Genomic DNA, 72,089 nt, shown 5'->3' on the forward strand with positions numbered 1-72,089 from the left:
CACTGCCTTCCAGTCAAGGGCCAAACCAATGTGGTCACGGGCCTAGGAGAGACGCTGCAGTAGATGTCCTGCTGTTAGCAAAAGCACACGAATCGGTCGTCTGCTGCCATAGCCCATTAACGCCAAATTTCGTCACACTGTCCTAACGGATACTTTCGACCTACGTTCCACATTGATTTCTGAGGTTATTCCACCCAGTGTTACTTGTCTGTTATCACTGAACACTGCTCCGGTCATTAAGTGAAGGCTTTAGGGCACCGCGTTGAGAGGTAAAGGCTGAAATTCGGAATTCTCGACACACTCTTGACACTGTGGATATCGGAATATTGAACTCCCTACCGATTTCCGAAATGGAATGTCTCATGAGCCTATTTCCAACTCCATTCCTCGTCCAGAGTCTGCTAATTCCTTTCATGCGGTCATAATCACATCGGAAACCTTTTCTCTCGAGTCAAAGGTGGGAAACGTAGGACCGTTTAATAAAGTTTTCCAATTTGTGGACAGTTTTTTTGTTTTTGTATTTTACTCTGACGTACATTAACGTGAGTTAGCTCGATGTTGCACAAATGCCTTAAGTTGGAAAGCACCAAGGCTAGACGACAATAAAAATTTCCGTCTTAAACAATCAATGCACAACCAATCGAAAACCCTGCTCTCTGCACTTACTTTCTCTACTAAACAGTGTGTATCTGGGAAGTTTTCGACTGTTCGAGTATTTCTAGAACTAGACTACTGGCCATTAAAATTACTACACCACGAAGATGACGTGCTACAGACGCGAAATTTAACTGACAGGGAGAAGATGCTGTGATATGCAAATGATAAGCATACACACAATGTTGGCGCCGGTGGCAACACCTACAACATGCAGTTGCCCGGCGTTGCCTGGTGAAACGTTGTTGTGATGCCTCGTGTAAGGAGGAGAAATGCGTACCATCACGCTTCCGACTTTGATAAAGGTCGGATTGTAGCCACATCGCGATTGCGGTTTATGGTATCGCGACATTGCTCATCGCGTTGGTCTAAATCCAATGACTGTTAGCAGAATATGGAATCGGTGGGTTCAGGAGGGTAATACGGAACGCCGTGCTGGACCCCAACGGCCTCGTATCACTAGCAGGCGAGATGACAGGCATCTTATCCGCATGGCTGTAACGGATCGTGCAACCACGTCTCGATCCCTGAGTCAACAGATGGGGACGTTTGAAAGACAACAACCATCTGCACGAACAGTTCAACGACGTTTGCAGCAGGAGGGACTGTCAGCTCGGAGACCGTGGCTGCGGTTACCCTTGACGCTGCATCACAGACATGAGTGCCTGCGATGGTGTACTCAACGACGAACCTGGGTGCACGAATGGCAAAACGTCATTTTTTCGGATGAATGTAGATTCTGTTTACAGCGTCATGACGGACATATCCGCGTTTGGCGATATCGCGGTGAACGCACATTGGAAGCGCGTATTCGTCATCGCCATACTGGCGTATCATCTGGCGTGATGGTATGGGGTGCCATTGGTTACTCGTCTCGGTCATCTCTTATTCGCATTGACGGCACTTTGAACAGTGGATGTTACATTTCAGATGTGTTACGACCTGTGGCTCTAACCGTCATTCGATCCCTGCGAAACCCTACATTTCAGCAGGATAATGCACGACCGCATGTTGCAGGTCCTGTACGGGCCGTTCTGGATACAGAAAATGTTCTACTGCTGCCCTGGCCAGCACATTCTCCAGATCTCTCACCAATTGAAAACGTCTGGTCAATGGTGGCCGAGCAACTGGCTCGTCACAATACGCCAGTCACTACTCTTGATGAACTGTGGTATCGTGTTGAAGCTGCATGGGCAGTACCTGTACACGCGATCCAAGCTCTGTTTGACTCAATGCCGAGGCGTATCAAGGCCGTTATTACGGCCAGAGGTGGTTGTTCTGGGTACTGATTTCTCAGAATCTATGCACCCAAATTGCGTGGAAATGTAGTCACATGTCAGTTCTAATATAATATATTTGTCCAATGAATACCCGTTTATCATCTGCATTTCTTCTTGGTGTAGCAATTTTAATGGCCAGTAGTGCATATTATTTCAACTGACAACCAAGTAATTCCTTGAACCTTTTTTGGTAGGTGTCGCCGATTTGTGCAGTAGTGCGGTGGAAGGCTAATTCGGGCTGCGCAGCAGTAGCTACAATAAACGCATCGCGAAGCATTACAATAATCTGGGTTCGGTGTTCGCGGAAGTGCTAATGGAAGGCAGCAATGGCTTAACATGGCCATTAGCCCACTCACTCGCACCCACTCCCCCCCCTCTCTCGCCCCTCACACACACACACACACACACACACACACACACACACACACTCTCTCTCTCTCTCTCTCTCTCTCTCTCTCTTTCTGAAAAGTGAAGTTCCGAATATGAATGTATAAGGCGTCGTCGGCAAGTTTTGGAGTGCTGAGTGCTGAATTAGGAATAAACTTCCTTCCTCGTAACTGCGGGTGAAGAGTACTCCTTTAGTGCGAAACGACTGGTAGAGAATTCATCCGAAAACAATAAGAGGGTTGCATGTGCACATTCCGAGAAGTGCTAGCCGTACGAGGTTTGGAGTTCTCTTTATTGTGATTACTACCGAGCGGGATGGCGCAGTGGTTAGAACACAGGACTCGCAGTCGGGAGCACGACACCGCAAACCTGCGTCTAGCCACAGTGATTTAGGTTTTTTCGTGGTTCAGGAGAATGCTGGGATGCTTCCTTCGAAAGGGCACGGACGCTTTCCTTCTCCATTCTTCCCTACTCCGAGGTTGTGATCCACCCTTAATGACCTTGTTGTCGACGGGACGTTAAACTCTAATCTCCATCTTCCTTCATATCATTACTGTATTTATCTGCTGTGTGCCTGGAACTAGTGCGAAAGACGCAGGCAATAAGAGAAATCACTTTATATGAATAGGAATATTCCCAAAGATGTGACGGCAAAGTGTAGTACGCCAAAATAGTTTATTGACGCGTCACAGTCTCTCGTGTCGCCTATCCTAACTGCGTATTATATTTTAGGTTAACTTTTTTTACACAGTATGTTTATTGGTTTGTTTGACTATGTTATACTCATTTTTGTATACAGACCATCGTTGTGGATTTATAGTGAGTAATCCGTTCTGCCGTTGCCTAGTGAAGTTGTCTTCTCCTTGTCAAATAGATGCAGCGACCTCAAAGAGCAGCGAATGAGATGCAGTTTACTGTCATAACAGCGACGGACGGCTTCAATCAAAAATGCCTTTTTTATTGAATAGGAAAGACAGCACTGTTCCTTTACTCGTTCAAAATTGAGATTGCTTTAAGGGGAAACGAGAATGGAATGTTGAGTTATAATATTCTAAGAAAAGCAAAATGACTTACTTAACGGTAATTTAAGCCTATAGATTAAACGTTGAAAGTCTTACCGAACACCGGTATTTCACAATTTTCTTAAAAACGTGACTTTTAAAAGAGAGAGTATAAATGCTTTTGTTGGTGGTGTTGAAACAGTAACCAGCCACAAATTTACTTTAAGTTCCTTTATCATCACGATTCATCGTCAGACGGCTTTCATGCTTTCACTGCAACATGCGCTGCGTTTTGTACTGATTAGTTATCGTTAAATGTCGGTTTGGAGTACTTGTTTTCATAGTTTTCGTTCAGCAGACAACGTTTGTAGTTTTTGCCGCATTCACATCATTGCACACATAAACTTCAGATTTGTCACTAAATGCATTTCCACCACATTTCTATCGTTGAACACGTAAATTTTTATCACTGAGCACTTCAGCTTAGTTACAGAACAGGCTTCTAACATGCTCCGATGTTTTGATAGATACATAGTGTTTACAAATATATGAGTGCATGTTAGAAGTCTGTTATGTGACAAATCTGCATTCAGTGACAAATCTGAAGCGCTCGATTATGCAAGTTTATGCGTGCAATGATGTGAAAGTGGCAAAAACTAAAACGTTGTCTGCTGAACGAAAACTATGAAAACAAGTACTCCAAACCGACATTTCACGATAAATAATCAGTAAAAAACGCAGCACATGTTGTAATGAAAGCGTGAAATCCGTTCGGCTATGAATCGTAATGATTAGAAACCGGTAACGGTACCTTTTGAATAAAGGAACTTAAAATAAATTTGTGGCTGCTTGCTTTCTCAACATCATCAACAGTTGTCTTCAACTAGCAGCCACGATCTCAAACGATGTCATCATATGACAAAATCGCATTAATGCTTTTATATCACGTTAGTAAGCACTGACAGCTCAGTGAACGTATTTAGTACCTCTGAAAAAATGTTCCTAGGTAATTGCAGCTGATGTCAAAAATTTTGTCAAAGACAGTCACTTGATGTACCAAAGCGATATATGCGTCAGAAACGTAGAAACCTGAAATAGAAACTTACGTTACAAAAAGCTTACTTCCTTTCTTGACGTAATTACGTAAAAATTATCTAGTCTTTTCAAGATTCAGTTTATAGCTTTCCAGAGATATACGGAGTGAATCTTGCGAAAGCTTGTGAACGTTTAATGAAAGGAAACCAAAAGAAATTACACCTCTTTTCTGTATCATTTTAGGACACGAATCAGAAAAAATTATAACTCACGATTTAATTATAAAATATCGTCTTGAATTCAAATGTGACACAATCTCGATGAATATTGAGATCTAAGGGACCCTTCCTACGTGCAGACTATTAGTGCTACAGGAACAAATGGGCAGGACCTTTTTGCAGGAAATTTAATGTAGTTACGTTTTGTGCAAGGAAAAGTTTTTGCTGAAGTTTTCGAATTATTCAAGAAAAACACAAAAGTGATCCCTTCAGATGCGTTCTTCTTGAGTAACTAGAAAACCGCTGCCGCTGTCTCCAGAGAGCACATATCCGAGTACAAAATTTAACTACATTGTGTTTTCCACAAAAATGTCCTGTTCCTCTTTTCTTTGGGACTGATAGTTTGCGTATAGCCAATCTAGTGTCTTATTATGTGATTGTGTTCAGTGTTCAAAATGACTGCGTTATAACCTTTAAGGAGTCATTCACATCATATTCACTCTGATCTGCTCTGAACAATTCATATTAGTATTTTTATTTTATTTTATCCTTTTAAAGAAAACGATCTTGAGTAGAGTACCGAATTCTGGAGTCCTTTGCGATTTTCTTTATGAAGTTGTTATATCGGTGTACAAGACACTTTATTATCCATGAAAATTGAACAAAAAAGTTCTGTAGCAGTGTTGAGAAGGGTAGCGTGTAGGCTTTGCACCTGGCGGATTGTGGTAAAATCTGTTGAACAGAGTTGTCGGAGTTGCTGGGTGAATTAGAAATCATCCTGAGGCACACGCATTACTGGAGTGTTTGTAAGTTGGCTGTTTATTTGTTTGTATGTTGGCAGCGCTATGTAGCGCTCTGCATTAATAACTCTGACAGCACTGTGCGCACTCTGAAAGAGACTCTGTGGCTGGTCGGACTGTGCAGTTGGAGGTGAACAGCCAGCAGTGATGGATGTTGGGAGTGAGTAGTCAGCAGTGATGGAGGTTAGAGGTTAATAATTAGCAGTGTTGGAGGCTTGCAATATTAGCGCGAGCGGACGGTCTGAATGTATATCCGTCACTGAGATTTATTACTGATGGTTGTCACAGTCTTAAGGTAAATACATTGTTTGCTCTGCAACAAGATTTTTCCTTTGCTAACCACCTGCCTATTAGTAGTTAGAGCCTACAGTAGTTAGAATGTTTTATTTAGCTGGCTGTATTGGAGCTTGTTGTATTGCTGTAGTTCATGTAATGAAGATTTTTGTGAGGCAAGTTGTAACAACAACAACTGTACATATAATAATTTTTTCTTCTGATTTTCGATAAATTAGTGTCAGCGATGTTCTGATTTCATTTCTTTTTCTTTCCATGTCATTATGTTAAAAAAACTGTAAATAATTTTCGATGTGAATATTAATGTTTATGTCAAATTGCAAGCAATCTTATAACAAAATGGAAATGTAAGAAATGTTGAAACTGTTGTAAGATGTTAAAACTGTAATTGTGCGCCTGGTCCATACGTAGGCAATGTATTAGGATATGTAGAATGCAAAACCTTTGGTGAATACCCTGTCTATAGGGGAGCGGTAAAAGGTGGATGGCAGGCGAGCGCGGGAAAATGCAAACGGGCGCGGCACGGTATAACGGGCTCAGCAGTAGTAGTCGGAGTTGGGCATCGGTCTGAGAAACACGCTCTGGATCGAGGAGGCTCTCCTGGAAAACGTGATTTCATTGAGCCTCGGATGTGCCGTTTCCGACGACTATACAGCATGGCTATATTCCATAGGCACTAAATGGAAAAGGATTGCGACGCTAAGAAGAAGCAAAGTGCCGGTACATCAAGAGCCATTGCTGTGATTGCATGTGTGCTGTGCGCCTCGCCATCTCGCCGCCCGCCAACCGCCGCATCGACACGAACAGGTTGAAACTTTTAGTACTGTATTCGTGTGGACCAATGTTACTTTTGTTCCTGACTGTTCAATAACAACTTAACTTTTACCAGAACTGTCCAATCATTTAATTATCCTCATCACTAACCTAGACAGGGTCCTTTCCACATGTTGTGCAATCCGAGTGTCCCGAAATGAAGATTTAAAGTTTATATTACTAATACTTACCTGCAGACCTATCTATGTTAGAATGATGTTTAAAGAACTTTGTTGTTAATGAATATATAGGTAAATAATATAGGTCTGACGAAGTTGGAAGATAATGTTGAAATTGGTTCAGTAATGAAGGCTAATTAATTTGAGACAAAAATAATGGTAGTTAAATGAGCAAGAAATAAGACAAAAAGAGTAGTAACTCATATATTGGAAATCTTGAGTGCTTAACAATTTCGATAATCAAAAATTTCAGTACCGTGATCATAACAGTTTCAGGGCCCCCCCCCCCCCCCCCCTCTTTTCTTTTCTATTCATGTAAATTCTGAAATGTACTGAACTGATTTGACCAGCAAAGTTAAAGTCGAGATAAAACCAAAAGTTATTAGTGTTTTACCTTTTTCAAAATTGACATTGTATGTGTGTTTCGAAAGTGCTATTTCTAGGGTAACCTATGCCCGATTTTAATCAGATCAATAGACTGTACGAAGTTTGTAGTAAACATTTTTGTATATTGTTGTGTATTTATGGCTTGTTCATATTAGTACAGAAAGTGAAATTATTAGTTCAGTAGATTTTCTGGTTCTAAAATTTACCATATTATGCAGTGTTATTACGTGTTGTTTTGCATACACGTACTTCAACTTGTACAGGGAAGAAACTCAATTAATGCCTAATTAGGCTGGCGACCGTATTATTAACAATTTGGTAGCATCTGCTGTGTCGTTTCTTGTCCGTCCTAACGTGTAGTTGCACTTCAGACTTGCTTGACGTATCATTGTTGTTACTGAGTGGGTGAAAGTCTGATTTTGCCTCCATTCTGGTACACGCGGTCAACATATATACCAAAATCCTTTCTTATAAGGTGAAGCCCGTCAACTTACCATAGTACAGGCTTTAGTAAGTATCGTGCGCATTAGCGTAGTGTTTGCAAGTGGCTTTTCCGTGACAGGACTATTTGTTCTGCTGGGGCATACTACGTAATAAACCAAATTTGGTATTTCATAGTACAAGCTACGTAAATGCTGCTGTAGTGTTACAAGAGGCAAGTGACTTATGAAATGTATAGGTTATTTGTTAGGATTTCTACTAATTCAGGGCCATTCTTTTTAGTCAATTTTAAAGCAGTCAGATCCTTGAATATTGTGAGTAATTAATGATTACACAAAATGTTTTTCTGTTAGTCAGGGCAAATTCAGTAGGTGTTGAAATGATAAAAATAAGTAAAGTGAAGTAGGCTCAGTACGTTCAGTTTCACTACGCAGTTTAAGAATGTTGAATAAGCATCAGTTGAAGTAAAAACAATGGTGGCTGTGTATCTTCTACAGATGCCTAATTTGCACCATTACTAATGGCCAAAGCAATTTGAGAATTTTCCAACTGTGTTGTTATGAAGAAAACGTTGAATGCATTCAGTATGTTAAGTTATATCTTTCGCAGGGAGAGGAAAACCGTACTAGAACTCTCGATTTCACTGTCTTTTCTGTGTGTGGGTCTCAAGTAAGTCTCATTTGACCCAGTCTTTGCACTAGAGCAACTGTCCTTATTGTCTCGGACTAACTGAAACTGCTAGGGCATAGATATGAAAACGGCGCACAGTTTAGTGACTACGTTCAGTACGCAGAAATGCCCACCTTTTTTAAATGATGTTCTCTGTTTGCAATCTGCGTGCTAGAAGAAATACGTGTGCGCTGTCCTGTCCTTCTGTTCAGCTATGAATGTACGCATTAAAAGCGTTACCGTGATCAGGAAATGAAGTTAACAAACTAGACACCAAACACTGTGCGATCAGCTCTTACTCCATACAAAAGGAGTACTTAACTTCCTTAGAACTTGTTTCACTGTTGTCGAGGCAACAGCGAATGAATTTTAATAATGGAGGCGGTGTAGTACATGTGAAGAGGAGTATGAGTCTCTTGCGTTGAAGTTCAGTGACCTCATCTCAGAGTAAATATTAACACAATAGTTAAGGCGGTTTTCTGGTCTAGAAGTTTCGGAAGAAGTGTATGAAATTTCTTAGTGTATATACTGTATGCTTGTAATATGTTTTTTTTCCTCCCAACTGAAGATGGTTATTTTTTTTTTTTTTAGCCAACACCACTTAGGTGTTATGGATGTTTCCCTGAAGTATCCCTGACACAAAACTTTAACGAAACATGGGGCATGTGTAACACTATAGCTCTAATGCTGTACTGATTTATTTTGCTTTTGTTTCATTTAATGTTACATCACTGAGTATCTGTAAATGTGTTTGAATCGATAACATAAAAAATGTATACTCCTTTCTTTGTTAAAACTTTGATGTCATGGTTTGATTCTATGCAATGTAGTATATCTGTCATTTAAATTCTTTGTCCCATTTGGAGGGAACAAAACTTACTATATGTAATTGTAATTTCTGTGTGAATAATTTTTTGTAGAAATGTCAATATGTGCAAATGTTCTGAGTTATTTAATGCGTTTGGTTGCTGTTGTCTAAATTGCTGACCTTCACTTAGGATTCTTAGTTAGTTTGTGTGTAAGAGGTAGTGTGGTTCCCCTCGGGAACGGAAATGAGTAGCGCGCACAAATTGTGGTTGGCCTAGGTAGAAAAGGTGGAACAAGAGTCAGTCGGGGACGAGCTACCAAACTGTGCACTGCCATGTAAATGTTGCATATTGTGCTGGTTCCGAGAGAGGCTTTTTCTGCTACTTTCCAATGCCTCGGATGGATGGATAAATAGCTGGAACGATTCTGGAATTGGTTTTCATCATCGCCATCAAGAAGGGCTAGAGTCCAGAAATTCTGTCTGCAAATCCTCACGCCAACATGCAGTTCCCACCACATTGCGCAATCACTGTAAAGGAGTACTATAATAATGTACAGTGAAGGATCAGCTTATTGGGCGATTTAGTGTGCACAAATATCAGGTAACTTATAACTGAATTTATGTACCTACCTTGATTTTTTCCTATCACAACACCTCTCAGGTTCCTCTCCATTTGAATTATGATTACCGAGTGTCCTATTTCGTGGAAAAAATGAAAGCCTCAAAGTTGGACAGTTAATTACATAATGTTGTTTGACCTTTGATGAGAAGGGAATATTCAGATTTACTGTGGATTTAGTGAAATTGTGGGAGGCAGTAAATGTAGTTTTGTGAAGTTTCAAAGTCACCTATTTAATCATTTACTTGAAAGTAGAAGACTGTGGTAATAAAGACAATTTGCAGTTTCTTTTAAAGATTAAAAGCTCTTAAAACTCAGGCTTATAAAGTTTTGCTTAATAAATGATCACATTGCTTTCTAGTAAATTCTAAAAGGTGAGTCAGTTTCTTGCAATTTTGTCAGCATTGTGTTTCACTGTAGTAAAAGTGGAAAACTGCAATAGTAGACAATTATATGTTCATGATAGCTAAGTGTTTGTCTCTCTTGTGTATTGTAAGTGCATATTAATAGTATAACAGGATCCACAGTTTGTCTATTATGCTAATGCTAGGTAACAAGTAATGGGAAGACCACTATTTATGAAAACCATAATTTCTTTATTCAAAAGATAGTGAGAAGCAACCTGTTAGTGGATTCCATTTAACTTCCATTTCAAATAGTAAAGCATTTAACTGAGAGAGACTTAACCTATTTCCAATTTATGATCCTGCAGCGAATGTTAATAGTAATGTTATAAAGACCATTCAGTTTGAACAAGTCCTGAAAGTAATAGAGTGTTTCGGTATCTGTTATATTTTTGCAAATAGTTTGTGCTGCTCTAGCTGCTAGCTTCAATCTTACCGTAAACAAATGTATGTGTCAGAGTTCATTGCACTCGCGTGTGGCCAAGTATAGGTTGTGTTTATCCGTTAAAGTTACTCATACCTACTTTCTTAAACAAGAACATTAATCTTTCTCTTGCCTAATTAGGCTGGCGACAGTTTTCCTTATTCTTTAAACAGTATAGCTAGGCAAAAATATTGTTTGTTACTGTTCGAATATTTACGTAATTCTGACTTTCATTTCCGATAAGCCATTTCCGTTAGGTACGACATGGTCCACCTAGCAAAATTCCTCTCAGAGGGTAACATTGTTCTGTTGCGTTATACCATAATTGCTTTAATAAGCTTCGATTTTGCGGGATAGCAGTAGCAGATGGGAGTGTTATAAATTATCTTCAACGACGGCTTCATGGGACTCACGCAGACAAGAATGTCATGGGAAATCATCTTGGCAACATGTTGTTTAAATTTTGCAGATCCACTTCCAAATATTCATGTGACCAGTGAAAGTGTATATGAATTATTGTGTCAATTTGATGACATTGTTGACATACATTTGTTTCATGTAGTCCAATTGCGTACAGTTGTTCATTGGTTCGAAGTATGTTGTTAACTGTCTTGTACCATGACGTTTTTATATTAGACGTGAGCACATTAGAACTAATGTTTTTCAAAATCTCAGTCCAATCTATGTTTGGAAACTGTCGTTCTATTTTGTTCCTTCCTTCGCTTTTCTTTCGTTCTCGCATTACGGCTCTTTAATGGTTCAAATGGTTCTAAGCACTATGGGACTTAACATCTGTGGTCATCAGTCCCCTAGAACTTAGAACTACTTAAACCTAACTAACCTAAGGACATCACACACATCCATGCGCGAGGCAGGATTCGAACCTGCGACCGTAGCAGTCGCGCGGTTCCGAACTGCGCGCCTAGAACCGCTAGACCACCGCGGCCGGCTACGGCTCTTTATGTTAAATGTTGTGACTGTCTGATTTCGGCACTTACATAACTGAACTCAACACAGAGAACCCTCACATGCTTTTAACGATTGTTGATATTCTGCACGCCAAGCGGGGGAAGCAGGCTTCGAGGTTTAAAGATCTCTAAAAGTTGACTGGTTATGCTTTCTCGTGAATCTCTTATTAAATTAACTTGCCTTTTGATAAAAAGTGGAGAGGTTTTATCCGTTATGTCAGTTAATCCTAATCCACCATATTTAGGATCTAAAGTGGCTGCCTTAGCAGGTACTCTGAATGCTTAACATTCCACAAAAAGTTTGTGATTTTGAACATTATTCTACTCGCTATCATTCTCGGTATTGGAAACAGCTGGGCAATACAGTAAGCTTTAGCAAGAATGCATGGGTTCATATACTTTGTTCTTTGAACTTGATTCATATATAGAATGTAATTCTCTAAAAAGACTCCTTGCACTTTATCTGCTGCAACTTTCCAATTTAAAGTCGTCATTTTCATGGGGAATGTCGTCAGGGTGATCCCAAGTGTTGTGTGTTGTCGGACTAATTTCGCCCAAGCGACGTTGATATTATCAACACCTCTGAGATTTAACATCTCACTTTTTTTCCGTTTGCATTTGCTCCAGATGCTCTACAGTACATATCAATCACTGTTGCTAGCGTGGTTACCCCTTCATTATTCCTTATAATGACCCCTGTGCTGTTAGCATAGGCTCTTTCAACTGATTTATTTCCTGATAATTTTAACCCTTTTAGTCTAGAATGGACATGTCGGAGGAAAGATTCCAGTGAAATGGCGAAGAGCGACATGGACAGAGGACTTCCTTCAGGAACACATCGTTTTATTTGTATAGGCCTAGATTGTTGATAATTCACCGCTATTTCGGTATTTATTTCAGATGCTATGTTCTTTATCAACTGTATGACCCTATCGTTGAAACCTATTTTCTTCAACATCTGTAAGAGATATTCATGATTTACTACATCGAAGGCTTTATAAAAGTCTAAAAGAAATAGAGCACACTTCATGTTTGTTACAGAAGTTATTGCAATGACATCCCTGAATTCTACTCGATTTTGAAAAATGGTTCTGCCTTGCGCGCATTTCTGATGCAAGGCATGAAATTTTCTTGTTTACTGTCTAGTTATTAATTTATAATCAGAATTAAGCAGTGAAATTTGAAGAAAATTATTTAAATCTTTGTTTCCATTATAGTTTGGCCCAAGAACAAATTTACTCTCCTTAAACTCAGCCGGAATCGTTTTACCCTGAATAACCTCATTTACAATGTCCGTGAGTTTCACAACCACTATTGGACAGTAACCGATGTACAGCTCTGCTGGCAGACCATACGATCCTGGAGATTTTCTTTGGTGGTGAGGCGCACGGAGTCCCATACACGTCCTCTTCACTGTCTACCTCGAGAAAATTTGCGTTGTCATCTTCTGTTAGCTGTGGGGCTATGATGTCTAGGAATTCTTCCAAGGAAGCATCATTACTTTGATGTACAGAATATAGCTCGCAATAACAGCGATAGATCTCGTCCATGATGAGCACGGAGGCATATTGCCCATGCTTCTTTTATCAGGTCTTCTAAATCATGATTTACTAACAAGGAAATGTTCAAATTCCACTGATTCTTGAATCGGCGAACTGGCTATCTTGTTAGATTTATGGAAGCTAAGCACTTGAATAGTATGAGAAGTACGTAGGAATGGTTTCTACTTTTGTCACGGAAGCTTCAAGATTTTTAGAAACATATAATCTATCAATCCTGCTACGAGATGTTGCCGTGACATAAGTGAACTCAACAATGGAAGGGTATTTGATTTCCCATATATCCTTTAACTCTAATCCAGTAACTAGCTGTTTTAGTTCACTTGAGAAGTTAACATTAGGTAACTGGTCCTTTAGATATGAAACACAATTAAAATCAGGTTCAAGTAGTAACGGTCTTAGATTTTTCCTTAACAAGTAGATCAGTTCATCTTTGACGAAACGTGCGCTGTAAGCTCGGTGAGAGCTTCCTGAAGGAGTATACAGGTTGATGATAGTCACATCATAAATATTTAGTGCTATTCCCCTTCCGGATTCAAGTCGTTGCACATCAATTACTGGAATCCCTTCACTCATCGAAACAGCTGTTCCAACACTTGTCTCGTGAGACACATTTATGTAACTGATATAACCGGGAATTACTAAATCCGACATTAGAACTTCTTGTAACAGGGCAATATCAGTCACAGATTCGCAAAAAAATTCCTTAAGTGCCGATAAATTCAAACCGGACGTAATTTTATTTATGCTTATGGTGGCGACAGAATAAGATTGTGTCATTGCGATGTCATTATGTAGCTGTTTTGAGGAAGTAATTTAGTTTCCTGTGGTTCAGGCTTCAGTTAAACTATAAACAGTTTTCTCGGAAGACTGAACATGGAATAACACTTCAATCAGTTTATTAGTTACTGTCCTGTTTTTTTTTTTCTACTTCTGAGGTTTTATCTCGTATCGTTAGCAGACTGATTTCCTTGTAAACTTCCTGATTTTTCCTCCAATGATCCGTATAGGACCGTTTCGTACCAAACGTTCTTTGGGCTTGGGTCGCCCTTTGCGGATTTTCCCTTCCCATGGTTACAAGTTACATTCACATTTGCTTGCATTTTTATTTCACTTCGCTGCTTATCTGGAGCAGCCGCAGATGCTTCAGCAATTTCTACTGCTTTCGCATGGGATCACCATTTCCTTGTTCTTTCGTAATATCTCTTACTTCCTTATCGAGGGAAACAAATTGCAGTTTTGCAATCTTTCCATGAATTTGTTTATTAACAGATAGCTCCTGATCGTAGCAATCGGCTACTTCGCCTGTTGTTTGTTGCAAATTAATAGTGACTACACCCTCTCCATTTTCTGGTACCACCTGTTTATTGTCTTTCTGTTCATCAGATTCCATTCGCATTTTGCCTTCCGGCTCCTCTGCCTCCCCATCACACGGTTTTTGCTTGCGAACTGAGGGAGTTGTACAGGACAGCTCGTCCTCAGAACAACTATCAGTTGTCCCTAGAGGTCATTTCTTCAGTTGCATTTCAGTTTCACAAGTAGTAGTAAGAGGGTTTCCCTTTGTTGCTATCGGAGAAATTGTCCGTTATCACGAAGGGGGACATCAGCTTGGCCCATTGCGTGAACATCCTCAACCAGTTGATCCGGGCTATTCTTTGGTAACATATCATTTAAGGTAAGTTTCTGACGCTGTATCGAATTACTTTTAAGAACAACAGTTCGCCGCGGACATTACTGTCAGAAGTGGCCGGTTTCGTTACATATACGACATGTAGCTTCCGGTCCTGTATAAACAATTTGTGCCTGATGCCCACAAACAGTTATGTTAGACGGAATATCCGTCTTAACGTCCATCCCTACACAGCGGATACGTTGAAACATTGCAGTTTAAAGCGAGGCGACCATCGTTCATTTGCAACTGATTTAACGTCCCCGTAGTTTGAAAGAGCTTCCTTCATCTTATCATTTTCTATTTCAATGGGAAGATTGTTCGCCCCGATAGTTGAGTGGTCAGGGTGACGGATTACCGTCTTACGGGCCCGGATTCGATTCCCGGCTGGGTCGGAGATTTTCTCCGCTCAGGAACTGGGTGTTGTGTCGTCTTCATCATCATTTCAACTCCTACCCGGCGCACAGGTCGCCCAATGTTGCGTGGAATGTAATAAGCCCTGCACCAAGGCGGCCAATGACGCCAAACGCTCATTTCCATTTCCAGTGGGAATATTCAAGGCACGAACTGTTCTGTAATCTACGTCAGCTCTATAGAAGCAAACCTTACTTTTATAACCATCTCTATGAACAAAATCTACTTCATAGCCGCACTTTCGTAACACTTTATCAACAGTCGCAGCACGGAATAACTTGACAAAAAGACAGTATTTTTCCTGGTCCAGTTGCCAGTTACCGACGGTTTCAGAATTGAGACCAATTATCTGTGTGATCCAATCATCTTTTTCCAGGGATGTCGGCTGGACGCGACGGGATTTTCCAGAATGAGATTTTCACTCTGCAGCGGAGTGTGCGCTGATATGAAACTTCCTGGCAGATTAAAACTGTGCCGGCCAGGGTGGCCGAGCGGTTCGAGGCGCTACAGTCTGGAACCGCGCGACCACTACGGTAGCAGGTTCGAATCCTGCCTGGGGCATGGATTTGTGTGATGTCATTACGTTAGTAGGGGTTTAAGTAGTTCTAAGGTCTAGGGGACTGATGACCTCAGAAATTAAGTCCCATAGTGCTCAGAGCCATTAAAACTGTGCGCCAGACCGAGACTCGAACTCGGGACCTTTGCCTTTCGTGGGCAAGTGCTCTATCACCGGCAAGTTTCATATCAGCGCACACGCCGCTGCAGAGTGAAAATCTCATTCTGGAAACATGCCCCAGGCTGTGGCTGAGCCATGTCTCCGCAATATCCGTTCTTTCAGGAGTGTTAGTTCTGCAGGGTTCGTAGGAGAGCTTGTGTAAAGTTTGGAAATTAGGAGACGAGGTACTGGCCGAAGTAAAGCTGTGAGGACGGGGCGTGAGTCGTGCTTGGGTAGTTCAGTTAGTAGAGCACTTGTCCGTGAAAGGCAAAGGTCCCGAGTTCGAGTCTCGGTCTGGCACACAGTTTTAATCTGCCAGGAAGTTTCAAGTTTCAGGATGGGATTCCTTGTCAAAAGCAAATACCGGAGTAGTGGGTTGTTTTGAGGAAGGAGACCAGACAGCAAGGTCATCGGTCTCATCGGATTAGGGAAGGATGGGGAAGGAAGTCGGCCGTGCCCTTTGAAAGGAATCATCCCTGCATTTGCCTGGTGCGATTTAGGGAAATAACGGAAAACCTAAATCAGGATGGCTGGACGCGGGATTGAACCATCGTCCTCCCGAATACCAGTCCAGTGCCAAACCACTGAGCCACCTCGCTCGGTTGTACCGGAGTATTCTTCCTTAGTTTTGTAGTCATGGGTAATTGTTGTGTACATAGTTCCGCGTAGTCAGCGCGTACACAACTTTCCCACTAGAGCGCGCCCCGCTAAGTACAACAGCGCAGGCGCAGCGCTCGTCCATCTCCGCACTACGAGATGGCGCTGCCTTAGAGATGGACCAAATTCTGCTTCCGTCGATCTGCGTATTAATATGTAACGCAGCCAATGAGATTGCTGCTAATGTAGAAACTTTTCTCCTCATGGATCACACTCGTGCCGTGATACCTGAATGCGCGAGGTATTGTAACGAGTGTATAGTCAGTACAGTCAGTATCTAGTCAGTCTGCATTTGTCTGCACCAGTCTGCGTTAGTCTGTACCAGTCTACAGTCAAGTTTCAGTCTGCGCTAAGAAGATTACCATATTCCTGTACATAGCCATGAAGTATCAGAGATACATGAGAATAATATTAACGTACCAAGACCAAAGGAACTTCAGATTGTCAATTGTAAATAGCATCCAGAATCAAGTTAAGTAATTTTATGCTTGTTATTATTTTAATAAATGTGTGTGAAAATTAATCAAGTTCTGTTTAAAGTTGGTCACCGTGAATCTGCTACTCTAAGCGTGCAAGTAGCATTTCTATCGTCTGACCTAACGGTAGAAGATAAACACGCCACGATAAGACCAAGAGACATATTGGTGACACTCGCCTACTTCGTTAGAGCGACAAGTCAAATAATCTGATGGTGTGTTTACCGAAGGTCTTACAGTACGCACACCACAGTAATCCAGCGACGAAATTTCGGTTAAACAACCGAAATTCCATTTAGCAGCACGGTGATTAACGGACGGACAGCACTCGGCGAGGCCCAAGTACAGCGATGTAAACACGGAAGTGCAGCGCAGCAGTAAACAACGTCCACTATCAAACGCGGCCGCAATGGAACTGACTGACCCACAGAAGACAGGGCGGATAGAGCGCCTGCAGGGCTCCCCGTGAGACCCACATTTCCGACTTACTGTCCACACACTACATTTGTAGCTCTCCTGCCCACTATACTCATTACTCGCTGCAGTCAGTCCACCGATTCTCGTAAGAGTTGGAGCAATGTGAGTGCGTCAGCACTGAAGGAGGTCATTGGCCAGTAAGCCTTATTTATATGAAGTCTTACCAGCCAATGACGTTCAGTGTGGATGCACTCACAGTGCTCCAACTCTTACGAGAATCGGTAGGTTGACTGCCGCGAGTAATGAGTATAGTGGGCAGGGGCACTACAAATGTAGAGTGTGGTCAGTAACATCTACGTCTACATGGATATGTATCACATTCAAGTGCCTGGCAGAGGGTTTATCGAACCACCTTCACAATTCACTATTATTCCAATCTCGTATAGCGCGCGGAAAGAATGAACACCTATATCTTTCCGTACGAGCTCTGATTCCCTCATTTTTTCGTGGTGATCGTTCCTCCCTCTGTAGGTTGGTATCACAAAATATTTTCGCATTCGGAGGAGAAAGTTGGTGATTGGAATTCAAATGGTTCAAATGGCTCTGAGCACTGCTGAGGTCATTAGTCCCCTAGAACTTAGAACTAGTTAAACCTAACTAACCTAAGAACATCACAAACATTCGTGCCCGAGGCAGGATTCGAACCTGGGACCGTAGCGGTCTTGCGGTTCCAGACTGCAGCGCCTTTAACCGCACGGCCACTTCGGCCGGCGGTGATTGGAGTTTTGTAAGAAGATTCCGTCGCAACGAAAAACTCCTTTCTTTTAATGATGTCCAGCCCAAATCCTGTATCATTTCTGTGACACTATCTCGCATACTTCGCGATACTTCAGAACGTGCTGCCTTTCTTTGAACTTTTTCCATGTACTCCGTCAGTCCTATCTGGTAAGGATCCCACATCGCACAGCAGTATTCTAAAAGAGGACGGACAAGCGTAGTGTAGGCAGTCTCCTTAGTAGGTCTGTTACATTTTCTAAGTGTCCTGGCAATAAAACGCAGTCTTTGGTTAGCCTTCCCCACAACATTTTCTGTGTGTTCCTTCCAATTTAAGTTGTTCGTAATTGTAATACCCAGGTATTTAGTAGCATTTACGGCTTTTAGATTAGACTGATTTGTCGTGTAACAGAAGTTTATCGAATTCTTTTTAACACTCATGTGGATGACCTCACACTTTTCGTTATTTCGGGTTAACTACCACTTTTCGCACCATTCAGATATCTTTTCTAAATCATTTTCCAGTTTGGTTTGATCTTCTGATGATTTTATTAGTCGATAAACGACTGCGTCATTTGCAAACAACCGAAGGCGGCGGTTCAGATTGTCTCCAAAATCATTTATATAGATAAGGAACAGGAAAGCGCCTTTAACACTACCTTGGGGAACGCCGGAAATAACTTCTGTTTTATTCTGTGACTCCGTCAATTACTGCGAACTGTGTGACCTCTCTGATAGGAAATTACAAATCCAGTCACATAACTGAGACGATATTCCATAAGCACGCTATTTCACTACGACCCGCTTGTGTGGTACATTGTCAAAAGTCTTCCGGAAATCCATAAATTCGGAATCGATCTGAAATCCATTGTCAATAACACTCAACACTTCATGTGAATAAATAGCTAGCTGTGTTTAACACGAACGATGTTTTCTAAACCCATGTTGACTGTGTGTTAATAGACCGTTTTCTTCGAGGTAATTCATAATGTTCGAATACAATATATGTTCTAAACTCCTGCTGCATATCGGCGTTAACGATATGGGCCTGTAGTTTAGTGGATTACTTCTACTAACTTTCTTGAATATTGGTGTGACCTGTGCAACTTTCCAGCCTTGGTGTACGGAAGTTGGAAATGTGGGTCTCACGGGGAACGTGTCAGAGATAAATCCCTGCAGTCTCACTATCATCTGTGTCCTCGGTGGCTCAGTCGGATAGAGCGTCTGTCATGTGAGCAGGAAATGCACATTTTCAACTGTAACCGTTGATATTTATCAACGCCTATAAGCAGCTAATGGTCTGGATTTCATTGTAATTTCATTCTTCGAGAGCTGCAAGATCACCAATGGCACCTGTTCCGAAAGAACAGGTGTAATCTTCATTCTTTAGAGTAGTATACCGTCTAGGGAATATTTGACGAAGATTCTTAATTTACGCCAAAGCAGTGTTGTGGGTTGTCTACCTTGTGAGTTGAGAGTGAGGAAATTTACTATGCTGTTGCGTTTCCCCTAAAGTCTGTCGAATAAATTACTTGTTGATGGCATAGAGACAAAGCTGCTTTAGTTCGTGAGTGTTGCTGACTTTTAAGTTTCATCACGTAACTTCAAGGGGAATCAACTATAGCCCCTGACTCAAAACAGCTCCTGCGCCGACATGGGTATGCGTAACAAAGTTCCAATTACTGCCCTCACATTCTGGGTCCCCAGTATCTGTTTGGTGCCAATGTCGTGCCACAGTCCGACAATTGCAGTTTTATTGCTGCGACTGATTGGTGCTGATTGTCCAGGTTTGTATCACGAGGGTTGGCACACAGTTTATTGGTGGAGAGGACTGATGAATTGCAGACTGTGTGTGCTCGTTAGCTGCGGCAGCGAGCGGGAAGGCCCAGGGGGCAATGGCGAGAGACAGAAGTTTTAAAATTCAGCTGGCGTCCTGCGATCGATCGGACGCTCTGGAATGTGGTTTACAATCTTCACAATAGCATCTCGTTACCAATAAAGCGAGTCATTCTGAACTGGATGAATGGATTATACCGTTAAGTATTCCACAGACTTTGTAGCTAATAGGGAGCTTTTTAATCAGTCGACCATTATCTGTTTAGATTAAACTGTATTCGCAGTTGCGGATATGGAGAACCATCGGCTGTTTAATAGAATGACGACAGTGAATGTTTGTGATGGACCGGAAATCGAACCCAGATTTGCCGCTTATCGCGAACGGCCACCTTACCATTTGGCTATCGGTGCACGGTTCACGGCCAGGCACAGACTTCCGTATGTCGTGAACCTCGTGTTCACAACCTGTACTCATACGTCCATCATGTATATTATCAAACGAGGGAGACATTTTACTTGAAAGTCACTTGCCAGATGTCGGCTGATAAATACTATTTTCAGTGCCTACAATATTCCGAATTACGATCAAAAGTTCCTTCGGTCACGCATTCATGTTCGAAAGAATAACACATGAACTGCGATATCGTAATTATCTCCTAACGCTGCCTTCATTGAAGGACACAAAAATAATCTTTTCCATTGACTGCACTTATTTAGTGCAAATACCAATGTTAGATTTTCAGTTTTCAGCCGCTGGGAGCTGCCTACTCATTCGACAATTTCATTTCCAGCCACTACATTTCGCTGTTAGTAGATCGTGACAGGAATCACAAGAGCAGGAGAAGGACAAATTGGAAAAGGCCAGGAGATAGGTTAAGATTCCAATTAGATTACGTCATTGTCAGTTAGAGATTCCGAAGTTAGATACTGAATTGTAAGGCGTTCCTAGGAACAGATGTACAATCAGATCACAATGTAGTAATGGTGAAGAGTAGGCTTCAGTTTAAGAGACTAGTCAGGAAGACATAGTGATCAAGGAAGTGAGATATAGAGGCAGTAAGGACTGAGGAGATACATTAGAAGTTCTCTGGCTAAGGATGCTGACATAATGAATATCACAATAGGCAATTCAGTAGAAGAGAAACGGATAATCACAGAAGTTGGAAAGAAAAACACGCCAAAGGCCGTAGTTTTCGAATTCTTCAAGAAAAATGTACAAAAGTAGCCCTCAAACGCGTTTTTCTCGAATAACTCTGAACCTGTGGCCTGCAGCGAACATGTATCCCAGTACAAAATTTAACTATATTAAAATTGCTACAAAAATGTCCTGTTCATTCTCCCTGTAGGGCTAATAGTTTGCGCATCGTCAGCGAGAGAATATGAAAATCTCACTCGTGGTTTTTGAACGTATTGCGGGTTACATAAAACCTGTAGCTGGGGCAACTGAATCACCCTGCGTAGTAGATGTGCACTACACCTAGGTACACAGTTACAAGCAAGAACTGATCAAGGAATCCTAATCTAATAGACTTAAACAAATATGTAGTATAAACTACACTACTGGCCATTAAAATTGCTACACCAAGTAGAAATGCAGATGATGAACGGGTTTTCATTGGACAAATATATATACTAGAACTGACATGTGATTACATTTTCACGCAATTTGTGTGCATAGATCCTGAGAAATCAGTACCCAGAACAACCACCTCTGGCCCTAATAACGGCCTTGATACGTCTAGGCATTGAGGCAAACAGAGCTTGGATGGCGTATACAGGTACAGATGCCCATGCAGCTTTAACACGATACCGCAGTTCATCAAGAGTAGTGACTGGCGTATCGCGACGAGCCAGTTGCTCAGCCAGCATTCACCAGACGTTTTCAGTTTGTGAGAGATCTGGAGAATGCGCTGGCCAGTGCTGCAGTCGAACATTTTCTGTATTCAGAAAGGCCCATACACGACCTGCAACATGCGGTCGTGCATTATCCTGCTGAAATGTAGGGCTTCGCAGGGATCGAATGAAGTGTAGAGCCACAGGTCGTAACGCATCTGAAATGTAACGTCCACTGTTCAAAGTGCCGTCAATGCGAACAAGAGGTGACCGAGACGTGTAACCAATGGCACCCCATACCTTCACGCCGGGTGATACGCCAGTATGGCGATGACGAATACAAGCTTCCAATGTGCGTTCATCGCGATGTCGACATACACGGATGCGACCATCATAATGCTGTAACCAGAACCTGGATTCATCCGAAAAAATGACTGTTGTGTACATAGTTCCGCGTAGTCAGCGCGTACATAACTTTGACAATAGAGCGCGCCCCACTAAGCACAACAGCGCAGGCGCAGCGCTCGTACCTCTCCGCACTACGAGATGGCGCTGTCTTTGAGACGGACCAAATTCTGCTTCCGCCGATCCGCATATTAATATGTCACGCAGCCAATGAGGTTGCGGCTAACGTAGAACCTTTTCTCCTCGCGTATCACACCCGCGCAGTGATACCTGAACGCGTGAGATATTATAACGACTGTACAGACCTCGGCTTAGTCAGTCTGCCTTTGTCTGCATTAGTCTGTCCCAGTCTATAGTCAAGTTACAGTCTGCGCCTAATAAGATTATCATATTCCTGTACATAGCCATGAAGAGAGATGTGTAGACACTTTGTCAAGTATCAGATATATGTGAGAATAAGATTAGCGTACCAAGACCAAAGGAACTTCAGATTGTCAATTGTAAACAGCATCCAGAATCAAGTTACGTAATGTCTATGATTTTAATTATTTTAATAAATGTTTGTGAAAATTAGTCAAGTTCTGTTTAAAGTTGGTCACCATCAATCTGCTACTCTAAGCGTGCAAGTGGCATTTCTATCGTCTGACTTAACGGCAGAAGATAAACACGCCACGATAAGACCACGAGACATATTGCTGACACTCGCCTACTTCGTTAGAGCGACACGTCAAATAATCTGATGGTGTGTATACTGAAGGTGTTATCGCACCCACACCACAATGACGTTTTGCCATTCGTGCACACAGATTCGTCGTTGAGTACACCATCGCAGGCGCTCCTGTCTGTGATGCAACGTCAAGCGTAACCGCAGCCATGGTCTCCGAGCTGATAGTCCGTGCTGCTGCAAACGTCGTCGAACTGCTCGTGCAGATGGTTGTTGTCTTGCAAGCGTCCCCTTCTGTTGACTCAGGGATAGAGACGTGGCTGCACGATCCGTTACAGCCAAGCGGATAAGATGCCTGTCATCACGACTGCTAGTGATACGAGGCCGTTGGGGTCCAGCACGGCGTTCCGTATTACCCTACTGAACCCATAGATTCCATATTATGCTAACAGTCATTGGATCTCGACCAACGCGAGCAGCAATGTCGCGATACGATAAACCGCAATCGCGATAGGCTACAATCCGACCTTTATCAAAGTCGTATTTCTCCTCCTTACACGAGGCATCACAACAAGGTTTCACCAGGCAACCCCGGTCAACTGTTGTTTTTGTATGAGAAATCGGTTGGAAACTTTCCTCATGTCAGCAAGTTGTAGGTGTCGCTACCGGCGCTAACCTTGTGTGAATGCTCTGAAAAGCTGATCATTTGCATATCACAGCATCTTATTCCCGTCGGTTAAATTTTGCGTCGTAGCATGTCATCTTCGTGGTGTAGCAATTTTAATGGCCAGTAGTGTAAGATGAGTTACAAAAAATTCACATAATAAAAATCTTAAAACGAGAGTAAGCACAATCAAACCATTTGTACCACTCAAATCTTTTTTCGCTTTTTACCCCAGTACTGAAACTAATACATCAACAGTTTAAATCTTAAGAGAAAGACACTTAACTCCGACCCACGATAACAAAAACAAATTATGGGCGGAAGCCATGTAATGTGAACTAATGAATAATTCACTATTTACGAGTCTGTCACAACCAATAATGTACACTAAGTAACAAAATGAATGCAACTCAGGGGGGAGTGGGGAAAGTCAAGTAATTAGCACTAAAAAGATTGAACCCTATGTTAAAGTCAGCTCCTATACGCGAGTGGACAGAAAAAAGCAATGTTCTGAAACCTGTTCGCGAAGTTCAGTTCTTTCTATATATTACGCCTCGTATAAATAATTAAGTCGAAACAGATGCACACCAGCCTCGAACTCTTATGTAAATTGGCGAAATGACGCGACTAATGAGTATAATGTTGCAAGGGGCACTACGTTCGCAGTTTGAGGTTAAGTTGAGATTTTGGGTCTGGCGTGAGACTTATTAGGATATTCCGTGCAGTTGGAATGACCACTGCGTCCGGATGGCATGCCGGCATGGTAGTTCAGCGTGTTCGGTCAGAGGGTTAGCTGCCCTCTGGAATAAAAAAAACCTGAGTTACTCGATCAACGCCGGCCGGAGTGGTCGAGCGGTTCTAGGCGCTACAGTCTGGAACCGCGCGACTGCTACGGTCGCAGGTTCGAATCGTGACTCGGGCATGGGTGTGTGTGATGTCCTTAGGTTAGTTAGGCTTAAGTAGTTCTAGGGGACTGATGACCTCAGATGTTAAGTCCCGTAGTGCACACAGCCATGTTTTTTACTCGATCAACGACGAACTTAAACGGGTAACTCACGACGTTCGCCGTAACAGAAGCAACGAACGAAAATGAACAAAATGAGATTAAAAATAAAATGGAGCAGAGGTCAGCGCATCTGCGCAATAAGCGGGAGATTCGGGTTCAAATCCCGCCCCAACACAAATTTTCGACATTTTCCATTGATTTAGGTGAGTGTCCATTGGCAGCAAATGTCTATATCCTTTACTTTACGTCTTTCTGGTTGAACAGGGACTGTCCCGGGTGGAAAATGGTTCACCACTCTTCTTTTGGCTGCGCGATCCGACGATCCCTTCGCCCGACGGGCATCTTCGCACTTCCGCCCCTGTCTGCACGTTCATGTAGACCCCGACGCTGACACCCTGCGCTTGGCCAGGGACTGGTCTGAAGTTGCCTACTCAGTTTGTCCACTGAGTGCGGCGACGGCGCTCTTGTTGCCAACCGGAAAATTCCTTCTTTACCGCCAGATCGAATCAAACAACGTTGCAGCTAACAAGAAAAAAAATGCGTGTGACTTTGTACCTTTCTAAATGACTTAAAGCGGAAATTGCAGTTCTGGGACGCACAAAAATGGTTCGGAGCACTATGGGGCTTAACTTCTTAGGTCATCAGTCCCCTAGAACTTAGAACTACTTAAGCCTAACTAACCTAAGGACATCACACACACCCATGCCCGAGGCAGGATTCGAACCTGCGACCGTAGCAGTCGCGCGGTTCCAGACTGTAGCGCCTAGAACCGCTCGGTCACTCCGGCCGGCTGGGATGCACAGTAAACGTAAGAGGTGCAATCCAAAATTTTCGGGACTGGTGCTGCCATCTGTTGAAACCCTTACCTTGGACTAAAGGTCACCATCACCCTCGAAGTAGTTCCCATCCGCACGTACACACCGGTCCCAGCGCTTCTGCCATTCGTCAAACGTTTTCTGGAAGTCCTGTTCATTGAGGGTGTTTATCACCACCAGCGATGCTTCTTGAATCCTCTCTAGAGTGTCGAACCGACGGCCTTTCAACTTGAAATTCAGTTTTGGGAATAGCGCGAAGACGCAAGGTGCCAAATCTGTCGAGTACGGTGATTGGGGTAGAACCGGTTTTTTTTTTTTTTTTTTATAATGTCCCAGTGAGCAAGGATGTGTGACAGGACGCGTTGTCGTGATGCAGCAGCCAGTTCCCTTGACACCAAAGTTCGGGCCGTCGTTGCCGTACGTTTTCACGGAGCCGTTGCAAAACGTCACAGTAGTATGCGGAATTCACTAAAAAAATGGCTCTGAGCGCGATGGGACTTAACATCTGTGGTCATCAGTCCCCTAGAACTTAGAACTACTTAAACCTAACCTAAGGACATCACACACATTTACGCCCGATGCAGGATTCGAACCTGCGACCGTAGCGGTCACGCGGTTCCAGACTGAAGCGCCTAGAACCGCACGGCCACACCGGCCGGCCGGAATTCGGTGTTTGGTTGGGTGGGACGATTTCTTTGTGCACAATTCCCTTGGTATCAACAAAACGATGATCATGCTCTTCACTTTGCTCATCACCTGTCTCGCTTTTTTGGGTCTTGGAGAGCCTGGGCTCTTCCACTGGGACGATTGTTGCTTTGTCTCTGGGTCATAACCGAAAGCTCTTGTTGCCGGTGATAACCCGTGACAAGAAGGTTGGGTCATCAGATGCGATCTGACGAAGGTTCGTGGATACTTCAACACACTGAGCCTACTGTTTGGCAGTCAAGACCCTTGGCACAAATTTGTGGCGACACGAAGCATGCCCAATTCATCAGTCAACATTCGTTGACATGTCCTCTAACTAATACCTACTTCATCTGGAGGGTCTTGAACGGTTCGACGTCTATCCGCACGAACCAATTGTTGAAGCTTGGCAACAATGTCTGGCGTTGTGCGGCTAACGGGCCTTCCAGTGTGAGCATCATCTTCGCCGTCTGTACGGCCGGCCTTGAATCGAGCATGCCACTCAAACACACGCATATGGCTCATGCTCCGTCCCCCAAACATTAAATCATTACAAGGGTCTCCGTTGCTCGTTTCCCGCGATTCACACAGAATTTGATACACACGCACTGTTGTGTTAGCGGATGCGTGGTAAAACCGCTACACACCAAACACAGAGTATTAAGGAAATCACTGTGGAGACGCAACACGTCCTCCCAACTGAATGCCACCCCGCATATTGACTGATGAGATATGCAGCTCTCGCCATCTGGCGGTGCAAAGATCTACTACTCGTAGACTCCAGGTGGCAGTACCAGTCCCGAAAATTTTGGTTTCCACCTCGTACGTACTGAATGGCGGAAACGTTGTCATTCCAAAAATTCAAGGAGACTGCAAACCCAAGTCATATACAGTGTTGCTGTTTTAGCCTCAGGCAGGCTGTCTCAACCAGCCGAGAGGTATTCAGGCCCGCTACGTAAATATGTTGCTGGGTGCTGGTATAATGCCTGGTGTATCATTGTGTAACGCAGCGGTCTACGGTAGCGGTGGGCTCGACTGCTGCACACACTGATGCCCTTCTACGCTGCCTACATGACTGGAGGGGACGCTCCCTCGTCTGATAACACATCTGGCCATGTCGAGTACCAATGCTCCTCACACAGCCATTAACACGACCTCCGCTGGCGCCGTGACTTCCATCGGGGCTGTACGTTCGTAGGCCGCAGTCTCCGCGCTACTCGTGTCGGATGTGCATCAAAGCAGCTACAGCTTCATTGAAGACCACCACCTACGAGGGATATCCACAAAGTACATTACGTTTTCGTTTGTGTCCGTTAGGGGCAGGGCTAGCGCGGCCATCTTGGTGTCTTGGCATTCCGCCGCTCAGTCGGCATCCTGCCATGCTAATGAGAGGTTCGTGCTGTACTCCGTTGAGTTACTGTGACAGTTTGAAATGTCAGCATTAATTGAAAATGCCGCGAAGTGTGAAGCGCGTGCCGTAATAAGGTTTCTGACTGCAAAAAACTGTACACCGATAGAAATCTATCGGCAGCTTTGTGAAGTGTATGGGGACAACATAATCACTGAAGGTGGAGTGCGTCAATGGGTCATAAAATTTAAAAATGGCCGAACTAACGTTCACGACGAAGAGCGAAGTGGAAAACCCAGCATAGTGACTGCCGAACTTGTCGACAAAGTCGATGCCGGGGTCCGTAAAAACCGCAGTTTCACAATAACGGAACTCTCTGAGTTTTCCACAAATTTCACGAAGTTTGTTGCACGAAATCATTACCGAAAAGTTTGGTTACCACAAGTTTTGTGCACGAAGGATGCCAAAAATCTTGACAGACATTCACAAAAATCAGCGAATGGCTGCAGCGTTAACGTTTTTGGACGCTTACGAGAAAGATGGCGACTCATTACTCGATCGCATCGTTACTGGTGACGAAACATGGGTTAAGCATGTGAACTGCGAGACAAAATTGCAGTCAATGCAGTGGGGACACACAAATTCCCCCCAAAAACCCAAAAAATGCATGCAGACAATGTCGGCAAGGAAGGTAATGGCGACTGTCTTTTGGGACAGAAAAAGTGATTTTTATGTATTTCCTGGAAAGAGGCACTACAATAAACTCTCAAAGGTATTGCCAAACTCTGCACAACCTCAGAAGAGCAATACAAAACAAGCGCAGGGGAAAGTTGGGCTCAAAGATCTTGCTGATTCACGACAACGCCCGAGCCCACACGGCAAATGCCACTCGTGAAGTTCTCGAATCTTTTAAGTTGGAGTTGTTTCCTCATCCGCCGTACAGTCCCGACCTGGCACCGAGCGACTTCCAGTTATTCCCAGCAATGAAGAAGTGGTTGGCTACGCAGCGTTTTGATGACGACGCACAGCTCCAAGAAGAGGTAACCACGTGGTTGAAGGCGCAGGCGCCCGAATTTTACGACGAAGGAATTTCCAAGCTCGTCCATCGCTACGATAAGTGCCTTAATTTAAATGGCAACTATGCAGAAAAGTAGTATTTAAGTGTGGCTTTCATCCGTATATAATAAAAATTTTCCAATACTTTATTTATTTTTAATTGCAAAACGTAATGTACTTTGTGGATAGTCCTCGTATTAGAGAAAGCTGCTGGTCTATGAGCCGTCAGCCAGCCCTGATAGTTCTGGGCTTCATATCGGTACCGCTGAGGCAATGACACTCATTGGTTGCCATCGACTAGCGCTCCAGCCAATCTCTGAGAGTCCTGAGTTTGAGATGACCCGTCTGCATGAACCTGCCAGCCACTTTGGGCCGCGTGCAGTTTCTGCCACCCTGCAGACTAACCACGCCTGTTGCAAATCCGACAGCAAGACCGCGTTGAAACCTGGTAGTCAAGGAATGCAGCATTCGGTTACGATTGTGGACGGGGCCGTAATGAGTTACTGTTGGTTCCCTTTTGCAATTACACATATTTATTTTAAAACGGTAATTCCAGACTTAGCAATAAATAAAGATATCACACGCTATTAATGAAGGAATAAACTGTGTAATTAATAATGCTTTCAGTACCTTACAATTTACCAAATGAGCATAAAATACAGACACAGCAAATAATGTTTTAAAAACAAGCAAATGTGATCCCAATTAGAATTTTAAGGCATGTAACCACAGACACGGCTGAAGGCCTTTAACGCCGAGAACGGCAATTATAAAAAAAATTAACAAACATACTGTACAACAGCAATGCAATAGCAAGGTTAATTTAAGAGGACAGCCAAATGATCACTAAACTGGTGAGACAAAATGATAGTAAACTTGGTAGCACTAACAATTTAAACCTGCTGTAACGCCAAGAATGGAAATTATATAAAATAATTTAGAAACATACAGTAAAACAGAAAATACAGTAATAAAACACGAGGGCCAGTCACAGACGGTGCACCAGGAATCGACCTCTGAGTAGATCTGGCAAAAAACGATTTCGCGAGCGATGAGATAGGCAGACAAGAGTTGCATTCACTTCACAAGATGGTAACTCAGACTAGTGGCAGTGTAACGAATAACTAATGATAATCTAGCTGACCCTACCTGACGTCCAATAAACGAAATGCAAAGATGTAAAAATACGCCAAAGCCGGAACCGGCGGTCTGGAGCCCGCCCGCAGAATACTGTGCTTAGAGCGCCCTGAACGAGAAAGGAATCACTACCACCAAGGTACAAGAATTGGCAACCAACCTACAATCAAGAAAGCTGTCAAAACTACGACTCACCGGACAGCAGTGGCAAAGTGAGGGAACGTACACTGCCGTTACATACACTAACCCCAGGGCAGGTAACGGGGGCGCTAGCGGCTAGGAGGCTGGAAAAATACCGCTGGTTGAACTTAACAAATAGTAACAAACTGAACGCAATAAATAGTAATTAGAAGTCCAGGAAAACTAATCAGATCCGCCTACCCCAAGCACTCCACTCGCTGCTCTTCGCTTCGGCAACACTACGAGTGGCAAGAAGAACCCAAGTCACTGGAGAACCGCAAGATACCACAATAGTGGTTTCTCTACTTGAACCGATATGCACTCAACTTTATGGACCCGGCTTACGACAAGGTCGTGCACCCTCGTGACCACAGGCCTTCGATCCGGCAGTCCACGCGCATCGCCAGCAGTCCCGGCGTATTGTCACACTGTCTGGACCTGGCTCCTCCTGAGTCCCCAACCGAACTGCTCACTCACACGAGCCGGAAGAACCAAGACATCGCCCCAAAGACAGGGCCACAGTTACTACATATCGATAACCGCCGCTGCTGCCACTAGCGGACAGGCAACGCTTGCGAAACCGAGTAGCGCCAGTCAACACGAGAAGAAGACAAACAACCGCAACCAAGTCAACTAAACGATACGGTCTCGCTTCCAACAGAGGACAGAAACCTACAACAGCACCAACACGAGCTGCAGCACCGCTGACGTGTCGCTGGAGGCGGTGTTACGTGTCGCATCATTCTGCTGTCTCGGCTGACTAACTCGCTGCCGCCTGGCATTGTCAGCACATGGGTGGTACCGCTGACGTGCTGTTAGAAAGCACCGTGAAATAAAGAATTTTATCCTGTGCCAGCATTCTTGACCCCACGCTCGCCGCGGTACGGTGAGATACCACTCCACAGCCTTCCGCACACGCCGTTGTGGGAACAGAAGTGGAAGTTCCACAGCACTGTCGTCAGAGAAGAGGTAAATACAAGCATCCGCTGTAACGACAATGCTGATGCCTTAGCGAAGCGGGCTGCTCTCGAACTGAAATTACCGTATTCAGAATACTTACTGTATGTGAAGACAAGAGTCATGGAACAGCAATGGCAAGAATGTGGAATGTCTCCCAAAAACGAAAGTGTGATATTGGAAGATATTACACCCACAAATTCCCACAAATGCGTGGTTTAAAAGGACGCATTTGGACCGATGTACGATTTCCACGGTCAGTCGACTCTGCCTTTACCGTGCCTCGTTTCCTGTACATCTGTATAGTACCACCATCTACGGTTCCCGCACATGTGAGTGTGATTACGAAACAGATGTAACCTACATCTTGTTTTCGTGTTCCAAATTTGAAATGGACGATCGGAATTGCTGAAGATATTGATGAGTATGGCTTATCTCCTCCCTCAATTAGGGCCTTCGCTTTTGGTTTCTAAGGATATTCGCCTCTATAAAGTTAGTGTCAATTTTCTTAATAGCATAGGGAAAAATCTGTAGCACTTTTATTTTCATTCATCTGTATCATCTGTTACCAAATTTAAGTAGTACTGTGAATTAATAACATAAATATTGTTACTTTACGTATCATTGTATTTGTTGAACATTTGTTGTGGGAAACAATTGACTGATTGAGCTTTCAAATCTGTAAATAAGCATTTATATATTTTCTCTGTACAACCATCAATTATATGTAAATAATCCTTCAAACCATTAGATCTGTTGCCGTGCACCACATCAAAATTGTTCACAAAATATTTGTAAAAGACGTATTACGTTTCTATTTGCATTGGACTTTTGAGGTTCCGTCATGACGGAATCCCAGCTCACTTCGCACATTTGGTTCATCAGTACCTCAATCAAAAAATTCCCGGAATACTGTAGAAGAAAGACAGGTCCTGTTTCATAACTGTTTCGTAATGAGGGGGCATAGTCGTAATATATTTCTTTAAACTGAGTACCGCCATTAGACTTGTTTCCTTACGGTGCTGGATTTACACTTACACAATCATGATTACGGCTTCAAAGTACCATTATCAAGTGTTTTAAGTGTTATAAATCGCCTAAGACGGTACACTGTCGTATTAAAGTACGCATGTAGTCGATATGTCTGGCAGAGCCTACTGCTTTAAGTCGATATGTCTGGCAGAGCCTACTGCTTTGTTTCTTTACTGAGTACACCATCTCAGTAATGAAATAAAGCAATAGGCTCTGCCATATATATCGACTCTTAGACAATGCGTATAATAGTGTATTTTAATACGACAGTATGCCAACTCAGGCAGTTTATAACAGTTAAAACACTTCATAATGGCACTTTGAAGCCGAAATCATGATTGTGTAAGTGTAAATGTAACATTGTAAATAATCAACAGTCTAATGGTGGTACTGACTTTAAAGAAGGTCCTGTTTCGTATCCAGCGCCTTCACCACTCTGGCTGACTTCGATTATGTTTCCCCTTGTAGAATCACATACGGCTTCTCGTGTGTCACTACTGGCTGAAGCAAGTCTTTTCGGCAAGAATTCTCTCTGTCTCTGACGGTGTCCAAACAACACATGGTGTGTTAGAACAGCGTTTTACACTTCCACACAATCCGGGGGAACTTTGAATAGCCGCTCGTTGCTGCCGGGACAACGTCGGTTAACTGATTTCTCGTATTTCCCGGATTACGGTCAGGTGCACAAACTTGACTTAGCGGCCCCGATGTTACCTCGGGAATGCCGAATTTTAAGTTCTTTAAAACATATACTATACTGAGAGAATGCTGTCAAACGCAGACAAGGTAAAGGAAAATTGTAGATTCCGTAAAACTGCAAAAGAATGAAATACAGTTTAGTCCGGCGTCGGGAGCTCCGTGGTTCGCTTCGTGGACGATGCTTTTGTCTTTAGGGACGTTGCAACACCGGACCGCTGTAGCAAAATTCACGGAGTCCTGTAAAGGAGCAGCGACTGAAACTGTGGCTGGCAGCTGCCAATCACTCTCAAAAATAAATCCTGGCTTTCGTACACTACTTACAAGTGAGCAACAGTTCCTTTCCCGGTGGAAAGGTCATATGCCAAAAGTCTCTCCATTTCCATCCACTGAAGCCTTGACTCAAAAACTGTTGCCGCACACAGAAACATACGAAGCAAGCAATGACAACGCATTGTGGTTGCGCGCTATCGCGATTGCACGACAAATTTAAATGGAGTCACTATTGTTTATTCAAAAGGGGTTGTGAATGCAACTCTTTATGGATGTATTTTACATAATGTGAATTATTACTATAGGTCTAGTTGGATTTTTAATATCGTAAAATTTGAAATTCGTTTCATTTTCATTCTTAACTATCGATTTAATATTTTCCCGATTTGAGTTCTGTCTCAACTTGGTATGTTTGCACTTCTCTATCATTCTTGACTTCTGTGCACGGGGCGGCCGCGGTGGTCTAGCGGTTCTAGGCGCTCAGTCCGGAACCGCGCGACTGCTACGGTCGCAGGTTCGAATCCTGCCTCGGGCATGGATGTGTGTGATGTCCTTAGGTTAGTTAGGTTTAAGTAGTTCTAAGTCCTAGGGGACTGATGACCACAGATGTTAAGTGCCATAGTGCTCAGAGGCATTTTAATGTGCACAACGGCCGCGCGGGGTAGCCACGCGGTCTCAGGCGTCCTGTCACGGTCCGCGCGGCTTTCCTGTTGGAGGTTTGATTCCTCCCTCGGGCATGTGTGTGTGTGTGTGTGTGTGTGTGTGTGTGTGTGTGTGTGTTGTCGTCCTTGGCGTAAGGTAGTTTAAGCTAGATTAAGTAGTGTGTAAGCTTAGGGACCGATGACCTCAGCAGTTTGGTCCCATAAGACCTTACCACAAATTCCCATCCGACATGCTGATTATCTTGTCTCACAACCACAAACCAGAATACCAACAGAGGGAGTCACAAGCGTTTTAAAATTCAGTTCGCATCGTGTGTCACTCAGACGCTCTGAAATGTGTTTTACAATCTGCAGAATAGGAATTAGAAGTAACTAGAAAATAAAAGGTTGAGCGAAATGAATAGATAATGACTGGATTATATTGTTTCAGGATTTCCATAAAATTCGTGGCTAATACGTCCCATTTTAAAACACACACCGAGTGCACTCGACGACTACCGTGCATTTGCACTCACTTTATTAAATGGGCTTATTAAATCACTCTGCAAAATCCGAGAAGTACAAAAGAATAGCTGCTTCGCACTAGGGTTATCATCAAATTCTTTCTCTTTGCCTGCAAGTACTGTTGATGAGAAATTTTTCCGGGACCAGTATTTGAATTGCCTACTCCCAACTGCTAAGCGAGCGGTCTATAGCCCTTCAGCGATTTTGGAGCTGCCAGGCAGTCTGGTTATGTCGACTGATTCGTGCTGCGGCTCGCGTTATTGTTGTTTGTAGGATTCCGCCCTCTGTTGGAGGCCAGACTGTATCGTTTAGTTGGCATGATTGCGGTTGTTTGTCTTCTCCTGCTGTTGACTGGCACCACTCGGTTTCGCAAGCGTTGCCTGTCCGCTAGTGGCAGCAGCGGCGGTTATCGATATATAGTAATTGTTGCCCTATCTTGGGGCGACGTTGTTATTTTTCCGGGTCGTGTGAGTGGGTCAGTTTGGTTGGGGACTCAGGAAGAGCCAGGTCCCCGCAGTGCCAGATCACGTCGGGGCCGCTGGCGGCACGCATGGACTGCCGGATGGAAGGGCTGTGGTCACGAGAGTGCACGACTTCGTCGTAAACCGGATCCAGCAAGCTTCAAGATGAGTGCATTTCAATCCAAGTAGAGAAACCTCCACCACTGTGACATCTCGCGATTCTCCAGTGACTTGGGTTCGTGTTGCTGCTCGTAGTGTCGCCGAGGCGAAGATCAGCGAGTGGAGTGCTTGGGGAAGGCGGATATGGTTAGCTTTCCTCGACTTCTTATTACTGTTTACTGTGTTCAACTTCTTACAATTTGTTAAGTTCAACCAGCGGTAATTTTTCTTGCCTGGTGGCTTCTAACGCCCCAGTTACCCGCCCTGGGGTTTAGTGTATGTAACGGCAGTGTACGTTTCCTCGCCTTGCCGCTGCTGCGTGTAGTTTTGACAGCTTTTTTGGTTGTAGGCGGGTTGGTGACTTTACTACTCTGGTGGTAGTGACTCCTTTCTCGTTCTGGGCTCTCTAAACACAGCATTCTGGGGACGTAGCGCAGACCACCGGTTCCGGCTTTGGCGTTTTGTTCCATCGGTGCATTTGGTATATCGCACGTGCGGTTGCTTCAGCAACATTATCATTAATCATTCGTTTGACTGCCACTAGTCTGAGTTACCATCTTGTGAAGTGAATGCAACTCCTGGCTGCCTATCTCATCGCTCGCGAAAGTGTTTGTTGCCGGACCTCCTCAGACGTCGATTCCTGGAGAACCGTCTGTGGACCCTTGGTTCTTGTAAGACTTGTATGTTCTAAAAGGAGATTTTATTGCCAGTAGTTCAGTGTAACGCTACTTAGTCCACGCCTTCTGCCTCAGTACCCTTTAAGGACCTTATGTACCGGTCCTTGTGTTTTATTTTTGTATTATTTATTAATACCTGATAATGTCTACGTTAAAGATTATATATATCTAGTTAATAGTTCTGGTCGCCTTCTGGAATAAATCTTATTTCACCGGTTTGCTGATCAATTGCTTGTTCTCTTAGTTATCCTTTCGCTATTGTGTTTGCTGTTTTTCAGCTATTGTGTTTTGCTGTTTTTTTTATATTATTGCCGTTCCTGGCGTGTAAGGCCTTCAGCCGTGATTGTGGTCACTTGCCTTAAAATCCTGTTTTGGTATTTGTATATACGCAGTAAGCCTTTAAACCTTATTTACTGCCATTCCTGTCGTCTGATGCCTTCTGCTGTGTCTGTGGTGACGTGCCTTTAATATTTCATTACCTTTAATTTGTAAGTTGCAGCGAGTTTTAATCATTTCTTAATTTATTTCCATTCCTGGCGTGCAAGGCCTTCTGCCCACAACACAGTGGCTTGCTTTAAAACATTATCTGCTGTATATGTATGTAAATGTGATTTTCTAAATTATAACTCAATAAAAAAACACTATTATTTACGCAGTTATTATTTCCTTCATTAATACCGTGTGGTATTTTTATTTATTGTTGAGTCTGGAATTACTGGTTTAAAATAAATTGTGTGTAACTGTAAAAGGCAACCAATAGTAAACTGATTACGGCCCCGTCCACAATCGTAACCGAAACCTGCCTTCCCTTGACTACCAGCTTTCAGTGGTAGTTCTAATTTTAAAGAGCACAACGCAGGCAGTGTGATGTTAATATTTTCCACATACGTCTCTAGCCACCTCAATCGCGAGGAGACGGAAATCCCAACAAACGCACTAGCTTTCACGAACACTTGCGACAGTTTCGTGGAAGGCTAACATTCTACTAATAAGTGGCCATCTCTGTCTGATGTTCTTGGAACGAAGCAAAATCGCTGCCTGCAGTATGTCAGGAGATATTACTGCAAGTAAAATTCACCCGCGGTTCGTTTCCTCTCGTGGTGCGATTCAAAATAGCCTGAGCGCTCTGTTCAGTGTAGTTCACAGGGATAAGACCTGTAAACATCTGTCTTGATGTTCGGAACTAGACAGCTGGATCAGTTTAGGAAGTATCCATTTGCCGTTGCACGCCGCCTCTCGGACATGACGGTCGACGCAAACACGGAACACGTGTCTCTGAGTACTAATATTCTTCGTTACAGAAGTGTTGGTGCCAGAGATGTTACAGACAGCCTGCTAGGTTTTATCGTAGAATGCGGATCGTACATCTTAATGAATCTCCAGATTTCCTTCTTTACCTCTTCCCTAGCGTTTATCCAGTCCACTACGTAACCGGCTTTTCAGTGAACTGGGAACTGTTATTTCATAGTTTAACTTTGTGGCCGAAGGACCTGCGATTGGATTCAAGGCTTTCTTGCAGATAGAAATCAACACGTCGCTCTTACCGGAACTAATTCGCAGAGGTAAATGTAACATCCGGAGTCCAGAGGGAAGTGTGATAGGACTGTTATTGTTCACAATATATACACTCCTGGAAATTGAAATAAGAACACCGTGAATTCATTGTCCCAGGAAGGGGAAACTTTATTGACACATTCCTGGGGTCAGATACATCACATGATCACACTGACAGAACCACAGGCACATAGACACAGGCAACAGAGCATGCACAATGTCGGCACTAGTACAGTGTATATCCACCTTTCGCAGCAATGCAGGCTGCTATTCTCCCATGGAGACGATCGTAGAGATGCTGGATGTAGTCCTGTGGAACGGCTTGCCATGCCATTTCCACCTGGCGCCTCAGTTGGACCAGCGTTCGTGCTGAACGTGCAGACCGCGTGAGACGACGCTTCATCCAGTCCCAAACATGCTCAATGGGGGACAGATCCGGAGATCTTGCTGGCCAGGGTAGTTGACTTACACCTTCTAGAGCACGTTGGGTGGCACGGGATACATGCGGACGTGCATTGTCCTGTTGGAACAGCAAGTTCCCTTGCCGGTCTAGGAATGGTAGAACGATGGCTTCGATGACGGTTTGGATGTACCGTGCACTATTCAGTGTCCCCTCGACGATCACCAGTGGTGTACGGCCAGTGTAGGAGATCGCTCCCCACACCATGATGCCGGGTGTTGGCCCTGTGTGCCTCGGTCGTATGCACTCCTGATTGTCGCGCTCACCTGCACGGCGCCAAACACGCATACGACCATCATTGGCACCAAGGCAGAAGCGATTCTCATCGCTGAAGACGACACGTCTCCATTCGTCCCTCCATTCACGCCTGTCGCGACACCACTGGAGGCGGGCTGCACGATGTTGGGGCGTGAGCGGAAGACGGCCTAACGGTGTGCGGGACCGTAGCCCAGCTTCATGGAGACGGTTGCGAATGGTCCTCGCCGATACCCCAGGAGCAACAGTGTCCCTAATTTGCTGGGAAGTGGCGGTGCGGTCCCCTACGGCACTGCGTAGGATCCTACGGTCTTGGCGTGCATCCGTGCGTCGCTGCGGTCCGGTCCCAGGTCGACGGGCACGTGCACCTTCCGCCGACCACTGGCGACAACATCGATGTACTGTGGAGACCTCACGCCCCACGTGTTGAGCAATTCGGCGGTACGTCCACCCGGCCTCCCGCATGCCCACTATACGCCCTCGCTCAAAGTCCGTCAACTGCACTTACGGTTCACGTCCACGCTGTCGCGGCATGCTACCAGTGTTAAAGACTGCGATGGAGCTCCGTATGGCACGGCAAACAGGCTGACACTGACGGCGGCGGTGCACAAATGCTGCGCAGCTAGCGCCATTCGACGGCCAACTCCGCGGTTCCTGGTGTGTCCGCTGTGCCGTGCGTGTGATCATTGCTTGTACAGCCCTCTCGCAGTGTCCGGAGCAAGTATGGTGGGTCTGACACACCGGTGTCAATGTGTTCTTTTTTCCATTTCCAGGAGTGTATAAATGATCTAGTAGAAAGCGTCGGATGCTCTTTATGACTATTCGCAGATGATGCAGTTATTTATACCAAAGTAGAAACGATAGAAGTTAGTAAGAGTTTGCAGAACGACCTGCAGAGAATTGATGAATGGTACACATTCTGGCAGTTGACCCTGAACGTAAATAAGTGTAACATACTGCGCATACATAGGAAAAGGAATCCACTACTGTACAGCTACACTACTGACGACAAACAGTATCGACCTAGGCGTAACTATCCAGAGCGACCGTAAGTGGAATGACCATATAAAACAGATGGTGGGAAAAGTAGACACAAGACTCACATTCATCGGAAGAATCTTAAGGAAATGTAACTCATCCACGAAAGAAGTGGCTTATAAGGCGCTTGTTCGCCCGATTTTTGAGTACTGTTCATCGATCTGGGATCCCTATCAGATAGGACTGATAGAGGTGGTAGAGAAGATCCAACGAAGAGCGGCGCGTTTCGTCACGCGATCGTTTAGCTGGCTAGAGAGCGTTGCTGAGATGCCAAACAGACTCCACTGGCAGACGTTACAAGAGAGACGTTGCAGTAGCAGTAGGGGGAAGCTGGGTAAATTGACGAGGAGTTTAAGATGAATTTTCAATTTCACCGATAATTCTACAGATGAAGCTACGTGCACTATGGTATTGCTTCCTTAGTGCACTGTACAGACATGTCTGTTGAACTATATCCGATCCACGAAATATGGCGCACACCTCAAACTACGGACAGGAATTGCACTGTTGCTGGTTCAAAGCGACGGCTGCGGTAATGGCATATTCGTGCTCTGTGCTTGAAGAAAGCTTATCTGATGTAAATTATGTCTCTCGCTTGCTTGTGCAGAATTGGTTGCGTAACATCACCATCAGCCGTCGCAACTTGCCACAAATAGAATAAAAATTCACTAAATAATTCTCTACGATGAGGTTTAATGCTCACAATGGTTACAAAATTAACAACAGTACACTGACAGCAGAAGCGAACGTTCATTGGCTGTCGAAGGATGCGTGACGTAGATACACAGAACAAGCCTAAACTTGACCGCCATCGTTCGTGACTCCAACTGTAGCCTTGCTTCGTAGTTTTGTTTTGTTTTGTTGAGAGCTGTGGTTTGGAAGTGGACGTTGTTTTTATAGAGCTTTTTCTATGCTTTAAATAAATTTCGTGTAAGTATATTACACTAACAGTTTTATGTTAATAAATATTAGTTACCTCGACTTAAGGCTTTTAGATTTTCTGATGCTTTAATAACGGTTTAATGAAGTTATTCTGTAAGACTTCCTGCATGTTTAAGTCTGTATACAAAATGTCAACTGCTGTTAAGATGGCGAATTTATGGAGGGGCTATATGTCGAATTCTCCTTTCGCAATTACTCCACGCAGAACTTGGTAAATTATCAGTGCTCTTACCTACTTCTAAATCTACATCTACCCCTGCTTAACCTCCGTTCACTCAAGCTACAGCTAAAGGAGGTCCATTAAACCGAAGAAATAAGATGACATCTGTATAACTAGCCAGCACAGCGTCAAAATAGCTCTGAAGAAAACAAAGGAACGAGTACTATGAGAAGAAGAGACAAGAAAGAAAAATGAAGAAATGTAAAAACAAAATAAAAGAGAATGCGTATGCAGGGGCAAAAAATGAACGAAGGTCCTAAATAAGGAAAGAGACGAAGGAAAGACGACATTGAGGAAAACAAACAAGAGAGAAAAATGAAGAAAAATAAAAAAAATAAAAGGGAAATCGAATGCAAAGGCAAGAAGAAAAGGTCCTAAGCGTAAACTTGCATTCGGTGGAGATTTTGGAACGAAACAAATAAGGGATCCTTGTACAGATTTCTGCGACTCATCTTCAAACTCATTCATCGAAATTGAGTACGCCGACTGTGATTCCAATTACGTCGATAGAGGAGACTGCATCCTTCGCCGTGAGAAAGACAGAAATGTGGTATCAATGATCTCGATGCCAAGAGTGGGTTCATGCGAAGCAAAGAAGAAATGTTATATTTGTCACTTTTATGGTAAATAGATAAACACCAATAAAATGTCTTGGGTTCCCAAACAAACTGTTCATTTCGTCATCTTACCTATATCCCTAAGTCATCTTACGCTTCCTCTAGGGTAAGATGACGGATGGTACTATCACGAACAAAAACAGGTTTATCTAAAAACTTGATTTTTAGGAAATGTCTAAGAGCTCAGATTTAATGAGGTTACTTGAAGTAATACCTTTTCTGCAAGTAAACTATTTGACTTCAATATGAAGATATCTGTTCTTTCGGACATGTCCGAAAGAACAGATACCATCTTCATATAGTTAAGGCTAACCAGCCAGTGACCTTCTTCTGTGCTGGATGCACACGCAGTGCCCGAACTCTTAAGGGACTCGGTAAGATTGTTTGGCGCGAGTAATGAGTGTAATGGGCAGGGGCACTACGAATGTAGTGTGTGGGCATTAAGTTGGGAATGCGGGTCTCACGGAGAGCGTGTAAGGGATAAATCACTGCAGTCGCACTGTCGTCTGTGCTATCGGTGGCTCAGATGCTGCCATGCAAGCAGGAGATCCCCGGTTCGAGTCCTGGTCGGGGCACACATTTTTAGCTCTCCCCGTTAATGTATATTAACGCCTGTAGAGAACTTAGGATATTGATTTAATTATCATTTTATTTGACTTCAAAGTGAAGGTTAGAAAAGTCATACCTTAATGTCGTCAGCTTACCCGACACCTATGATATAACTTTGTTGTTTGTCATAAACTGTATTTCACTCTAAGGCATAAGATTATTAACCACTTGAAGGCAACAGCAAATCCTCAGAGAGTTTTGTAACTATTTCTATAATACAGTTTATTTTCAACATGATGTTGAATTTGGTTAATGTGGGCATTTTCTGAATCACCAAATCGACTATATACCTTTTAAAAACGGAAGAAAAGAAGAAACAAGATGCACCACGTGGGACTTATCTGAATGGAAATCGGTAGATGTGATGACACGTACAGATAAACAATGATTAAAGTTTCAAAAAAATTGGATGATTCATTCAAAAGGTAGAGCTTCGAAAACTGAGGTCAACAGCACGTTGGTCCACCTCCGATCCTCATGCAAACAGTTATTCGGCTTGCTATTGACTGACAGAGCTGTTAGATGCCCAGAGAGATATCGCACCACATTCTAATTGGCGCTTTGGATCTTAAAATCCCGAGCTGGTTGGACTGCCCTGCCCACAATGCTCCAGACATTCTCAATTGGGAAGAGATCAGGTGACCTTGCTGGCCAAGATAGCTTTTGGCAAGTAAGAAGACAGGCAGCATTGTTTGGGCGGGCGTTACCGTTCTGAACTGTAATCCCAGGATGACTTGCCGTGGAGGGCAATAAAACCGGGCGGAGAATATCTTCGATGTACCGCAGTGCTGTAAGGGCGCCTCGGATGACAACCAAAGGGATTCTGCTAAGAAGAGAAACGGCACCCCAGAACACCATTTCTGGTTGTCGGTCCGTATGGCGTGTGGACAGTCAGGTTGGTATTCCACCATCTGTGGTGTCTCCAGATACGTCTTCGGCCTAGAATCTCATTGACTGGAGCGAACTAAACGCTGATGACCAGCGGAGATGTGTCTCGAGACGCCCCAGACAGCGCTGGGGTACCAACCTGATTGTCGTCCACCATAAAACCCGACCACTAGGAGCGATTGTCTGTAGTGCCATTTCTTTTCACAACAGAACACCTACGGTTGTCATCAACGGAACCCTTACAGCACAGTGGCACATCGGCGTCGGCGGATTCTGCGCGCCGTTTTGTTGCCGTTCATGGAAATCTAGGCTGTATTTACAATCAAAAAAGATAATGCCCTTTCACAAACGGCGAGAGTTTCTGTTTTCGTGCTTTCCAGACCCTACCTTGTACAGCAAGGTCGCTGGACAGCTGCTCAGTTGAAAACATTCGGAGCAATAGGGAAACGCCCACCAACAAGCTCGGAATTTCGACGATCTAACCACCAGCTATACAGAATTTGGGGGGACATACAACAACTATCATTCAATGCCAAGCGGACCAACGCCTTATTGACTTCCTCAGTTTAACAAATCATTCAGTGTATCTGAAACTGATTTAATTTGTTTGGCTTTACATGTACGTCACATCTATTGAGTTCCGCCCATTCGCATAGTATCGTGTTATGAGGTAACGGGTGAGTTGTGGCACCCTGGAAATATTCTAAGTGCCTCGTGATGACTGGGTGTTGTGTGCTGTCCTTAGGTTAGTTAGGTTTAAGTAGTTCTACGTTCTAGGGGACTGATGACCATAGATGTTAAGTCCCATAGTGCTCAGAGCCATTTGAACCATTTTTGAAATATTCTAAGTTCGGAGTCGGCGTGGCCGCACGGGCCGCTCGGCAAATAGGGGCCCGGCAGCAAACACGTGGTGCCCAACGTCGCTGGACGAGTGGGGCGCGAGTGAACAAAAAAATGGCTCTGAGCACTATGGGACTTAACATCTGAGGTCATCAGTCCCCTAGAACTTAGAACTACTTAAACCTAACCAACCTAAGGACATCACACAATCAAATCTGCATGTGGAATGCACTTCCTTGACTCTTGTGCAGAAAGGAGTGCAGTATTCTGCTGCATCCATTTTCAATAAGCTACCACAAGAACTCAAAAATCTTAGCAGTAGCCCAAACACTTTTAAGTCTAAACTGAAGAGTTTCCTCATGGCTCACTCCTTCTATTCTGTCGAGGAGCTCCTGGAAGAGATAAAAAATTAAGCAAATTCCAGTGTTACATTCTTGATTTTCTTTATTTAAACTAACGACTTGTTTCATTTTATGTGTTTCTACAATCGTGTTATAATTTCATGTATTGACTCGTTCCATGACCATGGAGACTTCTCCTAAATGTGGTCCCACGGAACAATAAATAAATAAATAAATAAAAATAAACACACACCCATGCCCGAGGCGGGATTCGAATCTGCGACCGTAGCAGTCGCGCGGTTCCAAACTGAAGCGCCTAGAACCGCTCGGCCACACCGGCCGGCGCGCGAGTGAACAGTCGCATAGGACACGGGGAGCGTGGGACAGGACGGCGCGAGGGACGCACGGTCGCGAGAGAGACTTGGAGAGTGGAGCGGTTTGCGCGTGGTCGCGAGAAATAGAGATACTTCGGAGCGCGGACTTGTGAGATTTCTGAGGTTTCTAAGTGAAGACGTGGTATGCGTTTAGAAGTGAATATCTCGCTCCTATGTTGTCGTTCATAACTGATTACGTGCAGTAGAAATCTATTGTTTTCCTGTTATTCAGTCCGCCTCTCGTGGTCTCGCGGTAGCGTTCTCGCTTCCCGAGCACGGGGCCCCGGGTTCGATTCCCGGCGGGGTCAGGAATTTTTCCTGCCTCGAGATGACTGGGTGTTATTGTGTCGTCTTCATCATTATCATTCATCCCCCCTTATATTTTCTTTAATTGCTGGACCATCGACGTCAGTAAGTGTTTTGCAGAAATATAGCACATTCTCAGAAGTACTTCTATTATCGTACTCATCATTTAAAGTCGTTAAGATAGTACCTGCAGAATTTATTTACTGCAAATCGTTTGTAACTTTCTGCGTTACATTCGCGATTGCCGATTTATAGGAACCTTCGACCATTCGATTCATGTCTATATTCATATTGTATACTGTAGACTCAGCAGTATTTGGCTTGTAATGCGGCAACTACGTATCCCAGCCCCAAGACAACGAAACCAGCCAAATCTGTTAATATATCAGCTCTGAGTCTGAGGGTACGTAGTTGAGGGCTACATCACCACACCATCACATTTCTTTTTTGAGAGCCCGCAGTGTTTTTCCCAGACATTTCTTTGTTCGGAATTCCTGGGTGCACCCCACGTTTTTTGATATCGTTCGCTATGTGAAATTTGTGAATTTGTATACCCCAGACTTTAAAACGGCTCGATATGCATTGATGTTAATTTCATTTACTCATTTTGTGAACAAGACTTATGCCTTAAACCAGTAAAATTTAAATACATTCCTCACAGTTTTGATGTTTTTGCTAACTGTTGTATTCACATTTTTTCGTAATACTACGCTGATTAGACTTGTTTAATAATGATGTCCACGTCGAAATTAACCAGTAGCAATAGATTTTTAATCAAGAGACAGCAGAAACGTGACAACAGAAATTGACAGAACAAATTCATCGACACCTCTTTCACCCACATTTACGGTAGGCCTACACGTATCGCGTATTTATTCACAGGAAATAACTCCCATATTTACATTCATACTTATGAGTTATACGAAAGTGTTTGTACTCTTTATGAATCGCACTTAACTATTTTGTGGTTAAACTGCTAAAAAACTCACGAAACCATCCAGCTATAAGACGTTTTATCATTGTCAGAACATAAGCTTCAAAATCTATATTTCACGACCCTTCTGAATAAAAAGAATATCCCAGTAAAAATTACTTCTTGTAACTTTGCTGAAAACATATTATTAACTTTTGATTTACTGTAATGGTTCAAAATAGTTCAAATGACTCTGAGCACTATGGGTCTCAACTTCTGAGGTCATTAGTCCCCTAGAACTGAGAACCAGTTAAACCTAACTAACCAAAGGACATCACACACATCTATGCCCGAGGCAGGAGTCGAACCTGCGACCGTAGCGGTCTCGCGGTTCCAGACTGCACCGCCTAGAACCGCACGGCCACTTCGGCCGGCTTACTGTAATGTCATACATATTTTTATACCTGTCACTCTTATTGTAGTTTATTTTATGTAACTGCATTTCGTAATGTTACTGGATATGTAAAATTATTATACAGGGTGATTCAAAAAGAATACCACAACTTTAAAAATGTGTATTTAATGAAAGAAACATAATATAACCTTCTGTTATACATCATTACAAAGAGTATTTAAAAAGGTTTTTTTTTCACTCAAAAACAAGTTCAGAGATGTTCAATGTGGCCCCCTTCAGACACACGAGCAATATCAACCCGATACTCCAACTCGTTCCACACTCTCTGTAGCATATCAGGTGTAACAGTTTGGATAGCTGCTGTTATTTCTCGTTTCAAATCATCAATGGTGGCTGGGAGAGGTGGCCGAAACAATATATCCTTAACATACCCCCATAAGAAAAAATCGCAGGGGGTAAGATCAGGGCTTCTTGGAGGCCAGTGATGAAGTGCTCTGTCACGGGCTGCCTGGCGGCCGATCCATCGCCTCGGGTAGTTGACGTTCAGGTAGTTACGGACAGATAAGTGCCAATGTGGTGGCGCTCCATCCTGCTGAAATATGAATTGTTGTACTTCTTGTTCGAGCTGAGGGAACAGCCAATTCTCTAACATCTCCAGATCCTGTAGTCCAGTTACAGCAACACCTTCGAAGAAAAAGGGACCAAAAACTTTATTGGCTGAAATGGCACAAACACCCATTCTCTGTAAACTGTTTATACCAACGTTTAATACACCACCTATCAGGAGGTTTAACACCATACTTCGTTCGAAATGCACGCTGAACAACTGTCGTCGATTCACTTCTGCCGTACTCAATAACACAAAAAGCTTTCTGTTGAGCGGTCGCCATCTTAGCATCAACTGACGCTGACGCCTAGTAAACAGCGCCTCAAGCGAACAAATGTACAACTAAATGAAACTTTATAGCTCCCTTAATTCGCCGACAGATAGTGCTTAGCTCTGCCTTTTGTCGTTGCAGAGTTTTAAATTCCTAAAGTTGTGGTATTCTTTTCGAATCACCCTGTATTGTGAAAAGCTCTGAATTACGTCATTGTTCATTTCATAACTGAATCGATTAAGGTGATAAAAGTTTAATTTTAAATTGCCAGAAGATAAGTATGTACCTTTACTGTGAAACATGTTAGTTGTTTGTGTATATTTATACAGCGTCGGCTATGCCGGCTGGTGACTGTGCAGAGAAACGTAGAGTAACGTGCAGGAGTGTTAGTCCGTTGTCTGTAGGGACAGTGTCACGCTCAGCCTTGTGAAACAGAATCCTAAAAACATAACATTTTCTTATTTAAAATTACTGTATGAAGCCTGATTTCAGAAAATAGATGTGCCTCTTGTAGCTACATGGAGAGACGAAGGATATCGTCATTACTGCAGCGAGAAGATTTACACCCATGCACACGTGAGACGAGACCCAGTCACAATACTAAGAGTACTGATTGCGGTAACATTTTAACTGTCAGATACTGTATCGAATGTACGTAGCCATGGTATAAGGAAACAAATCGAGGAACAATTTGTAATTCGATATTTGCGAAATTAGAATAGGGGATTGCCTCACTGTCTTCCAGAAAACTGCAACTATTGTTTAATTGTTTTGTCCATTACTAAATTTGGAAATTTATTGCGTCGAGGTGGCACCGAAAGTAGATAACAATCCTTTGGACAGTATAGGTCCTTCATTTACGACAGGCAGTAGCTTAGCATCTTACCTTGTCTCACGTATAAGGAGACAGAAAGATACTGGAACGATAATATACATGTAACATTGAAGTAGCAAGAGTACCACTGAAAATGAGGAGAAGGATGAAGGGGAAGTAAGACGAATCGTTTCCTAACTCATCTGTTTATCAAATTAGTGGAGTTAAAATACGAATGACGACGAAAATCTTATGATAACCGAGGTAAAATTCCATAGAAACCTCATGGCTCTTACCCGGGTTCCCGAGTTCGATTCCCGGCGGGGTCAGGGATTTTCTCTGCCTCTTGATGACTGCGTGTTGTGTGATGTCCTTAGGTTAGTTAGGTTTAAGTAGTTCTAAGTTCTAGGGGACTGATAACCTCAAATGTTAAGTCCTATAGTGCTCAGAGCCATTTGAACCATTTGAACCTCATGGCTCTTACGACGTCTCTACGTCTACCCGTATGCTTCCCTGTTAGACAAATAACTGTTCCATAATGAATCGGATTATGAAGGTTCTAATGTGTGAATAGTTTCATTTGGAATCAAAAACGGTATTTCGTTTATTAGTTTCTTATCAAGCATCTCACAAAGATTCAGAGACAAGCATAAGACACTGTGCGCCACGAAATACCATCACATATACAGGGTTATTACAAATGATTGAAGCGATTTCACAGCTCTACAATAACTTTATTATTTGAGATATTTTCACAATGCTTTGCACACACATACAAAAACTCAAAAAGGTTTTTTAGGCATTCACAAATGTTCGATATGTGCCCCTTTAGTGATTCGGCAGACATCAAGCCGATAATCAAGTTCCTCCCACATTCGGCGCAGCATGTCCCCATCAATGAGTTCGAAAGCATCGTTGATGCGAGCTCGCAGTTCTGGCACGTTTCTTGGTAGATGAGGTTTAAACACTGAATCTTTCTCATAACCCCACAGAAAGAAATCGCATGGGGTTAAGTTGGGAGAGCGTGGAGGCCATGACATGAATTGTTGATCATGATCTCCACCACGACCGATCCATCGGTTTTCCAATCTCCTGTTTAAGAAATGCTTCTGCTTTAGCCTTTTCCGTAAGATTTTCCAAGCCGTCGGCTGTGGTACGTTTAGCTCCCTGCTTGCTTTATTCGTCGACTTCCACGGCTACGCGTGAAACTTGCCCGCACGCGTTCAACCGTTTCTTCGCTCACTGCAGGCCGAGCCGTTGATTTCCCCTTACAGAGGCATCCAGAAGCTTTAAACTGCGCATGCCATCGCCGAATGGAGTTAGCAGTTGGTGGATCTTTGTTGAACTTCGTCCTGAAGTGTCGTTGCACTGTTATGACTGACTGATGTGAGTGCATTTCAAGCACGACATACGCTTTGTCGGCTCCTGTCGCCATTTTGTCTCACTGCGCTCTCGAGCGCTCTGGCGGCGGAAACCTGAAGTGCGGCTTCAGCCGAACAAAACTTTATGAGTTTTTCTACGTATCTGTAGTGTGTCGTGACCATATGTATGCTACAGTGAATTTATGAAATCGCTTCAATCATTTGTAATAGCCCTGTATTTACACACTGACAAGTCCACCCCTGGTAGCTGAGTGGTCAGCGCGTCGGAATGTCATAACTAACGGCCCGAATTCGATTCCCGGTTGGGTCGGAGATTTTCTCAGCTCGGGGACTGGGTGTTGTGCTTATCATCAGCATTTCATCCCCATCGACACGCAAGTCACCCAAGTGGCGTCAACTCGAAAGCCTTCCACCAGGCGAACTGTTTACCCGACGGGAGGCCCTAGCCAAACGACATTTCCATTTACACACTGAAATTCTACATAGTCCTACTGACTTCACTGTCCGATTCACTCATATTCTCTACACACATTAATCGAATCATTGCAATAGCCTTTTTTTTACGAGTGCACTACACTGCATCTCAAAACTAAGTACTAGGAACACAGGCAGCTCGGACATTGCATCTCTACAGCCCGTTGTCGGCTGTCTCATTCTTTGAACAGCCAGATATACAGCGTGAACATTAATAAAACCGACAAGCTGCAGGAACGGATTGCTGAATGGAAATTGAGGAAGAAAGGTCCTATAAAAATGGTCCGCAAATGCATCGTTGACACGATAGATAGCGCTGAAGAATGAAAGTTCCTCTGACCATGTGTCGAGTGTTCCTCGTGTGTTTCAGGGCGTAGGACTGACTGCAGGGTACTGCAGTCAGTCTGGCCCTTATCAAGTATTTATTCAGTTTAGGATTGATTGTTGAGTCATGGGATGTCCTCCTGAGGGATAGCATGCCAAGTTCTTTCCAACTAGTGCGTTAGATGGTCAGAATCCTGTGATGATCAGAGGGCGCTACCCATAATGTTCCAAATATTCTCCAATGAGGAGAGATCGAGTGACCACACGGACAAAGTTGGGGGTTTGACAAGCACAAGTACATGCAGTAGAGATTTTCGCCCTGTGCCGGCGGGCATTGCTTTACTGAAATTTAAGTCCAGGATGACTCGCCATGAAGAGCAACAAAACCGGACGTAGAATAACGTCGACGTACTGTGGTCCTGTAAGCATGTCGCAGATGAAACTAGAGGGGTCCTTCTATGAAAAGAAATGGCACCACGGACCATCTCTCCTAGTTGTCGGGCAGTATCGTGGCCGACACTCGGGTTGAGTCCCGTTGACATTCAGATACAATTCCGTCGTGGTACGTCGCTTTTGTTGTGCCGGAGTGAATTTTGCTTACAGCCTGCACCTGAAAACGCTCCAGACTGATGACCTCAGAAGTTAAGTCCCGTAGTGCTCAGAGCCACTTGAACCATTTTTGAACTGGTTTGTTTTGAACATTTGTTGAATTTCGACATCCCGTAGAAGGCTGATCTCTGCACCTCTCAGACACTCACTTCCTTTCGCTCTCCTGATGCACATGGTGAGTCATTAGCAGCTAATACTTTTCCTGTCATAATTGTTAACAAAACACTTTCAAATGGGCCTTACTAAAGATTGCCCTTCCTAACCTCGTATTCAAGGGGTTTCTTGTTACGCTATATTTGGAGTATCGTACATCAAAACTCGTTCATGAAAGCACAATGCTATGAACACATTGTCTACCACATGGATCTTTGAAGAATGATACAAGAATTAAGAGTAGAGCATTGCTCTTGTTAGAAGAAAAATCGTTTCTCAAAGTTGCTAGGTATCACACGGTCACAAGTCACACAGTACAGCAACAGTATGATAATCGGTAGTATAGTACTCACCTTGGGAAACAGTAACTACTGAACGAGATGTGCACTGGCTGTAGACATACCATGTTGCAAATGTCAGCTTTCACTTTTTATTACTCTTTCTACTATTTTTTCTGATGACCAGTTCGTTAGTCGCTATTTCCTAATACATTTTACAGTACTTCGCTGACGATAAATAGCAAATTTCAAGGAAGGAGTACTTGTAAACCAGTGTTCCGTTCCGAAGAGTGTATAACGTGTAACTGTGTCTGTCTCTACTAATAAACATTCATTTACTGCGAACATCTGTTTCAAACCTGCTTTCATATTAATAGTAAGAGCAGTATTGTTTTTTCATTTTCCACCTAGAGGCTGACGTATTTATTTTCTTTCTTTTAGGTAAGATACGCTGAAGACATAAGCCCTCTACGAAAATGACGGCTGTTAGGAGGATAGTTTCTGGAGCGTCAGACAGTGGAGACAGAGATCTAAGGTTTGTAAAATAACTTGCTTCACCTTTTATGCGTAAGAATCGTAAAATTGTAACATAATTGCTCTATGTGAAACGGCTTTAAGAAATTCAGGAAAGCTAATGTTCTGAAACGAGTTGGTTTCCTTTCACAATCGGACAGTTATAAATTACAGTTAATATCCGCTCATGGCTTGCTTATTCTCAGTGACTTCGATGAATATATCCGCATACAGCATTCTGTTGCATGTAGCTAATAGGAACTAAAAGTACCAAGCCAGCAAGTGTTATGAATTTTCGTTAATGCTTCCTCCACTAGAAAGACCCTCTCTTCAATCAATAAAATGTTTTCTCCGGAATTTAAAACGTTCTTCATTGTTTATACTGAGAAGGACACAAATTTCGGCAGTCCGTATCGAGAAAAGAAAGTAACTTCTCTAAATGTTTTGGAACTTGCACATGCTTGACGGATTTGTTTGATAAACTAACAAAAAAGATCACAGACGTAGTCACACTGTCATGAATTAAAAAAAAAAAATGTGGGAGACGCAGATAGGAACTTTTCCCAATAATAAAGTTACCAAATGGCTAGGTGTAGACGGGAAAAATGTAATGATTTTTTTTTGTCATTTATTGGACCTTGTATGCTCCAATGTAAACGTTATGTGCAAAACAATACAACGACGGAAAAAGAAGATTGGAATTCGTAATTAGTCTCGGGGACTAATTGGATAACACTTTCCAGAACAAGGGCCATCAATTGGACACCTACCTCGAAGGCCAAAAGCGACTCATAGTAAGGCCAGACATGTTTCGGAATATTTGCGGAGAACAATAAAGAAAAGACAAACAAGGAGATGTGGAGTATGCACAGAAAGAGGCCTTCCAAAAGAGATGGCATATTGCAAGTTGGAATTAAAATCAATAATGACATGTTTTAATAAGTGAGCAAGGCACATGGCGCAATTGCACTAATCAGTACTAGTGGAAATTATCCACTGAGGCAAAGAAGCGCACACTAAAATAGACACTTGAAAGATTAGGTGAATACTCCGTCGGCGATTTATTCGTTAAGTGGCACATTTATTGTAGCCTATTGCAAGTGTCATCAAGTTAAGTCTCAGGAAGTCATTTCTGAAAGTATTTGTATGAAGTGTAGCCACGTATGGAAGTGAAACATGGACGATAAATAGTTTAGACAAGAAGAGAATAGAAGCTTTCGAAATGTTGTGCTACAGAAGAATGCTGAAGATTAGATGGGTGGATCACATAACTAATGAGGAGGTATTGAATAGAATTGGGGAGAAGAGGAGTTTGTGGCACAACTTGACTAGGAAAAGGGATCGGTTGGTAGGACACGTTCTGAGGCATCAAGGGATCACCAATTTAGTATTGGAGGGCAACGTGGAGGGTAAAAATCGTAGAGGGAGACCAAGAAATGAATACACCAAGCAGATTCAGAAGGATGTAGGCTGCAGTAGGTACTGGGAGATGAAGAAGCTTGCACAGGCTAGAGTAGCATGGAGAGCTGCATCAAACCAGTCTCAGGACTGAAAACCACAACAACAACATAACAAGACAGACAAGGCAGATACAGTGTATATATGAAGGGTGTGCATTTAACTGAAGACATTGAAATATCTTTAAAACTACACATCGGATCAAAAAAATATAATTCCAATTTTTTAGTTGGAGAGGGACATCCAATGATACTGCACTTGGTCTCGCACCCCAACCCAAGCTAGGGTGGCGGGAGAGGGGGATGGGCAACTTTGAAATATTCAATGGAAACCCACACCACCTTTTTTTAATTTCAAATTACGATTTCACTGCAAAATCTACATACGTTTTATCTGAAGCATTTTATTTGCTTCGCCACATGTGTTGCTGTAATCGGAGAATAGAAACGGATACACAATCATAGTTTACGACCTCGTACCCAGTGGCCCTTGGATATGAATGGGACTCCACCTTCTTGCTGCGAGGGCAGAGAGGCCAGTATTTCATATCTTCTAATTGGAAACGGCAATCGCAACGTTGTATTCCTACGCTATATCGAACAGTAAACTACTCGACCCGCCACTGTGGCTGTGGCTCCAGGTGATCGCTACTCTACATTTCCAATTAGAGTAAGTGTTCAAACGAAGTATCGTCAGCTTCAACATACTTAGTGATCCGCTTTTCAAATGACCGTACACAGAACAGAAGCGTAGCTGCAGGAATGTCTGCGCAGGCGTTTCTGATACGATCGACCATGTTCTCACGGCCTATTGGCACTTGCTGGTAAACCTTATCTTTTAAATATCCCCCACAGAAAGAAATCCGACGACATCAAAATCCTGCGTCCTAGCGGGCAAATTAATAGGGCCACATTAGCCAACCTACCGACCAGTATAAACACCGCTTAATATCTCCCAAGCTTCAACTGCATAATGCTCTGGGCAACCGTCATGCTGAAACGTGTGCTGTCGAACGGCCGGGTCAGCATCGTGCAGTAGTACCGTTAGCTCCTGTTCCAAAAATGTTTGATACTTTGTAACACCGAAAATGCAGGATGCATGACACCTGCTACCGATATATAGTTTTTTTTAATTGTACGTAAATATTTGTAATTTAAATGCTTTATTTTAATAAGTAATATCATTGCTTCACTGTATGTGTACATTTAGCTAGAAGTCTGTTGAAGTTTTATTATATTTATCTGTATTTTACTGAAAAACTTATAAGCTCTGGGAAAAAGCCAAAGAAATCGTTATTTGCATCGACTAGCAACAATAATAGCAGTGCTTGTGCGTTGTAAAATCTTTGGGTAGGAAGTTGTTGCGCGGAGCGCGCGGAGAGAGCGGGAGACGGGTTCCAGCGCTTGTAGTGTGCGGAAGTGTGGTGTTAACGCTCTCGCAGTAGAAAGTACCATTTCGGCGGCATCATGTACGCGCGCCGGCCAGATGCCAAGTAGCAGGAGGAAGGACAGTGGACGGGCGGAAGAGGCCGTATTAATTACGATTACTCGTTCCTATAATAAGCCATGGCTTCACAATATACTACCATCTTCAACAACAGCAGCAGTTCCAGCAACAAAGATTCGTCGTCGGCTACGAGTTTCGTCGCGCGGACAGCACTGATGTAAGACTGTTCATTGGTAGAAAGTATTAACGGCTATCCCAGCAGCACAACTGAATGTGATTTGATTAATGAACTGATTATTATTTAAATAAAAATAATAATCAGTTAAATTAAGGGCGATTGTGTCCTCATTGCCCCCAGATATTGTTACCAAGCAGGGTCCTAGATCCCTTTTTTCCTGTTATGCTAACTGAAGTTTGAGAATCTATCACTGGAAAAAATCCAAATGTAAAGAAAATGCACAAAATAAGAGTGCGGAAGTTTTATTTATTTTACATATAGCTTGGAGCACATGGCTGTTTGGTTTGGTACGTATTCTAGTATTTAATTCTGTTCAAGGCTCTGTTGTTCAGACAATAATATGAAATCTAATTTGAAAATTAAGTAACTGAAAAGTAAGAATTTCTTGCCTTTCTCTAAATTTCTTTGATGAAGTTATGCTGAGGTCACTGAAAGTAATTGTTCATGAAACGAAGTTCAGTATTAACATACAGTTCAATTGAAATTTTCAAATTTTTACTCGATTGCCTTTTTCAAAATTTAATACCAAACATAATGTAAGAGTGACTTCTCAGTTTTCTTTATCATTACATACCCACTTAAAATTAGTGTGAAAAAAAAGAACGTGGCAACCTTTAGTTGCCATGTCAGTGTTTAATAATACATGTTTTTCTTTCCCATAATCTTGTACAGGATTTCGGATGTAAATTGCCCTAGTGGGCTGGCGACCGTTAATTAATTCCCTTTCGTTCATTAGTGTAACTTTTGGATTCATGATCAATGGTACTCCTTGTTCGTGACTGAATGCACAAAATATCATTCATTTTCCAAATTATAGCCCTGTTCAGTTTAATTACTTTTATTTTTAGTAGACTTTCCATCAGATGGGTCGGTTGTACACTTTCCTTCTACTTATCGATATCAGTTCTTCGGGAAAGATAGTCTTATACAGTTAGAAAAAAATTCCATTAGGTATACACGGCGATCCACGGTCATATTTTATATCGCAAGCAGGATAGGCCGATTATTAAGAGGGAGGTTACAACTTCAACAAACCGTCTATAAAATATGGACCAATGAGTTTGTTCCGTATGATGCCACACTATACGTTAACCGACCAAGGACGTTGCTGGTCAACTTGCTGTAACCACTGGGGATTGTCTGCACACCAGTATTGTACATCATTACCGTTAACGTTACCACGGTTTCTGAATGTAGACTCATCAGATAACAGTATCTCGGCAAAGAACGTGGCGGGCGCTAGCATTTGTTGGCGTGCCCATTCGCAAAACACTATCCGGTTGTGGAAATCGGCGCCAGTGACAAGTGGTATGGATGATACTTATGACGATGCCGAATTGTGATAATAATGCCTATGGACATCCAGGAATAGCGTGGACTTTCCGGGAGCTTATCTGTGGGTTGTGCTACACTGCCGCTAGTACATCTATTGGATTAGCTTCTGCCGTAGCACGTATCCTTCGTTACATTTTGCCGGTTTGTACGCTGCCATCAGATATAACAGCGTTCACAACCTTGTAAAAGAACGAACGAGAGCCAGCTTTCACAGCACAATTCTCGGCATACGAAGCAACAGCAGCTTCATTATTTCTCCTACAGTCTCCGCAAATCAGGATCGTTTCAAGTTTTTCTTCTGCAGTTGCAACGTTCAACGTCCACTTGCACGTCTGTTAAGTGTGTAGGTTTGTAGGCAATAAACACTGCGCAAATACTGTCATGTTAGAGCCGCTGTCTGTTCTGTGTCTGCATGATACGTGAACTTCGGTCGCAACCTACTGTCTGTTATGATAGTCGTAGTTCTCTACACAGCCTCGGTGGCACGACGAATAGTTCCATGTTCGATATACGAGGTATCTCCACAAAGTAAGTTCCGTTTGGTTATATAAAACAAACGTGTACATATACAGAAAAAAAATTAACTTACTTTTCTACAAAGCTTCCGAAATTTTGTAGGCACTTGTCATAGCGTGGCACAAGTTTTTGTATGCCTTCTTCATAGAAGGTTGCCGCCTGTGTATTGAACCATGTGGTAACATGTTCTTTGAGCTCGTCATGATCGTTGACGTGTTGACCACAGATTTTAGGTGTAAGAAGAGATGAAAGTCGCTAGGAGCGAGGTCCGGGCTGTACGGAAGATGATGATCAAATGCGTCCCAGTGAAATTTCCTTAAGAGTTGTTTGGTCACAATCTCCGTGTGAGGTCGGGCATTATCGTGGAAGAAAACAACATCTTTGGCAGTAACCCTTGGCGCTCGTTCTCTATTGCGCTGCGTAATTTCTTAATGGTCTCGCAGTAACCATATGCATTGATTGCTTGACCTCGTGGTAAGAAACCAATCAGCAAAATTCTTTTGTCACAAAAAACGGTGCACATGACTTTTCGAGGTGTCAAAATTTGCTTAGGCTTAACCTTCGTTGGGGATGAAGTGTGCCTCCATTCCATTGATTGCCATTTTGTTCCAGGGGTGTCGTACGATACCCAAGTTTCATCCCCCGTGACGCCCCGAGAAAGAAAACCATCGCCTTCTTCAGTGGAGCGTGTCAAAAACTAAAGTGCACTGCCCATCCGTTGTTTTTTGTGTTGTTCAGTAAGAATTTTGGGTACCCAACTGAGAAAAGTTTTCGAAATTTCATTTTTTACACTAACAATTTCAAGAATTAGTAATCGTGACATTCGCGGAACTTCCATAGCAAGGGCACTAAGTGTAAACTTACCGTTGTGCTTAATCCTCTCTTCAATTGTATGAACCATTTCATCAGTAACAACAGACCAGCGTCCAATTCGTTCTTCATGATGCACTTGGTCACATCCTTCATTGAACAGTCTGTGACCCATCTTCTAACCATTGAATCACGCATAGCATTTTGTCCGTAACCTCGGAGATTTGCCGATGAATTTCAGTTGGTTTAACTTCCTTTGCATTTACAAAACGAATCACATACCTGATTTCACCCGCGGCGGTATTTTCAGTTACGGTTGACGTTATAAAGAAACACTACAAAGCACACGTCGGCAGCAGCTATCTGAAAATGGCACACATGCCTTCTGCTTGAGTCAGAGTAACTGCCGCGCATGCTCGGAACTGCGATCGTAGCGCTGCCGCGGATAGAAACAGAAACGGAACTTACTTTGTGGACGACCCTCTTACCATCGGAAAGCAACATTACGACTCGGATTTCCAATTGGAAATTATGAAATACTGGCCTACCCTATCCACGGAGCATGGACGTGGGGTCCTCCATGCCATTGGATATTGAAATACCGGTAATTAGCATGTCGTGTATTACGATTGTATACCAATTTCTATTCCTCCGATTACAGCGCCCATTTTGGCGAAAGGGAGAAGATCCTTCAGGCAAAAAGTAAGTAGATTTGGCCGTATAATAGTAATCAGGAATAAGAAACAAGGGTTCCCCCCCTGAAGATTTCAAAGCTGCTCCCGCTACCTACACACGAGGTGGGCCGGCGGGTAGAATGTGGTATCGTTCGATATCCCCCTGCAAGAAAAACGAAATGGAATTAGAGCTTTTTTTGATCCTATACGTAGTTTTTGAGATATTTCAATCTCTTCAGCTAAAATGAACTCCTTGTACAATGCCACATGTAAGTGTCACGTTACCCACAATTCGGCGATGCAAGATACAAACGAAAACCTCAATTTTCAGTGTACATCTACTCCGTTATCAGAACTACGACACAGCCATACGACTCATCAGCAATTAATGATCGGTTTAGATCAGTGCTTGTATTACTTGACTCGCGTTCGGGTGGAGCGGGTAAATTCTCTTCGAACCATCCACATCTTTATTCTCATACGATTAGATCACACAAGATAAACTAACAGATAGTTATATTTCATCTAGTAGACCAAGTCACTTCCGTCTAGTTTTGCTGTAGCTACGATATTTGCGCTGATAATGAAATTAAAAAACTCGTGAATGTGTCTGACTTATGTATCGAGACAGTTCGTTCTTAATAAAATTTTGGTATTCAGTACTACAACTTATTCTTTTTTGTCTTCAGATAGAAACCTCACATATATATACTACAGTTCTCCGCGATCTATTGCTGAAATAAGACTTGCAGCTGCATCTCGTTTGCCGGCCGAAGTGGCCGTGCGGTTAAAGGCGCTGCAGTCTGGAACCGCAAGACCGCTACGGTCGCAGGTTCGAATCCTGCCTCGGGCATGGATGTTTGTGATGTCCTTAGGTTAGTTAGGTTTAACTAGTTCTAAGTTCTAGGGGACTAATGACCTCAGCAGTTGAGTCCCATAGTGCTCAGAGCCATTTGAACCATTTTGCATCTCGTTTTAAAGGTAAAAACTTGTGCTCTCAGATTGACGATATATAGCGTCAGGAAGCGGTGTCTCAGGGTCGTACGAATGTGCTGTATTCCACTCATTTTAAATGTCGACGCAGATAAGAGAAAAACGCCTGACTTTTTCGTCTCGGAGTAGCGTTACTACTCCGTGATGAGGTGGTGAAACTTTTGAGTCGTGCTTCGGACTTTATATCTGTCGTCAGTACGTGTGTTTTATACACGTACATCTGTGACGCCGAAAGTATAGCGATGACTGTAAACGATATGCTCAAAATTAATTCGTAATGTATACTTACACAAGAGGACCGGGTACCAAATAATACGTGAGATGCCTCTATAACTGAATGCCTGAATGTGTTAAACAAAATAGCTAAAAAAAATTGAAGACATCTTAGACATTAGATGTATGGAAATCAGTAATCCTAAAACATACTTTCTGAAATGTTAAAAAAAACAACAAAAAAAGCAAAAACAAAATAGGTGGAAATAGCTCCTGACAGTTTTTAAATAATGTAAATATCAGTATTTTAAACATAGCTGCACAACAGCAACGGTTCCACGTAATAAAATTATAAACAGCCGACCAGTTGCAATGGATAAAGAATTCTTTACCTAGGTTTCAACAAATTTAAATTTGTCTTCTTCAGAAGGTGGCAATTTTACATTAGTATGGACTGATGTAAAAACGGCGATGATACATCAGTCCATACTAATCTAAAATTGGAAATTTAGTATGGACTGATGTAAAAACGGCGATGATACATCAGTCCATACTAATGTAAAATTGCCACCTTCTGAAGAAGACAAATTTAAATTTGTTGAAACCTAGCTAAAGAATTCTTTATCCATTGCAACTGGTCGGCTGTTTATAATTTTATAATGTAAATATGTAACTCTCGTCTAAAAATGTACGTGTTAAATGCTGGTTGTTCCTCCGTTTAAGAGGATTCCTTAAAAAATCGAAAAAAGTTCCAAGAAAAGCTGGTTTTCACGTCTTTCAATGTTTACTACGCTTACGTCCTGAACTATGTGTCACAGTATGATGGACTGTTTGACAATGAACAGAGACATTCTCGGACAGGAATAATCACGGTGGACGATATATAACACAGTACATACGTAAGAGCGGAGGTATGGTATACTTATAAAACGAAAAATGGAACAGATTTCAAATGGGAAAGCGGGATAACAGACACAAATAACGTTGAAACTTCCTAGCAGATTAAAACTGTGTGCCGCACCGAGACTCGAACTCGGGAACTTTGCCTGTCACGGGCAATTACTCTATACAGGCATGACTCACGACCCGTCCTCATAGCTTCACTTCTGCCAGTACCTCGTCTCTTTCCTTCCAAACTTCACAGAAGCGAACCATGCACAACTAGCACACATGGAAGAAAGGATATTGCGGAGACATGGTTTAGCCACAGCTGGGGGGGGGGGGGGGGGGATGTCTTCAGAGTAAGAATTTCATTCTGCAGCGGAGTGTGCGCTAATATGAAACTTCCTGGCAGATTAAAACTATGTGCCGGACCGAGACTCGAACTCCGGCACACAGCTTTAATCTGCCAGGAAGTTTTAAATTAGCGCACACTCCACTGCAGAGTCAAAGTATCATAGTGGATAAATAACGTTCTGTCGATATCGGACTCTCAGTAAGGAGTAAGTCCTCCTCTGGCACTAATGCACGTTTTGTCACTATTATTCAAGCAGGCTGCCGAGCTACTGAAGAGCACTTGAGGCGATATTGTCCCATTCCTCTCTCAAATCGGTTTTAATTACTTGAACGGCCGTTCGTGCACTGTGCAGCTGGTCTTGGCGGAGGTTCGAGTCCTCCCTCAGGCATCGGTGTGTGTTTTAGGCCTTAGGATAATTTAGGTTAAGTAGTGTGTAAGCTTAGGGACTGATAACCTTAGCAGTTAAGTCGCGTAAGATTTCACACACATTTGAACAATTACTTGAACGGGCTGGGAAAGGGGTGTTCGTTAAGAACCATGTCTGCCAAGAGCATCTCGGGCACGCTCTAAATGGTTTACGTCTGGGTAGTACGCAGTCTATTGCACACTTTCAACGTCTTCACTTTCCACTACGTCCGACACCTCAGCGGTCCTGCTCGGGCGTCCATAAACAGAGAGTCGGGGCTATCGCACCCCCAAACTGGACGTGATCCGGAATGATCTCGAAGAAAATCCGCTGCGCTTAAACGGTAGCTGGGAAAAAGCTACGCTGCTGAATTCGGTGACTGTGCAAAATGGCTGCTCACATCTTTACGCCTAGGCCATATCGATGACGTTCTTGGGCATTCAGTTTGTGTAACGTGTTCTCCCCTTTCTCCACACTGTTGGCCAGAATCACTTGCCACAGAGAAGTGGGATTCATCGGAGAACATGTCTCACGACTACTGTTGCTGAAGCCAACCAATATGATCCCTACACCAACGAGATCCTTCTCGACGATTTGGTGTTTGAAGTGAGACGCATTTAACAGGCTCCCAAGCATAAAAAGCAGAGTAATTCAATCAGCGCGAAATGTTTCTGGGAGATATGTGTGTTCTGGTAGCGCTTTCAAGGTCTGCAGCGGATGGCATAAGAGTGAGATGTCTGACCCTTTCTCCTTCTAGGACTAATTATCCATTCTCTCACAGTATGTAGGTCCGTCTACAATCTTCAGCATGATTTTGCATAACATTTTTACATTCAGCGGCCTGTTTTAATCGCGAGATGACACTTTTTGACACAGCCATTACTATGGCCACAGTAGTGACACTTTGGCCGGCTTCGAGAAGGACAACTTCTCGTCCACGATCGTAAGGCCTCAAATGATATTTTGTAGACAAGCTGCCGCACAGCACATAATGTTTGACTAGGCGGTTTTTACAACAACCTCCGTCAAATACCGTAGTGAATGAACTATCGAACGCATAAAAGCATCTGTGCACAGTTTTCGTTGCAATTAAACGGCCCGCCCTCTACATTTCCTGTAACTATTATTGATCGGGGTGTTGCGTAGTAGTTGTCAACTGTTCCGTAGCAACTGGCAGTTGTTCCTTAACGATTGTCAAAAATGGCTCTGAGCACTATGGGACTTAACATCTGAGGTCATCAGTCCCCTAGAACTTAGAACTACTTAAACCTAACTAACCTAAGGACATTACACAAATCCATGCCCGAGGCAGGATTCAAAGCTGCTACCATAGCGGTCGCGCAGTGCCAGACTGAAGCACCTAGAACCGCTCGGCCACACTGGCCGGCAACGATTGTCAAACAGTCTATAATTTTGCAGGTGTATTCAGCGGTATATATAGGTATTGTCTTCAAACCGTGTTGCGAGTAGAGTAATAAGTGTAAGAAGTAATAAGTTGGTTGTGTCCATGATATGAGGTGGCTTCATGAACTAAGGGAACTCCAAACATCAATTAAGCGAATAAAACACGTTCATATTTATTTACCATCCGTTCACAGTAAGAACAAATACACTTAACTTACTTTCCTTCGTAGTCTGTTTCTCACTGGCAGCCATATATTCAGTAAATCCTCTCTACAAAATCGAAGATGACTGGGCAACAGTTTCCTACACTGAATGTCAACAGCACCTTCATAGGACTTAGTAGTTGTGGCGTTGCAAATCATCCGAGATCTGGGGCAAAGTTCGGTGTGTGGCGTCTTAAAAAGACGCGCGGTGGATAAATTTTCATGCTGTAATAGAGGCGGAGACAATGACCTCTGGTGGTGTCCTTAGCGCCACCCATAGGAGTCCTGGAGAAAACGTGCCTCGCGATGGTGTGCTGGCATATGTAAATGTGTCTTCTTCTGAAGAGATTTGAATTGTACATAGCGCGCCGTGTGCGATCGTCAAAGAAATCGTCCATATCGCAACATTAAAGGATCTTGATGCTTTAGTTGTGTAGCATGATCAGCCAATATGTGTAAGTGTTCAGCGAAATAGTTTAGACGAAGGTTTGACGTTACTCGTTAAGCTTGTGTGTGTGTGTGTGTGTGTGTGTGTGTGTGTGTGTGTGTATGAATTCCTAAGGGACCAAACTGGTAACGTCATCGGTCCCTAGTCTTACACACTACTTAAACTAACTTAGACTAACTTATGCTAACAACAACACACACAACCATGCCACACCTTACCCTGCGCTGCCACCCCGCGCGGCCTTTAAGTTTGTTGGAAGTCGCAAAGTGTTCTCATTCTCAAATGCTGTGTGAATGTGTTACTCAGTTTCCATCTTTATTACTTGACTTAAACCTTTAACTTAGCATTATACCTCTTGATAAATGGATTATGACGGCATTGTAAATTTTTAAATTGGGTACTAACTATATGAAATATTGCAAATCAAGGTTTTATTGCCGCCTGAAGGAGCAACTTGCAACCTACAGTTTGGACCGCGTATTTAGGTGTCTATTTCGCCGTTTAATGATACGCATTTCCTGAAAAAGAATATGAAGAATGTCAGTGTACTTCGTACACGTACAATCAATCAGTGGGTATGTATGTGGTTAAATGTGTAGTTCTCTGTGAATGATAGCACAGCCAATAGATCGGATTAGTGTTTTCTTTTTTTATGTTGTTACCGGCCTGGTGGTGTACATACTGAGTGTGAACAGCGTCAGATATTGAACGATGACTGAAGGTTACCAGATGGCGCGTACTCGTGTCAAATAACATCAGCAATTGACATACACTCCTGGAAATTGAAATAAGAACACCGTGAATTCATTGTCCCAGGAAGGGGAAACTTTATTGACACATTCCTGGGGTCAGATACATCACATGATCACACTGACAGAACCACAGGCACATAGACACAGGCAACAGAGCATGCACAATGTCGGCACTAGTACAGTGTATATCCACCTTTCGCAGCAATGCAGGCTGCTATTCTCCCATGGAGACGATCGTAGAGATGCTGGATGTAGTCCTGTGGAACGGCTTGCCATGCCATTTCCACCTGGCGCCTCAGTTGGACCAGCGTTCGTGCTGCACGTGCAGACCGCGTGAGACGACGCTTCATCCAGTCCCAAACATGCTCAATGGGGGACAGATCCGGAGATCTTGCTGGCCAGGGTAGTTGACTTACACCTTCTAGAGCACGTTGGGTGGCACGGGATACATGCGGACGTGCATTGTCCTGTTGGAACAGCAAGTTACCTTGCCGGTCTAGGAATGGTAGAACGATGGCTTCGATGACGGTTTGGATGTACCGTGCACTATTCAGTGTCCCCTCGACGATCACCAGTGGTGTACGGCCAGTGTAGGAGATCGCTCCCCACACCATGATGCCGGGTGTTGGCCCTGTGTGCCTCGGTCGTATGCAGTCCTGATTGTGGCGCTCACCTGCACGGCGCCAAACACGCATACGACCATCTTTGGCACCAAGGCAGAAGCGACTCTGATCGCTGAAGACGACACGTCTCCATTCGTCCCTCCATTCACGCCTGTCGCGACACCACTGGAGGCGGGCTGCACGATGTTGCGGCGTGAGCGGAAGACGGCCTAACGGTGTGTGGGACCGTAGCCCAGCTTCATGGAGACGGTTGCGAATGGTCCTCGCCGATACCCCAGGAGCAACAGTGTCCCTAATTTGCTGGGAAGTGGCGGTGCGGTCCCCTACGGCACTGAGTAGGATCCTACGGTCTTGGCGTGCATCCGTGCGTCGCTGCGGTCCGGTCCCAGGTCGACGGGCACGTGCACCTTCCGCCGACCACTGGCGACGACATCGATGTACTGTGGAGACCTCACGCCCCACGTGTTGAGCAATTCGGCGGTGCGTCCACCCGGCCTCCCGCATGCCCACTATATGCCCTCGCTCAAAGTCCGTCAACTGCACATACGGTTCACGTCCACGCTGTCGCGGCATGCTACCAGTGTTAAAGACTGCGATGGGGCTCCGTATGCCACGGCAAACTGGCTGACATTGACGGCGGCGGTGCACAAATGCTGCGCAGCTAGCGCCATTCGACGGCCAACACCGCGGTTCCTGGTGTGTCCGCTGTGCCGTGCGTGTGATCATTGCTTGTACAGCCCTCTCGCAGTGTCCGGAGCAAGTATGGTGGGTCTGACACACCGGTGTCAATGTGTTCTTTTTTCCATTTCCAGGAGTGTAGTAACGACTTTCACAAAAGTCGTTGAAGACTGTTTCAGAAAAAAAAGCAAAACCACTGCCTGGCTCTTGATACCAGCAAAATAACGGGGATAAATCTACAAATCGTGACATTGCGAATTACTCCAATTAACACATTTTTGATGGTTCACTACACTATCTCGTATATTTAAAATGACACTTAACATGTTACGTCAAATTACAGCCAGATGTGTAAATTGTGATGAAGAATAACTGCAAAATAAATCAAATAAAGTACCCATGCAATATTTCAACCGATTCTGAGTCAGGCTATGTTTATCCACAACAATATGTCACCAAAAGCCAACAATTCACTCTTCTGCCTCCACAGCCCTGAATTTATTTGTGTGGCGTTCTTTTTCCGTAAGATTGCATCTTTGTGTCAAAATACCACTCTTATGAGGTTATCTCTTTGCTTCTGAAGTTCTGAAACTTAACTTTGCCACACTCTACATGGATTCCGTCCATAGAAGTACTGGATAGGCATTGCTGGGACATAAAGTGGTGTGGAGAATGTAGTGTGAACATTCGCAAGTTGATATCGAATGATTTAAGTTGCTCATCTTTACCCTTAAGTGGCATCCAAATATTACATCGTTTCCCGTGGAACATGCATTTGTTTTTTTACCTCTTTTATTCCAAACTCGTTAAAGCAGGGGGGGGGGGGAGGTGGAGCGCCTTATTTTAGAGCTGCTTTCTTTTCAGCCAATCATCCCAGCGACTGGAAATGAGGCACAAGGAACCCCATATGCGACAGTGTGGCTGAGTATTTTCAGTCACATTATTGTCCTGAAACCGCCAGAAAATCGTGGTCGGACTGGGTGACTGCAACTATTTTAATCTATTTACAGAACAATGTTGCGATTATCCGGGTGAAAAATAAAAAATTTTGCGTTTGTGTAAGTATGTGTGTCACCTAGCATAGGTGGGTCCCGTATGGAGGACCCAGGTTCGATTCTCGATACTGAAAAGAGTTTTTCCATGGTGAGAGTACTGGTATGGAATGCACTCAGCTTTGTAATGCCAACCGAGGAGCTACAAGACCGAGCAGAAGCAGCTCCACGGCCTGGGAAATCAGTAAAACGGCTAGGTATGCTGACCATGGGACCATCACGCATCCGCATGGTGCTGCAACGCTGAGGATGTCATGAGGGCTGGTGGACATCTTTTTGGTCTTGACAGCCTGGACGAGGACCTCGATTTATACGTTTGTATGGTTTATATTTGGTTTCTATTCTTCTGGATATGTCCGAAAGAACAGATACTTAATACACTGATAAGCCAAAATGTTATGACCCATACCCATCGTGCCTGGTGCTACTGTGGGAACGTGACACGGTAACAAAAGTATGTAAGCGAGGATACACGGACGGAGGATCACCTTAGCGAAGATATTACCTGCAAGAGGGGAAACCCACTAAGATAAGGGACTTTGACAAAAGACTGATTATTATTACACACGGCCTGTGAAACGGCGAAGCTGATAGAATGTTCACGTGCTACTGTCGTGAGAGGTAGGACAGTGAAACTACCACCAGGTGCTAAATGGTTGGACGTCCGCGACTCTTCACAGAAAATCAGGTTTGGAGAGTTATCTGTTCTGTGAAGTATGTTACGAGAGTGTTGTCCAGAAAGTAAATTCCGATCGGCCTTGAAAGCACAGTGAAAACAAGAAACGTTTTATTTGCAACAGTTAGGTACACCTTCGACCTACTTCTTTACACTGTCGCCGCTCCAACATTGAGCTTTGTCTAAGTGTTGTATCAACTTTCCAATATCCTCGTCATGGAAAGCAGCCGCCTGTGCTTTCGGCCAGTTATTTGCACTGGTCTGCAGCTCGTTTTCTGTGGAAAAATTTTGTCTTCATAGCCAGCGGTTCTTGTGAGCTGATTTGAGAGTCAGATGGAGCCAGTTACGGACTGTATTGTGGGTGATCAAACACTTCTCACCGGAAATGCTGCAGGAGCGTCTTCATATCCCCTGCAGTGTGTGGACTAGAATTGGCATGTAGAAGGAACAGCTCGACATTTGTGTTACGTGGGCTGCATGACACATGCGAAATCTCTAACCAGGCCCTCATACTTGGCGGGAGCCGCTATTACTTATATATCTTTACGTGTTCACCGTTCACTCGAAACTGAAAAGAGCGACGCGTCACGATCGATGGGCATATTAGAGACACTGCCCAACACATCTGTGCGAAGCTTTACCTGATTTTCCCAGTGGTTTCCATTTCGCGACCAATCGGAACTTACTTTCTGGACAACACTCGTACATAGTGATCTGTGACATCTCTGCCGAAAGAGCACAATGCTGGTGCACGCACAAGTGTTTCGGAGCACACCGTTCACTGTACATTGTTGAACATCGAGCTCCGCCGCAGACTACCCCTACGTGTTCACGTGGTGACCCAACGTCATCGTCAATTACGAATGCGGTGAGCACGTGACCGTAGGGATTGGAAAAGTGTGGCTCTTCGGGTGAATCACATTTTTGCTACTCTAGATCGATGGTCGTCTCCACAAATGTCGTCATCGACTTGAACGGCGGCTTGATACGTACAGCGATCCACGGACTCAGGGTGGTGGAAGCAGTACTACGCTGTGGGAGACATTCTCCTATGTTTGCATGGGTCCCGTGTTACTAACTGAAGGCACGCTGGCATCTGGGAACCGCCTGCACCCCTTCATGCTTCATGTCTTCCCCGACGGCAATGTCATCTTTCGGCAGTATAATTGTCCGTGCCTCGGAGCCAGAACCATGCTACGGTGGTTCGAAAAGCATTATAGTAAACTCATCTTGGCGACTAAATTCAGCTGATGTAAATTCAATGGAACCCATCCGGGTTGCTATAAGGCGGCATCACCGTGTACGGAAATCAGCGGCCCCCTAGGTAATCGCATTACGTGACCTGTGGGTAGACATCTAATGCCACATATATCCACAAACCTGGCAACAAACTGTCGGATCCATGATACTTAGCCGGCCGGTGTGGCAGAGCGGTTCTAGGCGTTTCATAACATTGGCTTTAAAAATACTTTCTTAATAATATACTGTCTCAAAAAGTCTCGTCCCCTATTTCACCAACTTAGGTTCAAATGGCTCTGAGCACTATGGGACTTAACATCTTAGGTCATCAGTCCCCTAGAACTTAGAGCTACTTAAACCTAACTAACCTAAGGACATCACACACATCCATGCCCGAGGCAGAATTCGAACCTGCGACCGTAGCAGTCCCGCAGTTCCGGACTAACGCCTAGAACCGCATGGCCACCGCGGCCGGCCACCAACTTAGAGCTGGAAATTCGAAAAACTGCTTCTTAAACGACGCCTACAGTATGTTTCTGTACTTAGCGGGTTTGCTGAGTGTTGATGAGTCAGCTACTCAGTCAATCAGGACACTGCCTCTGAGACACAGAGATTCTGCTTAAAAAATTCCAAAAAAATTAAGTTTATAAACATGCGGAACATACGATTATTTTACGAAGCTGTTGTGAACATCCAGTAGTTCCTTTTCCTCCTGAACGTGAAATTTCATCGAGCCGTGGGTGTCCCCATGGAGGGAGCAAAGGGAATGCCCTTCTCTAGTGTTCTCCGTGGGAGCGCCTCATAATCATCAGTGTTCTGCCTAAAGGCAGGCTTTCACATGGTAGTTCTCCAGGCCGTCCGGTCTTCTACCATCCTCTTCAGGTCTGCATAATTTCCTCTTCCCTTTATGTCGTCTGTCACCTTGTATCTCCTTCTTCCTCTCAGTCTTCTCCCACAAACCAGTCCTTCCAAAGCATCTACTAGCAAGCACTCCCTTCTCAATGAATGTCCCAACCAGTTCTTTTTCCTTTCTCTTACAACCTTCAGCAGACATCTTCTCTCACCAACCCTTTCCAATACTCTTTCATTACTCACTCTTTCCATCCAGCTTATTCTATCCATTCTCCTCCACATCCACATCTCAAATGCTTCTAACCTTTTTTCGTCCACTCGTCTCAGTGTCCATGTTTCTGCCCCATATAGTGCCACACTCCAGACAAAACATTTGCCAAGCCTTTCCCTTAGTCCTTTATCTAATTTGCCACATAAGAGTCTCCTCTTTCTGTGGAATGCCTCCTTCGCTATGGCAATTCGAGTTTTCACCTCCTGGTGACATCTCAAGTTTTCAGTTATTGTGCTTCCGAGATATTTAAATGCAGTTACTTGGCTAATGGTAGATTGTCCTATTTTAATATTGGACAGTCTGCGTCTTGTACTGATGACCATACTCTTTGTTTTTGTTGTGTTTATTTGCATCCCATATTCCACACAAGCTTCATTCAGATCTTTGAGCATGTTATTCACTGTCCGCTCACTTTCTGCCACTAATACCATGTCATCAGCAAATCTTACACATTCTATTCTCTTTCCACCAATATATATTCCTCTATTCCCATCTAAACTTTTCACAATAATCTCTTCAAGATATCCGGAGCCGAGCGATCACTGCGGTCGCAGGTTCGAATCCTGCGTCGGGCATGGATGTGTGTGATGTCCTTAGGTTAGTCAAGTTTAATTAGTTCTAAGTTCTGGGCGACTGATGACCTTAGAAGTTAAGTCGCATAGTGCTCAGAGACATCTCTTCAAGATTTACGTTAAACAACAGTGGGGAAAGACAACAACCTAGTCTAAAACCTCGTCCAATGCTGCTTCCTTCTGACATTTCATTTCCAATCCTTATCCTTACTTTCTGGTGTAAATATAGACTCTGTATCAGTCGTCTCTGTTTCTACTCCTTTCCTCTTCAAGATATCCATCAGCTTGTTCCACTGAAGCCGGCCGCGGTGGCCGTGCGGTTCTAGGCGCTTCAGTCCGGAACCGCGAGACTGCTACGGTCGCAGGTTCGAATCCTGCCTCGGGTTAGTTCTAAGTTCTAGGCGACTGATGACCTCAGAAGTTAAGTCCCATAGTGCTCAGAGCCATTTGAACCATTTGTTCCACTGAACTCTGTCAAAAGCCTTTTCTAAATCTATAAAAACAGCAAAGATTTCTCTACCCTTTTCCTTATATCTTTCGCCTATAGTTCTTAGCAGGCCTTTTCCTCTTCTAAATCCGAACTGCTCCTCTGCAACCCCTCTATCCAGCTTGCCATATAAACTTCTATTCAACACTCTCAGCAAGACTTTAGCTGCATGAGAAATTAGACTGATGGTCCGGGGCGCCTACACTATGCTTTTAACACGGGTTTGGTAGGTGAGGTACTGGCCACCTGTTTAAGAGGCTTCAGCGGCCAAGCGAACAACGCGGCGTTCAGTGCGGGTAGCAATATCGCGTCAGCGCCTGCGGTAGCCGGCTTCCACTCAGATCGTGATTACGGGCCTCAGATAGCCGGCGATGAAGCTCCTGCGATGCTGCAGGGCGGCGCTTAAGGCAGGGCTGAGGAAAGAGCAGGGGAGAGAACGGAAGGGGCGCGCCAAAGTCAGAAGACCTTCCCCCTCCGCGGCTTCCACTTAGAACAGGCGAGAAAAGCCGGTGGCGAGACGACGTGGATTGCTGTGTCCTTGACCAAATGATAGAACTTGCAACGGAACTTTCGCGTTCTCGTCAATACGGTATCAGAACGTTTAAGTTCTACCACTGTAAAGACGGAAGATCCGCGATTCGGAATGTCAGATCTGTGAAGTAAGTAGCGGCAGGAACACCACCACAAAATTACGCAGCACTAACACTCCAAACAACCGACTTTCGGAGAGAGATTTTAACCGTGTTCAACCTAATGGTAAAGTATCGAACTCTTTTTCTCCGAATCGTACAGTTTATGGGAGATCAGTGAGAATAATTACTTTTGGAAACCTTTTATCAGACAAAGCCTGTTATTACAATAAACTGATTCTCTTCATAAAACGGCACAGTGTCTACACAAAAAGGTGAAGTCGATTTTCGAAACTGAATAAATAACTACTTACACTTACTACGTAATTTAAACACAACCACTTAATTTCCATTTACTACGGCCACTTGGCAGTAAGTACTATTAATCCCACTTTCTTTACTTATGGACTCTATCACTATACTTCAGTAAATTATTTGAAGAAGACACACGTGTCAACAAGGATACAAAAAAATATTTAACTTATTGCTATCATTCATATGATCAAAACTATTATTTAACACTACTAAATTTCATTTCCTTAGGACTGTTATTTGTTGACGTTGTACTAACACCAATATTTGTCTTGCTTTCTTTGACATGTAAAAGCAACACGAACAAACTTGTCCTCATGCTCACGCAAAGCGGTATTTAATAATGATGTTCAGAATTTACTACCAAAACAGTACTATGCCAGTAATTTACTATTATTCAAGCTTCAATGAACATCAGGATACTCGGAATAAATTCGTTTAGGTAAGGACCCTACTGACGTAAATGGCATAGGAAAATCACGGTTAAACACAAAGGTACATTTAACACTTATATTCCACTGATTGAAGATTGGTTCATACTGTGATACACTTCTAAATAAAGTACTTTGCCTGTTACTGATGTCGAAGGTGGCGTGAGGCGGTGCTGCGTAGTAATATTGCGTAGGTACGGCTCTTGATGTACATAGCTCTGTCTTCCTCTTGGTGGCGACGATAAAATTGCAAATTTCTGAGCTATTAATTTATTGCCGTACTGCGCCAATCATGTAGAACACGTCCGAGGCCAAAACCCAGTCTTTCAGGTAAATTCGGGGCCTCTAGTGCTTGATCAACATAATGCGTGTTCACTATTTGCAGGGCAGCTACCAAATGTCTGAGCCACTTGCGCGCCAATTCTCACTCGCGCGCCCCACCACCTTTTCCATTCCACAACAGACTGGAGTTCCGTTCTACCTATGATCCCTACACCTTTTCAGTTTACACTTCTGCTTACAAAAACCCTAAGTATGAACCACCTACACTTGCATGAAAGCAAATACATGCAAAATTGGCATAATTAATTACAGTTGTACTTGAAAAATTACGTAATTATTTACAAAATGTTTTAATACATTTATTCCACCTACTTCAAAGTGGTTATTTTAAACATATAAGCTACACCTAAAAAAGCTTACTCTCGTTATAGTATTTGCTTAAGTTTTCAAAATTATTACGGAACAACCAATTTTAAAATATACAGTTTAATGGCAGTATTATATTCACAATAGCATTACAAACTCAATAGGCTGGTTGGCGACCAAAGATCCAGACGTTGATGGAGATCGCACTCGCACAGGCATAGAACACTAATCTACACTTGCGAATTGGTAAAGAGCAGCAGACAGTCATTTCCGTACTATCTTTATTAGAGCAGATCCAGATTTCTGCTAGTAACTAGCAATCATCAATGCTAAAACTACAAGAAGTATATATTCAGAGCACGACATACAAAAATTACAACTCATGACATAACCTATATCGCTTGTACATTATATTACATACCAGTATTTCGGAGTTGTTATACATGCCCAGTTCTTCAGACTCTTGTCACAGCTCATTTCAAACCACTGTGTAATTAAGATAGGCTGAGCAGAGAACACATCTGTTGACTGTGAAGCACCTTCTGCATGGACTACCTTGTTCATAACCCTCATAGCAAGGCAATTATGGTCTCTAGCGATATTTGAAATTTGCGTAGTAATGAAATAAAATAAATTTCAAGTAAAATTACTGACGCTGCTGCACTGACTTACTGCCACATTTAACAGTTAACATTAGAAGAAATAAAAAAATTCAAGATTCATTCCTTGTGAGCCATTTACTTTGCTAATCTTTAAAAACATAGTGAATTGACCTTCCATTGGTGGGGGCAGGAAGGGACAAGCGGTAGTTTCAACGTCACTTGTTTTCGACAGCATATTGATTTCTTCTGCGAAAACATTTACGATTTCCTTTACAATGAAATGAAGTAAAAAGCGATTTAACAACAACCAATAATCAAAAAGCGCCAGAAGGGCTTAGAAATTTGCTTTAAAATTTATCCTATCCCATTTTTTAAAAAAGTAACAAGGTTAACATGAATAACGACAGAGCGTCAGAAGGCTTAGAAATTACCTTGAAATTTTGAAGTATTAAAAGGTTCAGATCAATACGCAGCTCCAGAATGCTTAGAAATATTCCCTTTCAAAGCATTAAAAAAAAACTTTAACAGAAATGGATCAAGATCAAGATACTTTACAATTCTCCCAATACAGTTTAA

Source organism: Schistocerca americana, chromosome 3 (genome assembly GCF_021461395.2).
Source record: "Schistocerca americana isolate TAMUIC-IGC-003095 chromosome 3, iqSchAmer2.1, whole genome shotgun sequence".
NCBI lineage: Eukaryota > Metazoa > Arthropoda > Insecta > Orthoptera > Acrididae > Schistocerca > Schistocerca americana.